This window comes from Callithrix jacchus, chromosome 3, assembly GCF_049354715.1.
Source record: "Callithrix jacchus isolate 240 chromosome 3, calJac240_pri, whole genome shotgun sequence".
Lineage (NCBI taxonomy): Eukaryota > Metazoa > Chordata > Mammalia > Primates > Cebidae > Callithrix > Callithrix jacchus.
Genome location: NC_133504.1, coordinates 98,429,471 through 98,492,398, shown reverse-complemented (window position 1 = coordinate 98,492,398; position 62,928 = coordinate 98,429,471). Strand labels below are relative to the sequence as shown.

At 38.6% G+C, this 62,928-nt stretch overlaps 1 protein-coding gene across 4 annotated transcripts; it reads left to right on the top strand.

Moving 5' to 3' along the window:
- The first annotated feature begins 8,792 nt into the window (after nt 1-8,792).
- METAP1 (methionyl aminopeptidase 1) lies at nt 8,793-59,776 on the top strand. Of its 4 annotated transcripts, XR_008480148.2 has the most exons (12): nt 8,793-8,939; nt 24,217-24,268; nt 30,093-30,205; nt 31,750-31,810; nt 36,569-36,660; nt 37,814-37,897; nt 40,308-40,446; nt 42,186-42,317; nt 47,390-47,533; nt 56,196-56,261; nt 56,394-56,630; nt 58,113-59,776. XR_008480148.2 is itself a non-coding variant. In XM_002745570.7 (11 exons), exons 1-11 carry the CDS (start codon nt 8,826-8,828, stop codon nt 58,274-58,276), a joined length of 1,161 nt encoding a protein of 386 aa, XP_002745616.1. In that variant the 5' UTR covers nt 8,793-8,825; the 3' UTR covers nt 58,277-59,776. The 4 variants fall into 4 exon arrangements, 3 of the variants coding, with proteins under 3 accessions (XP_002745616.1, XP_035149164.1, XP_035149163.1); XM_002745570.7 differs by lacking the exon at nt 56,394-56,630; XM_035293273.3 differs by lacking the exons at nt 8,793-8,939; nt 56,394-56,630 and adding an exon at nt 9,100-9,273.
- The last annotated feature ends 3,152 nt before the right edge of the window (nt 59,777-62,928 follow it).

Genomic DNA, 62,928 nt, shown 5'->3' with positions numbered 1-62,928 from the left:
CTGGGCGTGGTGGCACATGCCTGTAATCCCAGTTACCTAGGAGGCTGAGACAGGAGAATCACATAAACCTGGGAGGCAGAGGTTGTGGTGAGCCAAGATTGTGCCACTGCACTCCAGCTTGGATGACAGAGCAAGAGACTCCATCTCAAAAAAAAAAAAAATACAAAAACTGAGCCAGGGTGGTGGGTGCACCTGTAGGCCCAGCTACTCAGGAGGCTGAATCATAAGAATTGCTAGAACCCAGGAGGCAGAGGTTGCAGTGAGCTGAAATCATGCCATTGCACTCCAGCCTGGGCAATAGAGCAAAATCCTGTCTCCAGATTTAAAAAAAAATGCACTAACAGTCGTTCATCATCTAATATTTATTGAAAATTCATTTCTATATGGTCTTAAATGCAAATGTCATATTTTAAATATTTTAAGAACCTGTGTATTTATGTGTAAGGCAGGTGTGGGAGTTTCTTTTCCCTGATGATGATTCCACATACACATTGGTAATTTAAGACTATTAGAAATTTTGTTATTCATATAATTTAATCAAAATATCTATTAAAATGCATTCAGTTCTTAATAATTTAATAAGAACAAGATGCCTTTGCTTGGAATTATAAACAGCATGTCATGATCTGGTTTTTAAAGAAAATTTAAAAAGTGTATTCTGGAAAGGCACTCTATGGCAGTACAGTAAGGGAAATACTGACTTTTAGAGAGTCTGCAGCAAAACATGCTAATTCTATTGCAATTCATTGGTAAGACCATTATTGGAGATGCAATTTGCCATATCTATTGTCTAATGACCCTATGGATATTGAGTACAGGCACACAGAGATACGTTTTATGTAGCTCACGGTTGAAATGTGCATTTGTGCAACCCTATTCTTCTGTTATTTTGTTACTCTGTAAACACAGACATCCAAAAATGAATGTACAAGTATATGACATTTGTTTGTTAATCGTACTCTACTTTTTAGTAGAATTAAAATATGCATGTGCTAAAATTAGAGCATTTCAATCAAGGTCAAGTTATCTCCTCAGAATAGGTCAGGCAATTTTCACAACATCCGTGGGTCAGGCACTGGCTCTGCCCATCATTAAAAAAATAGTTTATTGTACTATACATTAGAAAAATGCATTAAGTTAGCATACATAAAGCATTATTTTATAAATATTTTGCATAGGGTAGGCAACATTTCTTGAAATGGTCTCAAACTTACAGAAAAGTTGTAAATATAGTACAAAAATTACTTTTTCTTAAACTATTTGAGAGTAAATTACCAGCCTGATGCCCCATCAGTTCCTCATACTTCAGAGTATATTTTCTATACCTGGGACATTCTCCTACATAGCTAAACACTACCATAAAAATCAGAAAATTACCATTGGTACATTACTACCATCTAATCCTCAGACCTCGTTCAAGTTTCACCAAATGTTGGAATAATGTCCTTTTGGGCAAAAGGATCCATTTCAGAACCATGTCTTAACTTTAGTCTCCTTCAGCCCTTAGTTCAGACTGAGTGGCTTAAACAATCAACACTTATTTCTCTCTCTTCTTTTTTTAAATTAAATTTCAAAACCTATGGGCAAACTTTTTTTTTTTAATTAAAAACACATTTCTCACAATTTTGGAGGCTGAGAAATCCAAAATCAAGGCACCCACAGATCAGATGTGTGATGAGGACAGCCTTCCTTGTTTACTGGCTACTTTCTTGCTACATCTTCATATCGGGGAGTCAGGGGAAGAGAGACAGAGGAAGCAAGACTTCCTGTCTCTTTTTTATGAAGGCACAAAGCTCATTCATGAAGCCTTCACCTTCATGACCTTACTTCCCAAAGGTCCCACCTCCTCATAGCATCTCATTGGGAGTTCGAATTTCAACATATGAATTTGGGGAGGGGGACACAAAACAGTCCGTAACCGATTCAAAACATTTCCTTATTCTTTCCATTATTTTCATGACCTTAGTGCCTTTGAAAATTATAACGCATATTTGTATAATGTTCCTCAATTTTAGTTTGTCTGGTGTTTCCTCATAATTAGATTCCGGTTATGCATTTTTGGGAGGGGCATCACAGAATGCAACATTCGTTTTATCGCAGCCTATTGAATTGTACAGAGCACAATTTCAATTTGTCCTATTGCTGATACTGTTTACTTGATTACTTGATTAAGGTGGTGTCTGCCTGGCTATCAACCCAAATTCCTTTTCCCTTTATAATTTTGTGAGGAAGTACTTTGGGATTATGTAAACATTCTATTTCTCATTAAACTGTCAATTTATTCATTTATCATTTTATGTCAGTATGACTCATCATTTCCTGTCAGGATGAAATTATAGCCTATTTCAACAGGCCGCAATCTATTACTATCATTATTTATTTTGGTGCTAATATTCTCTGTGATTTTGACTGTGGGAACTTCATCAAGCATATTTTTTTGGTTCTTTTGTATACTTCTTTGTTTTACATGTCTCCACAATTCTTTGAGCACTTCTTTGCTTTCTGGCATAGGATGTTCCAAATTTTGTGCTTTCCTGTTTTATCCTTTTTTTTGAGACCGGGCTGAGACAAAGTTAAGACGTGGTTAACTAAAGTTAAGACTAAAGTTAAGCCCCAGCTGAGAGATCAGTCATTTCTTCACGGTTCCCTGGTTCCTTGAAGCAGAGTCTAATATTTAGAAGCTGAGATCAGGGTACCAGTATAATCCTTGCTATTGTCCAAACTTGCTCAGTAGACAGAGCTGGGGAATGTGTACATTTATATACACACATACACACATATATACTCACATCTATATTTAGTTCTATAGCCATCTATATATGTTGAAAACTGTTGTTCACACTGATTCATCCAAATCCAGTTCAATACTACACAGTTTATTTTCATTTTCTGCCTTTCCATATTTGTAACTTCCTTCTCTGCGAGTGAGAAACTGACTAAATTATCCCTAATATATTTATTTACTTGATTGATACCCCTGTATAAAACCAATCTCCATTGCTGCTTCTGCACCTCCCTTCTTACCATCTTTGGGCTCTAACATCCCACATTGGTCTCCCCTTTCTTTTCTTTTTTCTTTTTTTTTTGAGACTGGGTCTTACTCGGTCACTCAGGCTGGAGTGCAGTGGCGCCATCTTGGCTCACTGCAACCTACCCAGGTTATAAAATCCCAGCCTGGACCCTTGCACCGCAGAGATGTCCTAATCATTGTTTTGAGGCTCTGACATCCTACTCCAAGCCATCCCCTTCAGGGAGACACCCTCTTGATACTGAGTATTAGAGCCTGACCAAGATGAAAAGGGAATTCCCAAAAAGAGGCAGTTCTCGTGTGGGAGTCTGAACTTGAGCAAGTTAAGGTGGGTGTCAGGCTCTGGCAGTCAGCCTCAGCGCTAAGCTGCTTCCTTGCATGGAGCCCTCCACATCTTGTTTAGGTTCAGACAGTCTATTCTGGGCTGCATGGATCCTACCCCTGCACCGACTCTTTCCTTTTGAGCTCTTATACTCTCAGCCTTCCTTGGTGTTACAGACTGCAACTACTTTGAAAAAAGAACTAAATGTGAGGGCTTGCTCTGTCAGATATCAAAACTTATTATAAAGCTACAGTAAATAAGGCTGTATTGTGTAGAGGCCAGGGATAGGCAAATAGAATAATATTGAATGTTGACATGAATCCATTCACAGTCGCTTGGTATAAGACAAAGATGGTCTGCAGAGCAGGGGGGAAAGGGTGGGCTTCAATGAATGAAGCTTTCCTGTCCTCTTTAAGGAATCATTGCCTTTCATAAGGTCGTGAGGATACTGACCAGTGTTATCATCTAGAAGCTATATTGTTTACCTTATTTATGTCTCCACTCCCCTAAAATCAAATTTTTAGGCAGCTAGCCATATAAGGAAAAGAAAAGAAACATAACCCCTACCCAAAAGTCTTATGTGGTTATTGGGTACCTACTGAGAAAGATTGTTCTAAGAGGGGTTGAGGCTGAAGCTCCAAATTTCTGAAGGCCCTGACTTCAGAAGTTGCAACATTCACCTGATCCAGGGCTGCCCATCTGTGAAGGTGATTGAGGTGGAAGCTCCAGATCTCTGAAGGCCCTGACTTCAGAAGTTGCATCATTCACCTGATCCAGAGCTGCCCACCTGCGAAGGTGATTGAGGCGGAGTAAAAGCAAATCCTCAAGTGAGGCAACTTTTGCTCAAGAATAGAATAGAAAAAGGTAGTTTCTTGACCAACAGAAACATATTAGGAATCATCCAAGTGAGATTTTGGAAGCAAAATTTCAAGAAAAAGAACTTTTGGCTCTGTCTCCTAAGGAAGAGGTAGATGTTGTCATAATGTTGTCGGAGAATGGGTTTAGTCTGTGAGGCCCATGCTAGAAAATGGGCCTTGTAACGGAGTAACAGCAACATTTAGTGACAAATTTCTCCAAACCCATCTCCTCTGGGAAATGGAACTTTTTTTTTTTTCTTTGAGCTGGGGGTTTCACTCTGTCACCCAGGCTGTAGTGCAGTGGCATGATCATAGCTCACTGCAGCCTCAACCTCCTGGGTTCAGGAGGGGATGAATCTTCCTAATTCATCCTCCTGAGTAGCTGGGGCTACAGGCATGTGCCACTATGCCTGGCTAACTTTTAAAATTATTTGTAAAAACGGGGGTCTCCTTATGTTGATCAGGCTGGTCTTGAACTCCTGAACTTAAGCCATCCTCCACTTGGCCTCTCAAGGTGCTGGGATTACAGGGATGCACCATGACTCCCGGCCAGAAGTGGGCCTTTTGGGAAACTACTATTCTCTCAGTGGGGCCTTAACAGCAAATAGTGAAAATGCTTTAGGCATTTTAGCTGATGCAAATTCAACTCGAAGTCATTATTGAGAAGCTAAAAAACAAAATCAAACCAAATGGATATTAGGCAACATTTATATATGTATATTTTATTTCTTTATTAATGTATTTATTCTGTAAATATTTATCAATTGTTGTAGCAAAGCCTGGCTAGATGTCGATCAAACCAATTTTGTTTTATTCCCAAGGCCACTGCTGAACTACATTTTCTAGCAATCCTCAGAATAAGATGTGGTCAATGACTGAATTCTGTACAGTAGAATGGAGTAGAGTGCAATACATCACTCCTAGGTTTGGCCTGTCAAATCTTTCTTTCTTTCTTTTTTTTTTTTTTTTTTTTGACACGGAGTCTCGCTCTGTCACCAGCCTGGAGTGCAGTGGCGTGATCTCAGCTCACCACAACCTCTGCCTCCCAGGATCAAGTGATTCTCCTGCCTCTGCCTCCTGAGTAGGTGGGATTACAGGCGCCTGCCGCCATGCCTGGTTAATTTTTGTATTGTTAGTGGAGACGGGGTTTCACCACATGGGACAGGTTGGTCTAAAACTTCTGAGCTCGTGATCAGCCCGCCTCCACCTCCCAAAGTGCTGGGATTACAGGCTTGAGCCACTGCGCCTGGCCCGATTTTTATAACAGTATTTTACAGATAAGGAAACAAAAGCTCAAAGGTTTTAAATGTCTTATATGAGACAAGGAATTAGGAACTAGACACATGAATCAGTTTTCTGACTCCCGACCCATTATTCACAATCATTCTCAGGTATGAGGACATGACAGAGCAAGAAAAGTGTTAATGCTTGTCAGAAAATTCCATTATTCAATTTTATGTCTTAAAATAATGTACTCTGCAGAAGTGTGAGAGTATTCATGGCAGCATTGATTGTAAGGGCAAAATATGGAAAACAAAGATTTAAATATCCATTGGCAAGAGAATGCACATATTGTGGTATATTCAGAGAACAGAAAATTATAAAATCCCTAATAAATAAATTAGGGATTCAAGTATCCCTAGTTTCAAGGATGAATCTCACAATCATGATGAATAACGAGGGCAAGATGAAGACTACATAGAGTATAAACCAGTACGAAGGTTTAAGGCAGAGTCATTTTATGCATTTGTTTTTTCAGGAACACCACAAAAGATAATGCTGTATTCTCCTCAATGGTTCATATAGAGAGGTATACAATGTCTGTTTGTCCAATTATTAGTGATTTTCACTTTGATCACAATAGAATATCTCCCATGTCTCTCCATTGTAAAGTTACTGTTTTTCCTTTTTATTTTTATTTTTGAGATGCAGTCTCACTCTGTCACCCAGGCTGGTGTGCAATGGCACGTTCTCGGCTCACTACAACCTCCACCTCCCAGGTTCAAGCGATTCTCCTGCTTCAGCCTCCCAAGTAGCTGGGAGTACAGACACCCACCACCATACCTGGCTAATTTTTGTATTTTTAGTAGAGATGGGGTTTTACTATATAGGCCACGCTTGTCTTGAACTGCTGCCCTCATGATCCACCCACCTCGACCTCCCAAAGTGCTGGGATTACAGGTGTGAGCCACCGTGCCCAGCCTATTTTTCCTTTTTAAATGATAAATGTTTTATAGGGAGTTACACTGAGATATGTAAAAATATGGCAAACTATATAAAGAAAAAAGACCGAAAACTCTTGATGCAGCAATTCCACTTTTAAGAATATATCTGAAGGCCAGCATGGTGGCTCATGCCTGCAATAGCAGCACTTTGGGAGGCCAAGGTGGAGGACTGCTTGAGACCAGGAGTTTGAGACAAGCCTAGGCAACAAAGGGAGACCCTGTCTCTATTTAAAAAAAAAAAAAAATATATATATATATATATATTAAAACTTTACATACATCCTGTAGATAAGGATGTATGTAAAGTTTTAGCTAAAAGGCTATTCACTGAAACCTTATTTGTAATAGATAACAATTTAAAATAACCTCGATGTCCGTTATTAGTGGATTTGGTTCAGTAAGTTATCCATACAATAGGATATTATGCAGACATTAAAATTATGTGGTAAAAGTATAATTGATGACAACGAAGAAAGTTCATATGTTGGGTGCTGTGGCTTGAGCCAGTAATCCCTGCATTTTGGGAGGTGGAGGTGACAGGATCACTTCAGCCCAAGAGTTTGAGACCAGCCTGGACAACATCGTGAGACCCTCGTCTCTATAAAAAAGCTAAAAAATTAGCTTGGCAAGGTGCCGTGTGCCTGTAGTCCTAGCTACTCCAGAGGCTGAGGCTGGAACATCACTTGAGCTCAGGATGTAAAGGCTGAGTGAGCTGTGGACACCACTGCACTCCAGCCTGGTTGACAGAATGAAATGATGTCTCAAAGAAAAACCAAATAGTAAACAAAAAGTTCACATCATAGTAATTGAAGAAATCAGGTAAGTAAATTACTGTACATGGTATGGTACAGTTTTTATTTAAAAATATTTTATATATACATACATACATATATTCATACATACTCATAATACTGTTTTTTCTTATATACAAAAATATATGTATGTATTCATGTAAACATTTCTATTACTTGATTTTATTACATAATTTGTACTGCTTATATGCAAAACTAAGTTGTTTTTTTTTTTTGAGACATGGTCTTGCTCTGTTGCCTGGGCAACAGAGGTGGGATCATAGCTCACTGTAACCTTGTCCACCCAGGCTCAACGGATCCTCCCCACTCAGCATCCTCAGTAGCTGGGACTACAGGCGCCCGCCACCACGCCCGGCTAATTTTGTTAGTTTTTGTAGAGACGGGTTTTGCCATATTGCCACGCTGGTCTCGAACTCCTGGCCTCAAAGAATCTGCTGTCCTCGGTGCCTTGGATGCCCTGGCCTCCGAAAGTGCTGGGATTGATTACAGGAGTGAGCCACCCCTCCTGGCCAAAACAAAGTTCTTAAAAATAAAAGTAATATGAGCTTTTGGGGTGTATTAAGTACGGAGAAGTTTAAAAAATACAATGTAACAAAGTTTACAGCCTTTTGTCATCAGTAAATACGAGTTTCTCGCTCCTCCCCTAGCGACAGAGAGGCACTCAAGCATGAGTTAGAACACGGGGAATATGGGATACAGCTGAAAAGATTGAGGCAACAGGTTCGCAGCAGAAGGCCTCTAAAGCTTCTTTTGACTTTGACATTTCAGTATCAGCACAATTCTCCCCCATTTACCGCTGAAGCAATCAACTGGGATTATTTTAAAAATTATTATTTGTATTGACTACCTGATAGCTGACTAGTACTATCGGTTTTGAATGGGGGGTGGTGTGTGAAAAAAAAATCGGGCAGGAGGGCAGATGTGAATCCCAGCCCGCCGTCTCGTTGACAGCTCTATGGCTCTCCTTTCTGTGAATGAGCCGTGTTCCTTAGGCCTCAGACCCGACACTGTCAGTGAGAAACAGGCGTAACCTAGGAGACTGCTCTCCAAGGAGCGGCCGGGGGGAACCAACGCAGAGGAGCGCAGCGCCCTCTTCGGCCGCCTGCGCGTGTCGGGGATGTTCAGGGCTCTTGGGCGTGCGTCAGTGAGGAAGACTGCCTTATCTGATTGTAGGTACAGAGCGTGCGCCGCGTGAGGGCGGCTTCTCACTGCCAGGCGCCGGCAGGTCGCGCTGGCTGCTGGCAGACGCCCAAGGGCGCCGAGCGTGGGGGCCCAGCCGAGCTCCCTCGCTGCCTCCCTGTGCGTGCCGTCGGGAGGCGGGTGCGGGCAGGGACCGCTGAAGGGGGGGCGGGGCGAAGGGGGCGGGGCGGGGCACCAGCTGCGCGCGTGGGGCGGTGGCGGGGGCGGGGCGCGCTGCGTGGTCCCGGGTGGCGCTGGGCTCCACCCCCTCTCGCGCCCAGGCCCGCGGCTGGCTGAGCTCCTCCCCTGGCTCGGTCATTCTGCCCTCCCCTTCGCCCGGCCGTTCCTCCCTCCCGCCGCCTCCTTTTCCTCGGTGAGGCGCTCCTACAGCGGGCAGGCAGCATGGCGGCCGTGGAGACGCGAGTGTGCGAGACAGACGGTTGCAGCAGCGAGGCCAAGCTCCAGTGTCCCACCTGCATCAAGCTGGGCATCCAAGGCTCGTACTTCTGCTCGCAGGTAGACGCCCGCTGCCCCGCGGATTTGCCGCCGCCGCGAGACCCCTCTCGCCTCTCCTCTGCTGGCTCCTCCCGCCCTTGCGGCGAGTCGGGACGCGCTCCTCCTCTTCCCCTCGGCCGCGCTTCCTCCTCCCCTCACCCGCGTCGCCAACGCCCCCTCTGGTCTCCGGGCCCCCGGGTTCCTCCCGAGTAGCGCGGGGCTCTCGCGGGGGCGGGGGCACGGCCCGCCGCTGCCATGTGGGCTGGGGCGGAAGCGGGCATACCCGGAGTCGCGCGGCCTCGCTAGGGCTTTGCGTTCCCGGGCCAGTTCCTTGCGCTGGGGCGGGGGCCGCCAGGTGTGCGGGCTGCCGGGGTACAGGTAGCGGCGCCGGGATAGCGGGCAGCTAGAGCGTCGGGAGCCTCCAGAGCCGCAGCTCCGACGGGGCTCCGGTCTGGACGCTCTAGGCTACGGGGCTGGGCAGTACCTGGGGTCCCTGCGGGATGAGGGGCGGAAGCCACCCCCCGGGCTCTGAGAGATAGGTGGCCCGAGGACGGTCGGAGTCGCAAAGAGGAGGAACGCTAGCTGGCTCTGGCCCCACTTTTTTGTGCTTTACTACTGTGGTTTGACACTTAAGCTTAACTTTGAGGGTGGGGTAGGGAGGGGTCTGTGTAATTCATTCTTTTCCTTCAACATCCAAAATTATTAATTTACAAAACTGTACGTTAATGGGATGAGTCACCTCTCAGTGACTGAATTTCACAGAGTGAAAAGGACAGTTCCATTGAGGATTAGGCTTGAAGGCTGTAGTGTATTTTATTAAGTTTTGTGCAGTGGAGAGCAAACCCAGCGTTGAATGGGATCCTGATTGACGCGTGTGCTTGTGTTTCTGTTTGCTAAAGAGTACTAGTGTTGCTGCTGCATTTAGAGACCCAGGATAAGGGCTGGGTGTTAATAGTATGACCCTTAGTTACAGTCCAGGTTTACTGAAGAGAGGCACATGAATATTCAAATATTAAATTAGTAGTGCCCTGTGGGGAGGAGAGCAGGAATACTTAGAAGGCCTGATTGGGGCCTTGTCTTAGCCAATTACTGTGAGATCTTGAATTTAGTCAAGTTACTTAATCTTTCTGAATGCCAGTGTTACCCTGTACAGAAGGGATGATTACAGCTTTCCTTGTAAATTTCACAAGCTTCTTCTGAGACCCAAATTATTCGAGGAACGTGAAATGCTGTTACAGTGTAAGGCCTTTTATAGTTTTAAAGGATTGTAGTAGGATTTAACACTGCCATAAATAAAAATATGAATAATGAAGGCAATATGAACACAATACAAATAATAAAAATGTTTTCCAATATGCAACATAAATAAATACAATCTTTACGTCATAGTACTTGTAGGTAAGCCATTGCAAGAGGTCTTAGCTGTGTTATATAGTCTTGGTTTTAGGTAGGATATGATCCTTGACCTTGTTAGTATCATTTGGAAAAACTTGCACGTGGAGTAGTGTTGCTGGATCTAAAAATAGCATTACTCAGCAATCTAAAGGACCTGTACTAGGTTTAAGATGTTAAGTATTACTCGTGTTAAACCTAGTAAAGGTCCATTAGATTCTTTAAAATTTCCAAATTCTATCTTGTTGTGGCCAGTGTGGGACCTGAACTTAAGAAACAGTAGTTTGCTTTTGACAGTTGTGTACCATATGAGTAGAATAACTTTTAAACACATTGCAAAATGCAATGATAAATGAATTAATATGTATAGACACTCTTCTATATAAAATTTTTTAAAGTTAGCATGAAACCACATTCGTGAAACACTGGGGTTTGTGAAAAAAATGTTAGACAGATTTGTGAAAACAAAACATCCAGGGTTTAGTCTGTATTTTGGGATTGGAGGTATTTAGATGTTGGATTCTGAGGTATATTTCTGGTATCACTGTTAGACATTCACATATTCCCAGAGTGGTTGTCGCTGCTGTCTCTCTTCATTTCTGTTACCACCTCCAATGGCCAGCTTTTAAAATTTCCCGCCAAATCAGTTGTTGAGTCTCTTATTTTTATTTATTTATTTCTAATTATTTTCTAATTTATTTCTCTATTGTAATTCCTCCCCTTGCAAACACCTACAAAAAAACCCAACCAAACAAAACCTTTTGTACAGAAGTTATTTTTCCCACAGTCTGATTATGCTTATAACCCCGTTGCTTTCAGAATTCCAGCCCCACAATCAGGGCCCCTCTTCTGAGTCTCTTGCTCTAACCAGAGGCTGTGTTTATATTCTTTCCTTTCCAGAATGTCAGCTGTCTTCTGAAATCACAGCTATTCCCTCAGTCCCAGCTTGAGACCTTGATCATGTCACTGTAACTTATCCTAAGCCACTTTGTACATCTGTGATAAAATATGGGCTTGGCTGGGCACCGTGGCTCATGCATGTAATCTCAGTACTTTGGGAGGCACAGGCTGGCGGATCACCTGAGGTCAGGAGTTCGAGATCAGCCTTGGCAACATGTTGAAACCCTGTCTTTACTAAAAATACAAAAATTAGCTGCGTGTGATGGCACACACCTGTAGCCCAAGCTCTACTTGGGAGGCTGAGGCATGAGAATCCCTTGAACCTGGGTGGTGGAGGTTGCAGTGAGCACAGATTGCACCACTGCTTTCCATGCTGGGCAGCAGAGCGAGACTGAAACTCAAAAAAGGAGAAATTAGGGATTTTCCTTGACACTCTGATCATTTTTGTTAGAAGTGGTCTTTCTTTTACTGTTCTGGTCCCTGGCCTGGCTGTCCAGCCAGCTTGTCTTTGGGAACAAACAGAACAAAACTGTAAGAGGCCTTTCTGTCACACCATTAGCAGAAGTAAGGCATTCCCAGTTATTTGGTCACACCACCTTGTTTATTCCTTTATAACGTTTTGTACAATCTATGATTACCTCACTTGTTAGAAAAATGAGAATATCTGTTTTTCAGTCAGAAGGTGAACTTTATGAATGATCTGTCTTGTTCACTGCCCTGTCCTCATTTCCTCATATAATGCTCTCTGTATGCAGTAGGTGGCCATTAAATGTTTGAATTAATGAATAAATACATCAAAAGGCAGAATAGAGAGATATCCCATCATTTACTGGTTATGTGACTTTAGACAAATAACCTGTCTCTTTTTCAGCTGTATCTTTTTAAAATGGGGCTATTTATAATACCTACCTCAGGGTTTTGATGAAGACTACATGCAAAATATGTAAAACTCTTAGCATATTAGTAAACTTAATGAATGTTAGCTCATTTTACTGTTATACTGTTTTATGTTTAGGAAGGTAAAAATATTTTATCTAGGATGCTTAATTTTTTTTTTTTGAGGTGGAGTTTGCTCTGTTGCCCAGGCTGGAGTACAGTGGCATGCTCTGTGCTCATTGCAAACTCCACCTCCTGGATTTAAGCGATTCTCCTGCCTCAGCCTCCTGAGTAGCTGGGACTATGGGTACATGCCACCACGCCTGGCTAATTTTTTGTATTTTTAGTAGAGATGGGCTTTCCCTGTGTTAGCCAGGATGGTCTCCATCTCCTGACCTTGTGATCCACCTGCCTCGGCTCCCAAAGTGCTGGGATTACAGGCGTGAGCCACCACTCAGCATATGATGTTTAACTTTAAGAAAAGCTTTTGTTCTTTAGAGGAGCACAACCAGTTTGACTTGAAAACTGAGTTTTTCCAAGAGTTCTTGATGTTCGATTGTATTTATTGATAGAAGTTCCTTCCTATTTGTGTACGTATTTTTTATTTATGTGTAAGAATTATTTGAGGACAGAGGGTGTGCGTTACTCATTTTTGTATTTTCCAATGTGTCTTGCCCATAGAGGGACTCAGTTCATTAAATGAAAGAAAGGAAATTAGTGGTCTTGCAATAGAAAACAAATTCTGTGTTTACATTATCCTTTGTAAATGCTGAACAGTATACTATATTGTGGATATACTGTCATTTATTTGCTTATGGTTGAATTTAGTTACTTTTCAGTTTTTTAGCTGCTGTTTAACTTTGTGAATCACATAGGACAGTTGCTATCTCCTCTGGTTAGAGGATCAGCTGGGAGGGACCTGAGTGATTGGTAGCTGTTTGTATTTATAAGGCATAAAAACATAAAAAGTAGTAAGCATAGTGTAAGGGTAAGGAGACCTGGATTTTGCTCCCATATCCCTGGGTAAGTCCTCTCCTATGCCTAATGAAGTATCCTGTTCATGGAGTTGAGTGGAAGGTAAGAGAGCATCCAGAGTGCTTTATACAGTGTATAGTAAATTTGGGCTTTATTAAGAATATAACCTCATATGTAATGTTATTAAAATTAGTACCAAGGAATGCTTAAAAATCTTTGAGGAGAAATGTTACTTGTTTATGAATATTTTTGACAAATTCCATAATAGATTCTTTTGAAGAAGTGGCAGGTACCATGATTAAGTGAATCCAGAAAGTCTTTTTATTTTTTTAACAATAAGACAATTTTTTTTTTCTTTTCTTTGAGATGGGGTCTTACTCTGACACCCAGGTTAGAGTGTTGGAGTGCAGTGGCACGATCTGGGCTCACTGTAACTTTCATCTCCCAGGTCAAGTGATCCTCCCACCTTAGCTTCCCAAGTAGCTAGGTCCACTGGTCCGAGCCACGACACACCTGGCTAATTGTTTGTGTTTTTGGTAGAGACAAAGTTTCGCTATGTTGCCCAGGCTGGTCTTAAATTCCTGAGTTCAGGAGATCCACTTGCCTCGGCCTCCTGAAGTGCTGGAATTACAGGCATGAGCCACTGCACCCAGCTGGAAGAAAGTCTTACTGAATGTCTTGTAGGTTGGAGTTAGAAGGTAGGGAAGGCCTGTGGTATCTTTGAAATGCAACTGTGTCCTCTGAAACTTTCTCCTTCAGTAACAACATTCCTGCCAGTGCAGGGTGTTTCTGGAATTCATCTTCATCATTGGAGATATTATCATGTTCTGCTTTTTTATTTATAGGGATTTTCTTTAAATTCTTCATATTACTTAAGACCACCCTTAGACACTGATTGTAAGTTAGCTGGATTTAGGTACAAATCTCATAGCTTCTTATAAGCAAAAAGATAGGATGAAGGTAAAGAGAAATTATGAGTCTTTTTTTTTTTTTTTTTTTTGAGACGGAGTTTCGCTCTTGTTACCCAGGCTGGAGTGCAATGGCGTGATCTTGGCTCACCACAACCTCCGCTTCCTGGGTTCAGGCAGTTCTCCTGCCTCAGCCTCCTGAGTAGCTGGGATTACAGGCACAAGAGAAATTATGAGTCTTTTTAAAACAAAAATAATTTCGTGAATTTTTATTGTAGAAAAATAGAGAATATAGGTAAAAATAATTAGTTACCCAGTGATCATTTCTGTGAAATTTTGGTATGTATTCTTAAGAACATATTTGTGTATTTATTCATATGCACATAGTTGTGTATATTTTTACAAAAATGACAACCGTAGCACATATAATCTTAGAGAATTTTCTCATCCTTATGTCTTAACCAGTGTTTTGGTAGTATCATGTCATGGCTACATTTACATTATCCTTTATAAAGACTGTTATGAATGCACTGTCATTTATTCACTTATAGTTGAATTTAATTTCTTTTCAATTTTTTTAGCTGTTGTTTACTCTTCAGTAAATGTTCCTGGAAAATTTAAATCATTTTGACTTACTCAGGAACGTAGAATAATGGTGCATGAATTGGTACTTGAACCCAGGATTGAACCATCCTAAGCTGATTCTATGTCCTTGTCCACAACAGTAGTTCTCACAGTGTACTTAGTGAATTATTGTTGGTTTGAGGGCCTTCTGGTAACCTGTGAAGTTTTGGCATGAAGTATACCTGTATTACGGTAGAATTTGTAAAAAAGAAAAAACAACAAAACAAAACCGGCGTCATTTGGTTGGTAGGCAGTCAAAAGTTATACAAGTCTGAGTTATGTTTTTGGAAATGGAAGTGCTATAGGAAATGTGATCTTATACTGTTCACTTAGTTTGTGGATTGAAATCATGTGTTAGTCATGGTTTTTTAAGGTAAATTTTTTTCATGTTTAGCATATTTGCAAAATTTTAGTTAGGTTTTAGTAAATTTGGTAGGGGTGACAGACATGAGTATACATAGCTAAGCTCATTCCAGCTCTAGATATTAGGAAGAAAAGCAGTGGCATGGTAACTGGTTCTGTAATTGTCTTTGGTATTACTGTAGTAGCAAACCCTTTTAGATAGATATTAAATAGGCAGGAATACTTTATAAAGCAACTATTGAGCTTCATTCTGTATTAAAGTTTTTTTATTTTTTATTTTATTTATTTTTTTTTCTGTATTAAAGTTTTAATGTAATGGAATATAAATGTAATTATAACCCTTTCTGCTTGATCCTGAACTCCTGACCTTGCAGTTTTAACATGAAGCATTCTTTTATTCATTCATGCTTGGGCAGGTAGTGCTCCCAGTTCAACAATGGTAAGTATTTTACTTTGATTTCTTTGATTGGTATCAGTCTTGTCTCTGGCTTTGAATAAAGAGCAATTCAAAACACTCTGTAAGCCAGACCTGCCTTCCTCATTTTGTGTGTGTGGGGCAGCTTTTAGATGAAACTAGGATAGGGAGGGACCCCATGGAACTTATCATGCTTTATGAGTTGTAAGTAAGTTCTCTCCGGTTTTTATCTCCAGTAACCTGACTTATTGCAAGTCTCAGTAAAGATTTCTTCCTGATATACCAGAGCTGTGCCATGTCTGTTAGAAAGTGTTTCGAAAAAGGCCAGGCTTGTGGTGGCTTATGCCTGTAATCCCAGCACTTTGGGAGACTGAGGCATGTGGGTCTTTTGCTATAAGATCAGCCTGGTCGAAATGGCGAAACCCTGTCTCTACTAAAAATAAAAAAATTAGCTGGGTGGTGATGGTGCATGCCTGTAATCCCAGCTACTATTTGGGAGACTGACTCACAAGAATCACTTGAACCCAAGAGGTGGAGGTTGCGTTGAGCTGAGATTGTGCCACTGCACTCTAGCCTGGGCAACAGAATGAGACTCTGTCTCAAAAAAAAAAAAAAAAACCCCAAAAAGAGTCCTTGTTAATTGGGGTCTGCTATCTGCTAATGTGGCATGTATCTGGGTCACAGGCTCAAGCCTTTAAAGAGTGGTTAGGATATAAATGATAAGTGAAATTATAACTTCAGCAATTTCCCTTATCATTATAAAGTGGGAGGTAACAGAGACTTCTCCGTGTTTTGAATGTGTGTTTAATGATTCTGCCTTGATTTAAGTTCAAAAGTGCAAACCCATCTTTGCATCACATTCTGAAGGTTTAACCCTGTCTTATCCAGCAAGTTACGTGCTTTAAATCATTCAATAAAATAGGTAAATGTAAGTGCCATTGGGTTTTAGACATGGCATAACTTTTTTTTGTCTTCTGAGTGGGGATTTATGTTATTACTAATTATTTCACTAACCGGTGATAGGGATGGGATTGATTGTTAGAATACTGATAACTTCTCACTGTTCTCTACTAAACAAGTGATAGAATAATTTAATATTCCTTTTGAATTAAAGTTTTAAGGACCATAAAGTCAGAATCTATAGATGTTTGTTTTCTAAATTGTTTTTTGATATTGAGTAAAATAAAATATTAGTAAATGTTTGGGGAAAAAGCCTCAAATTTAATTCCCTCTGTTCTCATAGCACAACAGTCATCAACACAGAAGACTTCTATAACCAAATGTATGGGGTGTTTTTCCTCACTATCAAGTGAGCAATTATTTCTGCAGTGGACACCAACTAGGTGTCCTTCAGTTCATTTCCTACACCATTTACCTGGAGATAATGTCAGATCCCACAGATTGAGGGCTTAGTCTTCAAAACTGCCCCTTTCCCACATCCTTCAGACACCAGTCACAAGTTTGGGCTTCCGGAACTTAAAACTTGACTAGCTTCAAGTTGGAGTTCCCATGCCCCGACTTTGGGTTTGATTAATTTGCTAGAGCAGCTCACAGAACTCAGGAACACTTACTTTGCAAGTTTATTGTAAAGGATATTGCAGAGGATATAGATGAAGAGATGCATAGGGCGAGGTGTCGGGGAAGGGACGCTGAGCTTCCATGACCTCCACTAGTTTCAGTGTTCAGCTAGCTGTTCGGAAGCTCTCTGAATATGGAAGCTTCATTCCTTTAGGGTACGGGGTGGGACCTTCTCTGGAATGAGAGTCTTACAGTCCACAATCTAAAAGGTAGAGGGTGGGAATTAGAGAACCTGCCTTTAGGTAGGGTGAAAGGAGAGAGCAGGAGAAGGCTGGAATGAGTCTGTTTTCCCAGCCCTAAAGCACCCAATATTATGACAAGATTGCAGCAAGGGCTAGAGGAGTTACTAGCCAGGAACTTTGGACAGACACACACACACACACACACACACACACACACACACCCCACACACACACAAAATAACACAATAAATCATCCACGGGATCTAAATATGCATGCTATAATAATGCTCATGTACCTACCATCTGATTTATTAAAAGGAACATTACCAGGAAAACAAATGAAAACAGAAAGCTCCTTTGTCCTTGTCCCTCATCCGAGAGGTACACCATATCCTGAATTTTGTGTTTATCGTTTTATGTTTGATTTCTTAAAAAATGTATTTTTAATGTTTTTGAAATTTTTTTGTGAAAAAAATTATTACATGTATTCTTCTACAACGTAACTTTTTTGTTGTTTGTTTGTTATTATGTTCTGAGATTTATTCTGTTTCAGTGTATCTCTGGTTAATTCCTTTTCATTGTTTTCACTGCTGTGTGATATTCCAGTGAATTAGTATGTCATAACTTTTTCATTCTTCTGTTAATGGAAATTTGGGTTGTTACAGGTTTTTCTATTATAAATAGCACTGCTCTGGACATTCTTATGCCTGACTCTTGGTGCCTGTTTGCAAGAATGTCTCTTGGGTATACTCCTAGGACAAAATTTTTTGGGTCATAGGTTATATGTTTAGCTTTATTTTGATGATACCAGATGTTTTCCAAAGTGATTGTACTTTAAAATAAACAAATGGGACATAATTAAAAAGCTTCTGCACAGCAAAAAAAAATCATCATCATCATCAGAGTAAACAGACAACCTACAGAATGGAGAAAATATTTGCAAACTATGCATCTGACAAAAGACTAATACCCAGAATACAAGGAACTCAAACAAATCAGCAAAACAAACAAACAAACAAAAATCAAATAATCTCATCAAAAAGTGGGCAAATTACCTGAATAGAATTTTCTCAAAAGAAGATATGGCCAAAAAACATATGAAATATGCTTAATATCACTAATCATCAGGGAAATGCAAATTAAAACCATAATGAGATACCACCTTGCTCCAGCCAGAATAGTCATTACTAAAAAGTAAAAAAAAAAAAAATAGATGTTGGCATGGAGTGATGAAAAGGGAATGCTTAACTGCTGTTGTGAATGTAAATTAGTACAATCACTGTAGAAACCACTGAATACCCAAAGGAAGAGAAGTCATTATATAACAAAGACATCTCTACACGTGTTTATCGCAGCACAGTTCACAATTGCAAAGATATGGAACCAATCTAAGTGTCAGCTGATGACTAGATAAAGAAAATGTGATATATATTCATCATGGAATACTACCCAGCCATTAAAAAAAAGAATGAAATAATGTCTTTTGCAGCAACTTGGAAGGAATCAGAGGCTATTATTATAAGTGAAGTAACTCAGGAATGGAAAAGCAAGTACCATGTGGTCTCACTTATAAGTAGGAGCTAAGCTGTGGGTACTCAAAGACATTCAGAGTAGACGGAGGGTAGGCTGGAAGTGAGGGATAAGAAACTACATATTTAGTACAATATACACTACTTGGATGACTGCATTGAAATCTCAAGACTGCAGCATTAAACAAAAAACAGAAGTGGTTGTACTTACAGAGAGTTTATGTTGTTTCATATGCTAGCTAGGATTTGGTATTAACAGACCTTTTATTTTTGTCAGTCCAGAGTTGTGTATTACTCATGAACAGCAGTGTTCATTGGGCTATTTACATCAGTAAACTTGCAAAAATTTTAAAGGGCTTAACTGTCTTTAAAGGGCTTACATCATTCTTGTATAGACAGGAAGTACTGGATAAAAGATAAATGACAAGGAAGTGCTAGTGAAAGTTACAGACAAGGAGCCATTTTTCCTTGAATGTTTTATAATTTTATTGAGTTTCCCTTTTTATTGTGAAACATTTCTTTTTTTTTTTTTTTTTGAGATGGAGTTTCGCCGTTGTTACCCAGGCTGGAGTGCAGTGGCATGATCTCGGCTCACCGCAACCTCCGCCTTCTGGGTTCAAGCAATTCTCCTGCCTCAGCCTCCCGAGTAGCTGGGACTACAGGCGGAAAAATTTCAAACAAATAGAAAGGTTTAAAGAGGAATACAGTATAATTGCAGTATACTCATCACCTAAGTTAACATTTTGCTGTATTTATTTTATTTATATGTGATTTTATGTGTATTGGGTGTGTATATAAGTGTATTTGTTGAAACATTTTAGAAATAAGACACAGGAAACACAACACTGCATCTATTAAATATTCAGCAGGCATTTTCTAATGATGAGGGCATTCTTAACTATAATTCCATTATCACACCTAAGAAAACTAACAGGAATTCTCTAATTTCATCTGATAGGCCAATCTTACTTAAATTTCTCAATTATCTCCCAAATGCCATTCCTAAAAGCTTTTTTGTGTGTTTTGCTTTTTGGTTTTAGAATCAGGAACCTATTAAAGCTCACATACAGCATTTGGCTGCCATGTCTCTTAACTGAGAACAGTCCTCATCTTATTTTCATGATACTAACTTTTGAAGAGACTAGTCAGTTGTCTTGTAGAATGTTACACATTTTTGATGATCTGATTATTTCCTCAAAGTATCTGTAAGTTGTTCTTTTGTCCCTTGTAATTTCTGTAAGCCAGAAATCAAGCCCAACTGCTTTATTAGACTTTTGTGAAACCCTTTTTTGAGAAAAGGTTTCATTCTTTTGTCCAGGCTGGAGTACAGTGGTGCAGTTGTGGCTCACTGCAGCCCCAACCTCCCAGGCTCAGATGTTCCTCCCATCTCAGCCTCCCGAGTAGCTGGGACCACAGGCATGCCACCATGCCTGGCTAATTTTTGTACTTTTTGTAGAGATGGAGATCTCCCTGTGTTGCTTGGGCTGCTGTCTTAACTCCTGGGCTCCAGTGATCTGCCTGCCTCAGCCTCCCAAAGTACTGGGATTACAGGTGTAAGCCACTGCACCTGGCTGTGAAACACTGTTGACAAGACTCACAGGTGATGTTGCCTACCTCATATTTCATCACATTAGGAGGCACAGAGGGGCTAGTGGTTCTATTCCTAGCAGATCACCATTGCACAGGTACTTTTTTTTTAAGCTCACAATTGGCATATAATCTGTGGGATGATACTCTGGCATTTAGAGAGTATGCATTTTCTCAGCAATCTTTCTCCAACTGGTTTTAGCATCGCAATGATCCTTACCTGATAATTTCAGTGGGGGTTGCAAATGGTGATTTTCTCCCAAATTCTGTCATTTAATAGCTGATTTTTTTCCCTGTAAGGAAGAGTTTTCCCTTATCAACTGGTGAATGAACTATGTTCTGCCATTCCTACCAAGAAGATAGATAATGGTTGTGTACTGGGCACTTCCAGTAGTTGCAAATGTTTGTTGTTTTCAGTTAGGACCTTTAGACTGTTTTCTTTTTCATATTCAAATTGTCTCAAATTTGATTAGTGTTGCCACCTTTAAAGTGGCTTCTATATCCCTTTCAGTCTCCTCCATTACTCTCTGCTTCCTAGCTCTCTGGCATATGATAAAACACATTCTCTTAAACTTTCCCTGCTCAGGATCTGCAGTCAGTCTTGTTTCTAAGCAGCCCTGGTTTCTGGTAGGAATGTTTTTTAGAAATCTAGATCTGAGTGCTAGGTATGCTTCCTCCGGTAGTGTCCTTGCCTTTGGAAGAAAGGTGTAGTGACATCTTCAAGGAACATGCTGATGTGGAGGACACAGATAAAACAGCTAAAGGACAGTTTTTAAAAGCAGCACAGTATGAACAATGGTATAGGTAAAGACAAGCTCCGAAAGGCCTCATGAAGGAGTTAAGAACTGAATTTTGATAAATGAAATAGGTGTGAAAATCAAATAGATGAGTAGGTAAATAAAAAGGTGTATTTTAAGGTGAAGGAGAGGACATTCTCTGCAGGGAAATAATGTATTTATGGAAGTAGGAGCAAGCTGAGGCATATATGTAGTAGCAAGTAGATTAGTTTTACTTTAAGGAAGAGTCTAAGTACAGAAATATAAGGAAATGAATGATCGTTAGAAGGGATAGAGGTCTTGCTGTTCAGTTGAATATTGTTTTCCAAAATATAAGTATTTCCTTTTAAATATTTTTTTATAGAAAGCAATACATGATCTTTATAGAAATTTAAAACAGAGTGTGTTAAGTGAAAACTATCATAATTCTAGCATCCTAAAGGGATTGTAACTGTTTGGTTTCTTACCTTACCAGTCTTTTATATATGAATATATAGAGGTTAAGAGCATGGATGCTGTCTTAAGAGGCCCTGCATTCAAAACCTGGACTTGTCATTAATTACCTCTGTGTTTTTTGGACATGTTAATCTGTGCCTTAGTTTTCTTATTTGTAAAATGAGATATCTATAATAATAGTACCTACCTCTTGGTGGTGTTGTGAGGATTAACTGTTAATTCTCTGTTTTCTGTAGTGGTTGGATTGTTTTACACTTCCAACACATCGTACAAGGGTTCTGATTTCTCCACATCCCCACCAACATTTGTTATTTTTTGTTTTGCGTTTTTCATAAGTCATACTAATGAATATGAGCTGATACTTCATAGAGGTTTTGATTTGTGTTTTTCTGGTGATTAGTGATGTTGAGCACCTTTCCTGTGCTCTTTGGCTAGTATATATCATCCTTGGAGAAATGTCTATTTAAGTCCTTTGCCCATTTTTAAAATTGTGTAAATTTGGTTTTTGATGTTATAGGAGTTTTAAAATATGATCTGGATATCAGCGCATTACCAGATATGTTATTTACAAATCTTTCCTCCCATTCCAAAGGTTGCCTTTCACTCTGTACCCAGAGTGTTGTTATCCCCAGGGGATATTTGGGGAGGGTCAGAACCTTGTAGCCTCCAGCTGCATGACTCCTGAAACATAATTTCTAATCTTTTGGCAATTTCTTAGTCCTGCAAAGGCAGCCTGGTCTCCAGGCAAGAAGGGTTTGGTTTGGGAAAGAGCTGTTATTTCTTTGTTTTAAGTGGTACCCAACCTATTTGGCACCAGGGACCAGTTTTGTGGAAAACAATTTTTCCATGGACTTTGGGGTGGTGGGACATGGTTTCAGGAGGAAACTCTTCCGCCTCAGGTCTTCAGGCATTAGTTAGATTCTCATAAGGAGTGTGCAACCTGGATCCTTGCATGTGCAGGTCACAATAGAGTTTGTGCACTACTGACAATCTAATGCCACTGCTGATCTGACAGGAGGTGGAGCTCAGGCTCCACCTGGTAATACAGTAATGCCAGCCTGTCTGCTGTTCACCTCCTGTTATGCAGCCTGGTTCCTAACAGGGCACCAACCAGTAGCAGTTCGTAGCCTGGGGTTTGGGGAACCCTTTTTTAAACTATAAGTTTCTCCTAAAGTTAGTTTGGCCTGTGCCCAAGAATGAACAAGGACACAGCTTGGAGGTTAGAAGCAAGATGGAGTTGGTTAGGTAAGATCTCTTTCACTGTTTCAGTTACAATTTTGCAGTGGTGGTTTCAGTAGGAAATGACTTGTTCTGGAAGTGAAATGAGAGCACCTTCTCTTAACTGACTTTTTCACTCTTCAGTGATTCACAGGACTGGAAATAAGAATTACCTACATAGCAAATTCCCAGAGATTCTGATTTAATTTGAAGTGAAATTAACAAGAGGTCAAACCCCCTTTGTCATATAACCTAACATAGTTACACATTTCTCAGGTTCTGAGGAATAGGACATGGGCATCTTTGAGGGGCCATTATTCTGCTTACCAAAATTCTCATCCTCCCCAAAAGACTGAGTTCAGTTTTAGCTTCAAAACTGAAAAATCTTTAATGTTGTAGATACCTTTTTATGTATTTGAAATCTGTTTAGGTTGTAGGTTGTAGAGATAGGCTTGACCTGGATTTTCTTTACTTAACTGTTGCAGGCTGTGGAGGCTACAGGAAGAGTAAAGAGAAAGTAGTGAAGATTCTAGCACAGGATGGAGAAACTCATCCTTCAGAGCCCCTTGGGCAAACCTTTACAGAAAGCAGCTTTAGTGTAATATGATTTGATCACTACATCATCCTAGGGATGTTTTTTCTGTGTTTTTTTCTTAGCTTTTTTTGTGTCCATGTCTTACTAGTTTTATGTTTACAAAGATAAAACATTTGTGGGACTTTGTGAATTTTCTTAGCATTTTAAGTAATTTATTTGAGTAATTTTAAGTCTCCTCTTTGAAGGAGAGGCCATCAGCCTCAAAACATAAATAAATTCTATGTCTGGTTGGATTATTCTTTTCATTTATTACTTGAGTTCCTTACTTGAATTCAGTTAATTACTTAGATTCATTTTCCCAGTTCGTCACTTCTTACTATTGTCTGAAATATATTACATGAACATTTTTTCCTAAATGAAAAATCTTTCTAGTTATTAATCAGTCTGATCATTCAGTGAAGCATTTACTGAAACTCTAGCATGTGCCAGGCCTTCTGCCTGGCTCTGGGCAGTAATGGTAAACTTTGATATAGTCCCTTCCCCGACACAGCTTATGGCCTCGGGGCTGTGTCACATAGCAACTACATAGTTGATGTGTGTATATGACTGATTGGGAATCTAGTTACTATAAATAAGAATCTGCAAACATTTTCTTCCAATTTTTTCCAATGTATGATTGGTTAATTGTCTAATGGTTCTTTTGAAATACTTCAGAATAATTTGTTGACATAGAAATTGAAATATAACTTTAACTACTATATAACATTTAGCCTAATATTTCTTGCTTATTTGAAGTAAAGTTTAGGTTGCTTTTTGAAGTAAATATTGAGCAGGTGTTAAGCTTTTCCCAAATATTTAATTTGCAAAGTTACAGGTCTTGGTTTTTGCAAATAGTTTACAATAACTATTGCTTATTTACAATATTTCTTAAAATGTTTCTCATTAAGGAAGACCTGACACTAATTTCCTTTTTTGTTCTTCTAGGAATGTTTTAAAGGAAGTTGGGCTACTCACAAGTTACTACATAAGAAAGCAAGTAAGTACAATCACATATTTTTATACCGTTTGTCTTAGAAGTGAAATTTGTGCCAGAAAACAAGAATTCTTTCAGTTCTGAAAGCATAATCCTGAAAACTAGAATTATGACATATTTTAAATTCTTTGTGCTATGTAATCATGTAAATAAAATTTGTCTGAATACTATCTTAATCTTGCATTACATATTTAACATGAAAACATGAGATAATTGTTAGTATAGATGAATCTTGCTTGAGCCATACCTGATAATGCTCTAATCTTTTGACACTCTCTTGTCTTTGCTAAAAGTGTTTGTATATTGTAGTCAGGGGTCATGTGAGTGATTTGGCTTCATTTAATCAGATCCCTTTTGCTGTGTTCTTTTTTTTTTTTTTTTTTGAGATGGAGTCTCACTTAGCCACCCAGACTGGAGTACAGTGGCACATTCTCAGCTCATGGCTACCTCTGCCTCTTAGGTTCAAGAGATTCTCCAGCCTCAGCCTCCTGAGTAGCTGGGATTACAGGCGCACACCACTATGTCCGGCTAACTTCTTTGTATTTTTTAGTAGAGATGGGGTTTCATCATGTTGGCCAGGCTGGTCTCAAACTCCTGATCTCAGGTGATCCACTCGCCTCAGCCTCCCAAAGTGCTGGGATTACAGGCATGAGCCACCGTGTCCGGCCCCTTTGCCTTCTTTTAGTTTCAATTTGTATTGATTTTTCTACTCAGAACTCTTATTACTTTGCTTTTGGTGTTTTAATGTTACTACCTGTAGTCTAATGTTTAATTTTCTATTTTGAAGTTTTTTGTGTGACACCACAAAGTAAAACTGTTAGCTTCTTCTTAGCTATTGCTGTCAGCCACACTGATGTAGCTGAGATTCACATAGCCTTTTTTGCTCCTGCGAATTTATCCTGTAAATTTGTGTCATTAGAGTGCCTGGTCTAAGACCATCTGTCATGGTTGCCAGGATGGATCAAACCTTGGTGGACAGCATACAGTTCTTGGTGTAAGGGCTCTGTTTCTACATACCTGATCTTGGTGTCTTATATTCATCTACTTGTGTATTTTTCTTAGGAGTTAGCTTATTTAATGAAGTTTGAGTGTAGTTTGTTTTTACCAAAACAAATCTAATTGAAGTCAGCCTAACCACCATTTGAAGGAACAGGGAAATACAAATTTTAAAAATATATATTTTCTGTGGTTGTATAAGGTGACATCTGTAGTTAATGGACATGCTAGGCTGTTGTGGGAGAAATGTGGTTAGAGATGAGGAAAAACGATGTGACTTAGTGTAAGTTTATCGAAGCATGAAAGGCAGGACTTGTTGATTTGTTGATTTTTATTTGTTACCTCTGTCAAAGTGTAGACATGGGTTTAAATAATCTCATTTAACTTTATTCATTCATGCATTACATCCTGTATTTCTAATGTGTAAGGTATTTTGCAGAGCTCTTTGAGCCAGTCATTAGCATTTTATACCCAGAAAGTTAAAGCATTGGTAAGGGTTGAGGTTTAAACAGTATGTTATTAAAAAGCTTAAAATGGGCCTCTACCTCACATTTACTAATTCATTGATATTGTGCCTGTTTCTTCAGTACTGGATATCTAAGGGCGGGGCTATTTCCCTTTGACTTAAATTACAAAGGAATAAACAGCAGGTGTTCCCTATGTAAAAAGAAGGTAATTATTACAACATTGAATTTAGGCTGTTTGCATTTTACTTATACCTCCAGTGTTTAGTGTGGTGCCATCTTGTAGCTGGTGTTTTCTTGGTTCTTTTGGGATAACTTTTTTTAGTGATGAGCCTGCTGTTCTTAATCTCTTTGGCTGTGGTGGATAGAAATCATTCTCAGTTGGCCACCTCCATATCTTTCATACCCTAATAAACTGATTACAAGGACACTGTTGTGAGTGACAGTTCTAGAGGAGGAAATGGTGTAGGGAACGGTGATCTTCAGAGCCAAGAAGAATCTCAGGAAAAGCAATGGGGAAAAAGAATGTTGTGCCAGGAAGGAACCAGTGCATCTTTAAGTTAACACTTCATTTCAAGAAATGATAGTGAGATAACACATAGCAAGCAGTTCTTGTCATGAAGATGATATATTAGGATATTAGGTTTTTTTTTTTTAATTGTAGTGTCTGCTGATCTCTGATTAATATTCATGTGGGATATTGATCTATAATTTGCTTTTAATATAGTTGACTGCTTTTGGTATTTGAGATATTCTGGCGTCATGAAATAAAATGGGATATGTTTCCCACTTTTGTATTTTCTGGAAGAGACTATGGAGAATTGGTATTATTTGTTCTTTAAATGTTTGATAGAATTTACCAGTGAATCACCTAGATCTGGAGTTTGCTTAATCATAGAAGCTTAATTTTTTTTTCTTCTCTCTCTTTTTTTTTTTTTTTCTATTTCCAGTAATGGGTATAAGCAAAGAAGCTTAATTTTTTATGCAGGCCTTAGGAAATGTTCAGAATTTGTTTTTTTACTTGTCATAGTAAAGAAGACCATTCAAGATGGTAAAGTCCTTACTTAAAATGACATAGTGCTGATTCTTGGGTCTTCTGTCACAGTGTACCTTAAGCAGCATTTACTTTTTTAGTATGATCTGTAGAAGTTGTAGCATTTCACATCTCGAGTGTATTATTGTACATCTTTTAATATATCACTGACATATTCAGTTTGTTTCTCATTTTCTGAAGTAAAAGGTTGAAGAATTTGACAAGTATCTTGAATAGCCAAAATTAAGGTATAAAAACCACATTTAATAAAAGAACTCTCAGTAATACTTTTTCTTCTACTCCCCTACCCATTTGCATTATTGTGCCTGATTTTTGGATTACGGAGAGGAAGTTTTATGTAATGTATTAAACTGGCTCCCCCAAACTTTGTGACTGTGAGTTACTCTAAGTCTTAATTCCAAAATGCTGGAATCATAGGTTTATGTGAGGATTAAATAAGCAAATCCATGTGAATTACTTAGCGTGTGTTCCATGCATACTAAGTACTCAAAAACTATTATCTATGGAAGACTTGAGTCAGAATTTTCATCAGAAAATCCTGTCCCATGCAAAGCTTAGACATGTGTAGTTATTTTGGGTCAGCTGACTGGAGGAAGCAGCCTGCATAAAACTTTAATTTAAAGAATAAAGCCTGACTGTGCTGAACTTTGGGCCAGACCTTGTATTTATCAGGTACTTATTGACACTACCTGCATTTTACCTGGGACTGTTGCATTGTGATGTTTGGAAGACAGCTTACAAGTATTTATTTATGCTTTCCTATTCTTGGGCAGTCTTTTCAAAAAGACTAGTTATTATGTACTTTTGCTACCATCATCAGCTCAATTCAGATTTATTAGGTGTCTGTTTTGTGGTTAACACTTAAGGCTCAGATCAAACTGATCCTAAAATGTAAACACATTTTCTTTTCAAGCGTGAATTTTCATTAAGTAAATTACACCTAGAGATTAGAGAAGAACTTGCCATATTCAACTTTAGTTGTCTTGGTAGCTTTTGGGTCATATTATTTGTTTGCTTCAAATTGTTTCTTTTTTTTGGTGACAGGTTGTTGCTCTGTTGCCCAGGCCAGAGTGCAGTGGTGCAGTCATGACTGACTGCAGCCTTGACCTCCTAGACTTGAGCAGTCCTCCTACCTCACCACAGCTTTCCAAGTAGCTTGGACTACAAGCGTGAGCCACCATGCCCAGATAATTTGTGTATTTTTTGTGGAGACAGGATTTTTTCATGTTGTCCAACCTGGTCTTGAACACATGAGCTCAAGCAGTCCACCTGCTTTGGCCTCCCAAAACGGCTGGGATTACAGGTGTGAGCTGCTGCACCTGGACCTAAATTCTCTTTTGAATATAGACTGTGGGAGGGTAAAGTCCAGATCAACAGAAAGCTTCAAAAGATTTTTACGCCCTCATCTTCTCCCTTTTCCTTCCCCAGGAATATGTTAGTGCAAAAAGCCTGCGTCTTGATTGCTGTTCTCTTCTAGGTTTTGGGAGAAAGTTATTCTTGAGGTTCATGTGTCAGACAGAATCACTTGAGGCAATTTATAACTGAAGCAGGCTCAGTTGGCCCCCATTTTGAACTGTTTTCTGTCATGTTTGACCCAAGTGGCAATGAATGAAGTTTGTTTTTGTCTTGTGATGAGAATATTTTCCTATTGATGTTAACTTTCACAGTGGCTTTCTTGAATTCCAGAAGTGAGAAAGCTATTTTAAAATTCAGTTAGCATGGTAGAATCTTTCTCTTCCTTTAAATATTATCTTCCAAAGTGAAGTGAATGGATTTTCTATATTTTTGCATTCTTGTCATTTGTACCTTAAGGGCCTTTACAAAGTTGGTCACATGCTTTTTATCTAAGAGTGCTGGACAGGGGCTAACATCCTTATGTCACTCTGCTCATGGGAACCACATAGTCTCTGTTTCCTCATGTGTACAATAAAGAAATGACACCAGATTGTCTTTAAGATCTTCCAGCTTTAACATTTTATGATTCCGTCTACTTTCCTTCATTTTATATTTTAAATAGATTGTTTAAGAGGGGTGTTGTTTTTTTTTCCAGACACTTCTAAAATCAGTTTGAAGTTTGACTTTTAAAACCTATGGTGGGATGACAATAATCGGGAAAAGGTCTGAGTGCACTGGGAGATGTTTAGGCCAATACTTGGTCTACGAGGGACATGTATTCCTGCTATTTAAAGTCTTAATGATAGTTTCATTTTACTATGTAGATAAGAGGCAGCCAGTGTGTTGACATTCCGGGCACCAGAGAGGATCTTCTGTGTGAGTGGGATTCTTGTGTACATTTCAGTCAGTACACGTAGATTAATAACTACACGATTGTGTATATGGACATGATTCTTAATTTTTCTGCTGAATTTTTAGTAACTTTGAACCGATTGTTCCTTCCCTTCGTGTTTGCCATTTTCCTGCCTCTTTCCTTTACCACTTTCTGAAAAGAGGCAAATGATGGTCATAAAGTTTTCAAAGCAATTTGAAATATTGACTTGAAAGCCATTGATCAGCTTCGTGAGAAATAATTTTTTTTAAGACAGTGTCTCACTCTGTTGCTCAGGCTGAAGTTTAGTAGCACGATATTCGCTCACTGCAACCTCTGCCTCCCTGTTTCAAGCAATACCCCTGCGCCAGCCTCCCGAGTAGCTGGAATTACAGGTGTGTGCCGCCATGCCTGGCTAATTTTTTTTTTTTTTTGTATTTTTAGTAGAGATGGGGTTTGACCATGTTGGTCAGACTGGTCTCAAACTCCTGACCTCAGGCAATCCGCCTGCCTCAGCCTACCAAAGTGCTGGAATTAACAGGCGTGAGCCACTGCACCTGGCTGAGAAAGAATTATTTTTGATTTAAAATTTGCTTTGGGATTACTTAGGATCTGTTCTTTTAGTAAGAACATAATTCATTTGTAACATCTGATCCCACTCAGTTGGGTATGTTTTATGAGGGCTTATGTTGCATATTTTAAAATGGGCTTCTGTAAATTGGTGTGGCAAGAATGCGTTTGAAAAGCTGTCTATGCTATTTCTGTTCGATGTTGCGTAAAAACTTAGAATTATGTTTACGTGGAGTTTTTTTTCTTCCAAACCCTTAGCTCTTCGAAAAGGTATTAATGAGGGTTTTGAATATAGCAGTAAAGCAGTAGCTTTGGTGATTTAGGTTTGGGCAGAGGTTTGGTGGATTTTTGTGCCTGGGCTTGTTGGCTTGGTTTTAAACAGGTGATATTCAAAGTATGCTGCTGTTCACTAGCTTGACCACTGAAACATTCCTTTCCCTCCTTCTCCTGCCTCACATCTATTCCTCCGTCTCCCAGAAGATGAAAAGGCAAAGCGAGAAGTGTCTTCGTGGACTGTAGAAGGGGATATTAATACTGACCCATGGGCAGGTTATCGATATACTGGTAAACTCAGACCACATTATCCACTGGTGAGTAAATAAGGTAATAAAAACTTAACATTCCAATTTTCTATTTTCCAAAAATGATACTTGTAATTTATTTTCCAATAGTGAATCATATAATCAGGATTGATTTTACAAAGGAACTTGGATTTTAGCTCTTCAGCTCTTATGGTGCATCATTTGGGAGCTGGTAGTTTGGCAGTCATGGAAGAAGTAGAAAAAAAATTTAGATGAAAGAACGAAAATCCCATCTGTAATAAAAATACACAAAAAAATTAGCCAGGAGTGGTGGGGCGCACCTGTAATCCCAACTAGAGATGGGGTTCTCCATGTTGGTCAGGCTGGTCTCAAACTCCTAACCTCAGGTGATCCATTTGCCTCAGCCTCCCAAAGTTCTGGGATTACACACATGAGCCACTGCTCCTGGCCCACACTTCTTTTTTCTTTTTTTTTTTTTTTTAATTTTTATTGTTTTTACGTACTTCTTTTTAAATTAAAAAGTTTTAGTTCTTTCATCTAATTTTTTTTTCCACTTTTACCATTATTGCCAAACTACCAGCTCCCAAATGATGCACCATAAGAGCTCAAGAGCTAAATACAAATTTTGTAAAAATACAAAATTAGCTGGGCATGGTGGCACATGCCTGTAATTCGAGCTACTCAGGAGTCTGAGGCCGGAGAATCACTTGAACCTGGGAGGCGGAGGTTGCAGTGAGCCGAGATCATGCCATTGTACTCCAGCCCAGGCAACAAGAGCAAAACTCCACCTCTAAATAAATAAATAAAATAAAAAGAAGTGTGGGGTAAGGTAGAATAGATATTTTGTTGCTGTTGGTGCGTATAGTCCTTCCTTGGACAATTGGTTCTAGGACATCCTCCTCACTCCCCACACAGTTACCAAAATCCACTGATGCTCACGTCCCTTAAAGTCAACCTTCCATATCATGGATTGTGCATCAACAGATGCGGAGCCCAGAGACATGGAGGGCTGACTGTATTACACTTCTCTAAAATTACTTTATTATGATATATTTCTCTCTTTCTGTTCTTGGCAGATAGGACTCAGTGTTTTAATATAAGAATTAATTCAAGTTGAAGTCTATTTGTCACCCTTAAATATTTAAATTCTCTTTACTGATGATTTTCTTTTTAGAAAAGGAATACATCTTTAATATTTAAAAATTGGAAACATAGGAAAAACATAACAAAATCTCCTTAATTCTGCCTTCCAGAGATAATGACTAGGAACATGTTGGCATATTTACTTTGAGACATTATTTTATTGTTTATTGTTGTTAGCTTGCCTGTTTGTTTGGAATAATGTGGGTGTCTTATTATTAGTCTCTATCTAATCTTAAATCTTTGATGACCTTGGGCACTTTCCCTCTTTCTAAAATACTGAGAAAGAGGTGGCATTAACACTAGAAAAAGTAAAGTGTAATCTTAATGAAATAGATATCTGTTATAATATTTAAGGTATCATTTAAAACTTTTAAATGGACTTTTTCTTCCCAGTTTTATTTATTTTTTGTTGGTAAATCAGTTTTAACTAACTTCTTTGATGCTTTTAGATGCCAACAAGGCCAGTGCCAAGTTATATTCAAAGACCAGATTATGCTGATCATCCCTTAGGTAAGCTCTGCTATGTTGATTCTTAATTTTTCAATTTGTGGGCTTGATGACTACTGCAAAGGGAAGGAATGCTTTTCTTGTAGAAATTTTTCAGTGCTATTTTTCTAAGAAATGTAAACAATGTGTTTTCAAGCAGCTTTAAAATGTTGAAGAGAATTAAAGGTTCTTGCCCCCATTAGAAATCTACCCCCTTCTGAAAACACTGTTTATGTAGCTGTTTAAGACTATATTTAAAATAATACTGTATTTTATGTTATAATAACAACTTCTAGACTTACTAAAAAACAGTTTTAATTTTAATATTTCCTCCTAACTAAATTAAATAATATCTATTTAGGTAAAAACATGGTAGAGGCCTGAGCGAATGCATAACTAAAGACTTTGGACTAACATTAACAGAAGTAGTAATGTTGGTGATAGTGTTAGTAATGATGAGAATGATGATGATGGTTCTCTTATAATAACTGGTATTTATTTTTGCTTAACTACGTGTCAGGCACTGTGCTAAGTTCTTTGCACGTGTTACTCCATTTAACACTTTCAACACTGCTGAGGTAGGTTCTGTTGTCTTCTCCATTTTTATAGATAATGATACTGAGACACCCAGTGAAGATAGGTAATTTGCAACACAGATCAGTGGAACAATCTCTGACCTTAGGGCCTGTACATATAATTAATTTAGGCTTTGTGAAATTACTGATTTTGCATGTCAAAAAGGGTCAACTATCAGCAGTTTTGTGTGGTTTAATTTAGCAAGCTAAGCTGTCTTTGCTTTGTTCTCTAAGAAGTGGGGAACTGTATTACATAAATTCTTATGAATATCATTTAAAAATTTTAGTTAAACTCTACTATTTCAGAAAAATTGAATGGAAAGATAGTCTGAATTATAGAACACTGTTGAGTATGTATAATTTTTCTATTTAATATTCTTAAATGTAGTATTAGCTTGTATTTAAGAAAAGCAAACATATGTAAGGTAAATTCTAACAATAAAACGTTATGTAGTGAAAGTAAATTCTGTTCCTTAGATGTAACAACTATTAACCTTTATGGGCAGAACTTTTCAGAACTATTCTATATGTTTAAACACATTAGGACCCCGTCCCTGCCGTCTGTATACAAATGCCAAAAACTATCTATACCTTTTCACCTTGCTGTATTTGCTTAATATGGTCTTAGAAATATTTCATATAAAGCTACCTCCTTTTTAGTGAATGAAGTATTCTGTTATGTGGATGTGTATCATATTTCTTAAGACAGGCTCCTATTAATGAATGTTTAGATCATTTACAGGTTTTTGCTTATTGCAATTTGACTGCAGTAACTACTCATATCTTTGTCCATGTGTCAGAGTATTTCTGTAGGTTGATGGTCTAAAATAGGTGGATCAAAGGATAGAGATACACATTTTTTATTTTGAAAGATAATACAAGTTGCAGATACTTTTTGCCAGTTGTTACTTCCATTAAAAATACACGGGAGTCTCTTTTCTGCTATATTTTTCCCAGTATAGTATGTTACCAAGTTTTATGATCTCTTCTAATCTGAAAGACGAAAAATGTTATTTTGCTATTATTTTAATCTGCATTTAAAAATTATGAGTAAGGTTGAGCATCTTTTCATATATTAATTCATTTATATTTTCTTCTCTTTTGAAATGTTATTTATATCCTTAGCCTTTTTCCTGTTAGGTTACTAGTTTTTTCCATATTGATTTATAAATGTTTGTATATAAGGGAAAAGAATCTTTTGATATATGTTTTTAAAACTGTTTTTTCCCAATTGACCATTTATATTTTGTCATTACATTTATTACAGACTGAGTATCCTAACACAGTAAAATTTATTAGTGTTTTACAGTGTGTATGGCTTTATGACCTAAAAAGACCCTTTTGGTTCAGAAGTTATAAAAATATATTCCTGTGTTTTCTTCTTGCATTTTTATGGTTTTTCTCTTTTTTATGTATGATAAAAATCATTCTATATCTGAAACTTACTTAGTTTTAGGAGTTAAATAGGGATGCAACTTAATTTTATTTTCCCAGAAGAATACCTGGTTATTACATCACCAGTTATTTTTAAAAAATCAACTTTTCCTTAGTGATTTGAAATGTAACCTATATTATTGTATTACGTTCTCACATGTCTTTGGGTCTATTTCTGGATTCTGTTCTCTTTCATTAATCCATTTGTCTAATCATGTACCACTGCCAAATTCTCAATTATCATAGCTATGTAATGTTTAATATTTGGTAGGCCTTGTTGCCCCTGCCTTTCCTCTTTTTCAGAATTTTCCTGCCTATTATTGCATGTTTGTTTTTCATGTGAAATTTAGCATCAGCTTGTCTGGTTTCCAAAATTATCCTGTTGACATTTTTTATTGGGATAGTATTAAATTTATAGATTAATTTTGGAAGAATTGACATCTTTACAATATAGAGTCTTCCTGTCCAGGAACAGGGTATGTTTTTAAAATTTTATTTGACTCCTTTTATGTCTTTCAGTGGCTTTTTTAGATTTTCTTCATGTAGGGCTTTCATTGTTAAATTTATTCCTGGGTACTTTATTTTTTTAGTTCTTTTTGTACACAATATCTTCTGTATTTTTTAGTTCATTATTTGTATGTGGGAAAGTTACTGATTTAGATGTATTTACCTTACAATATGCCAACTTGCTGAATTCATATTTCTGGTCATTTATCAGATAATTCACCAGGTAATTCTTCTATAGATATGTAATCATATCTGAAATTGATAAGAATTTTGTTCTTTCCTTTCTAATTTTACATGTCTTATTTCTTTCTCTTGTTTAATTGCATCTGCTAGTATTGCCAGGACAGCGTTAAGTAATATTGCTGATAGTGGGCATTCTGTGATGTTGGTTTTCAGTTTGAGATTTATATTTATCATGTCAATGTGGTAGTTGGCCATATTATCAGAATTACTTTCCTTCTAGATGATTATTTACCTTTTTCTTAATTTATGAATGGTGAATTGGATTAATAGATTTGCCAGTATTGAACTATCCCTGCCTTCTGGTATGAATCTCACTTGCATCCTGATGTATTATGTTTCTTTTCCCATTAGTACTTGTAAATAAGATTAGTTGATGACAATATTTGTGTTAGATTTTGAGATAATTACCTTCCTGGCTTCATTGCTTTTCATGTATTTAAAACTTTAAGCTAACACATTTTTTTTTTCTTTGAGACGGAATTTTACTCTTGTTACCCAGGCTGGAGTGCAATGGCACGATCTCAGCTTACCACAACCTCCGCCTCCTGGATTCAGGCAATTTTCCTGCCTCAGCCTCCTGAGTAGCTGGGATTACAGGCACGCACCACCATGCCCAGCTAACTTTTTTTGTATTTTTAGTAGAGACAGGGTTTCACCATGTTGACCAGGATGGTCTCGATCTCTTGACTTCGTGATCCACCCGCCTCGGCCTCCTAACATATTTTATTAGTGAAGATTTTTGGGGCAATATTTTAAAAACTTTGTCATTAGAAATGGCTTTTATAACATGATCTTTGTATGGGTATGTGTATATAAATTAACAGATTTCATGGCAGTACTTATTCTCACTCCATATAATACGAGTATTATACTTTGTTATGCTGGTCTAATATTTTCTATCCCATTTATTTACTTTAAAAAATATTAATTGTGGCCCAATAAAAGGTCACAAACTGTGGTTTATAAAACACTTACTTTGGTTCCTGTTTCAGAAAATAGTGTAATTTATTAGCTATTGATATATAGTTGCTTCATGAGATGATTATGAAAGTAATCTGTAAATTGTATGGTACTTTTCAAATGTGTATCATGGACTGAACTTGATTATCACACTGCCTGGCATATAAGTACTGCATAAATACTGGCTGATTTCTAACAGGTCTGAAAATTTGTCCTGTAGAATTTTTCTTCAATTGGTTTAGCAAGTTTCCTTTTTCAAAAAAAAATTAAATTACTTTTAATTAAATTTTTTTTTTTTTTTTGAGACGGGTCTCCCTCTGTTGCCCAGGCTGTAGTGGAGTGGCACCAGCTAGGCTCACTGCAACTCCACCTCCCAGGTTCAAGCGATTCTGCTGCCGCAGCCTCCCAAGTAATTGGGGCTACAGGTGCGTGCCACCACACCCGGCTAATTTTTTGTATTTTTCACAGAGACAGGGTTTCACCATGTTGATCAGGCTGGTCTCAAACTCCTGACCTTGTGATCCGCTCTCCTTGGCCTTCCAAAGTGCTAGGATTACAGGTGTGAGCCACTACACTCGGCCTATTTTTTTTTTATTTTTTGCGATGGTTATTCTGTTGCCCAGGCTGGAGTGCGGTGGCATGATCTCAGCTCACTGTAGCCTCTGCCTCCCAGGTTCAAGCGATTCTCCTGCCTCAGCCTCCCAAGTAGCTGGGACTATGGGCATGTGCCACAATCCCTGGGTAATTTTTTGTATTTTTAGTAGAGATGGGGTTTCACCATGTTAGCCGGGGTGATCTTGATCCCATGACCTCAGGTGATCCACCCGTTTCGGCCTCCCAAAGTGCTGGGATTATAGGTGTGAGCCACCTCACCTGGCCTGCAAGTTTCCTTTTGATGTTGAAAATGTTTTTTTTTAAATCTTATCTAGACCATCCGAAATTATGAGTTACTGTTGTGTGAAACAGTGAGACTACTATTTTTATGCGAGAGGTATATAATTATGCTAATAAATACTACATCTTTGCATTCATTCTGGTTTTACTTACCCATTTTTCTTTCCAGGAATGTCTGAATCTGAACAGGCTCTCAAAGGTACTTCTCAGATTAAATTACTCTCATCTGAAGATATAGAAGGGATGCGACTTGTATGTAGGGTAAGAGTTATTTTTTCCCCATGGAGTAAGAAATGTTAAGCAGTACATGATATGGAGTCAGGGATTTGCTGATTTATAAACATAGCAAATGTTATATTAGACTGACTAACCACACTCTTCATTAAACTATTGTTAGTATATAGTTTTAGTCAACAGTTGTTTTCTTCTTCAAAGCTTATTTCAAAATTAATATGGTGGATAATCTATATTTAGATGACAGTTCTTTACTTTCTATATTCTTTTTTAAAAGAACCAGGCTTTTAATGATATTTAAAAACATTTTGTCATTTTATTTTCACAAGTCATAACATAGGAGTAAGTTTAAGGCTCAGAGAGTTACACTGAAGACCTTTTTGTGAAATACCTATTATCAGTGGTAATAGTGGTTGGTACTTACCCGGTGAAAAAACATATTCTGAAGAAAAATATAATATATTCATGCTATTCATTTACATATGATTCTTAAGGTTTTTATTCAGTGCTTTAAAAGTGATTTGATTGTAATTTTGTTTGATATTCTGGAGAACTTTCTATTCCTATGATTTACTTGCTGTGATTCTTTGAGGAATTAATTCATCTTTTTTTTTTTTTTTTTTGAGACAGGATCTTGTTCTCACTCAGGCTAGAGTACAGTGGCACAAGTATAAATCATAAAGATCATAGCTCACTGTAATCCCAAACTCCTGGGCTCAAGCTACCCTTCCACCTCAGCCTCCTGAGTAGCTGGGATCACAGGCATGTGCCGCTACACCTGATTACCTTCTTTTTATTTTTTATTTTTTTGGAGAAACAGGATCTACAAAATCTATTCTATTCAGGATCTGTTCTTTTCTTTTCCTCCACTTATCCCCATTATAGAAATGAGAAAAGACTAGTAGCTCCATCAATTGATGATTGTTTAGATTACCTAGGATGTATATTTTTACAAAGAAATCAGCCAAGTTTACTGCTACTTGCTCATTAGCCCAATTTTTTTATAAAATTTATGTCTGTTTTTATACATTTACATATTATATATTTATATATTTTCTATGAAATTGTAATATTCAAGGGGAGATTCATTTTTACCAATCTTCCACAGTCAAACAGTAGAAAGGGTATAGCTCTCTATTTCTATGTCTTTTTTAATGTATTAAGTGTTCCTTTTTTACAGCTTGCTAGAGAAGTTTTGGATATTGCTGCTGGCATGATTAAACCAGGTGTAACTACTGAAGAAATAGATCACGCTGTACACTTAGTAAGAATTTTACTTTTTTACTTTGAGAAATTTTGTTATGTTACTAGATGCTTTGAACTTAAACATTAAGTAGACTTCAGTTCTGACTGTCTAAAGTAACTTGGGTAAGCTCATTTGAAAGCAAATTTTTGCTTTCAAATATGGAAAACATTCATGAACAGTTTTCCCATCTTTAAGAATCTATGATATTAAGGTCGGAGGCAAGGTTGAAAAATCTTGTTTTTGAGACAAGATATTTGTAATAAGCATTTCAGTTGGGCTTTTTATAAAATGATTGATTTTTATCTGCTTTAAATAAATCCTGCTACTACAGACAGCAAATATTCTGAAATAAAAAAAGAATAAAACTTCTGATGCTAGATTAGTTAAATGTTTCCTTTTAAATCTATAGTTTCAAGGCAACGAACAGTCCGGATAAATATCTGTAGTAAGTATGGGGATTTTTAAAAAAAAATAAAGATTGTTCATCAAAGAGAGACCTTAATAGTAGATGAGTGCACACATTATACGAATAAATAAAAAAAGATGAGTGATAAGTAATTAATATAACATATGGAAAACAGATCAAATGTGTTCTTGTAAATGAATGCAAATTATAAAGACCTAGTAAATTCCTAAGTATTTTAAAGATATTTATATCCATTGATTTGTGGAATGATGAAACTGGTTCTCTCCTCTGCTTGGTGATGATATTGTAAATTGGAACAACCCTTTTGAAAGTATTTGACAATGTGTATTGAGCTATGAAAATGTTTATAAATTTTTTATTCAGAATCTTATTAATCCTGACTTTTGGGTATTGTTTCATATGTTAGTATAAGATGTATAGTATGCAGTAATAGCATTTTGAGTATGTTCTGTGAGCCAGGTGTGCAAGTGCTTCTTTTACATTAACTCTAATCTCACCAACAACCTCTTGAGGCTAGATAATATTGTAATCTCCATTTTATGGGTAAGGAAACTGAGGAGTAGAGAGGTTAATTAAATTGTCCGTGGTTACACAACTTGTAAGTGATGGAATTGGCATTTTCAATCTAGAAAGTCTAATTCTATATACTCTAAACTATATAATGCTATAAGAAATAGAAAAGTATATTCCTAAATGGGGGAAAAGCTACAAAGGTAGTTATTGGTTGTAAGGTTTTTTTTTTCTAGTTGAGAAAACTTCATAATAATTTAGATTTCCAGTAAGAGTGGAATTGCTAGTAAAATCATGGTATATTCTACATATTCTACAAATGATATATTGTGTAACCATTAAAAATATTAGCCTGAAGACTCTGGAGTGGGATGGACACAGAAATTACATATGGTGTGATTACCCCTGTGTAAAAGCATACAATAAATTATGACTTGTTATGAAAAAGCAGACCATGTTTTTCTCTAAAAGGTCTTTTGTTGTTCCACTGAATGTGGTTATTAAAATGTCTGGAAGTACTTGACCATTTCTTTTTTCTTTTTTTTTTTTCTTTGAGAAGGAGTCTCTGTCACCTAGTCTCGAGTGCAGTGGTGCTGTCTCGGCTCACCCCAACTTCCTCAGCCTCTGGAGTAGCTGGGATTACAGGCGCACACCACCATACCCGGCTAATTTTTGTGTTTTTAGTAGAGACGGGGGTTTCTCCATGTTGGTCAGGTTGGTCTCGAACTCCTGACCTTGTGATCCTCCCACCTCTGCCTCCGAAAGTTCTGGGATTACAGGTGTGAGCCAATGCGCCTGACCACCATTTCTTAATTATACTAGTAGTTATTTTTGGGGCATAGGGATATAGGTTTGTTTCAACATAAGAATTATAATTACATCAAAAATGCTTGTTAATATTGACTTTAAATATTATATTTTTACTTTAACATATTTTTCATAAGGACTAGTTAATTCTAGAGTAATTCTAAAGTAAAATCTTCGTATGTGGTAATATTTATATATATTTGTAATACAGGTTGAGTATCCCTTATCTGAAATGCTTTGGACAAGAAGTGTTTTGGATTTTGGATTTTTTTTTTTTATTTTGGTGTATTTGTATTATACATAACTGATTAAGCATCCCTAATTCCAGAATTTGAAATTCTGAATGCTCCAATGGGCTTTCCTTTGAGTGTCCTGTTGGTGTTCAAAGTTTCAGATTGTGGAGGATTTCAGATATTTGGATCAGGAATACTTACATGTAATTTTGCTTTTCCTTTGTGCAGTTACCAGTAAACTGGTTTGTTTATGTGTATCTGACTGGCACAAACCCTGTTGTTTATTGTTTTAAGATAATATCCACTATTGTTACTAAATTAAAATATTAAGGTCTTTATAGTGGCATGTGTACAACTTTTTTCACATTTTTCAAATTTTAAAATCTGATTCATTTCATACAGATTTCTTTCTTTCATATATTCCAAATTATTCTTTATGTGTTTATTATAGGCATGTATTGGAAGAAATTGCTACCCTTCTCCCTTGAATTATTATAATTTCCCAAAGTCTTGTTGTACCTCAGTGAATGAAGTCATTTGCCATGGAATACCAGACAGACGGCCCTTACAAGAAGGTGACATTGTTAATGGTAAGAAAAATACATTACTTTCATTACTGTGGGCAAAGAAACATTAAAGCTTGGGGAATCTGATGGTGACTTACGTTTTCTTGACTTGCTACCTGAACTTAGACTTTTTCCTTTTTAAAATTCAGTATCACTCTAACTCTTAAATCTACGGAAAGCTTTCTTATGGTTTTGTGCATGTTGCTTTTAAGATACTTCTGGTGTGATGTGATTGATGCAGTGTATATTTCTTTAATGCTTATCTCATATGTGATTGGTAGGTAGGTCAAAGATGTCAGTGAAATGTGGACGTGTTGTGGAGTCTAGTCATTTTCCACTAGAAGTTCAATAATGGTTTTGAAGAGACCAGGGCAGGCTTTGTTACAGATAAAGGAAAACTGTTAGTAATATATGAAGACCTAAGAGCTGAAAATCTTGGAGAAGTGCCTTACTTGAGTGAAAGTAGCTTTAAAGACCCCCTATGTTAATCTACCTTGGGAAGCTACAAGTGTAGAGAGTAGAGGAAGTAGCTTAAAAGACATTAACGAAGACTTTCCTATATGATATTTGTTTTTATTTTGTATTTTATTTTTTTGGAGACAGGGTCTCACTGTCACCCAGACTGGAGTACAGTGGCACCATCATGTCTCACTGCTGCCTCGACTTCCCTTGCTTAGGTGATCCTCCCACCACAGAGGTAGCTGAGACTTTTGCTACCATGCCCAGCTCATTTTTTGTATTTTTTGTAGAGATGGGGTTTTTCCATGTTTCCCAGGCTGGTCTCAAACTCCTGAACTCAAGAAATCTGCCCACTTTGGTCTCCCAAAGTCAGGGGATTCTAGGCATGAGCCACCACATCAAGCGTAGATGGTATTTTAATATTGACGAAATTAGACTCTTTGTTAATAAGATAACTTAAAGGACCTACGTATCAAATGAGGAAGCATGAGCCCAAGTGTTAGAGGCTGCAGATAATTGATTGTGATGCTAGCTGTGAATGATAGCTAAAATTTAACTGTGACACTATTTTTATTAGAATTGCTACTGCTTCAGTTAGGCTGTCTGTTCATGAAGTTCCATAGGTTTTGAGACCAACCCTATTTTTTATATAAACCCTGTTATTTTTATTATACGCAGAATGTATAAGGTTTTTCAGGAATGTATGTGCTGTGCTAGAACCAAAATATCTGTATTGTGATGTTACAGGTTGATTGAAATATACGGTTTAAAAATACTCATTGTGCTCCCTAGATAGATTATAATGGTATAATAGTAATCTGTATTCTTAAACATGGGGACAAAGAGAAGGATGAATACTCACAAATAAGTGAAAAGCAAATGAGTTTTTAAAAAACAGGTGTAGAACAGTATAAATTTCTATTTTTCTTTAGCAGGAGTAAGGAATTTGTAGAAGATAAATGAAAATGGTATTTTGTATTTAACGTTATAATGTAGCAAAATCTTCAATTTAATGTTACTCTGGTAATTTATCTTGCATGATTGTATCCCACATACATTTTTCTATAAGAGTATAAAAACTCCCTGTTTCATGTTCCATGGGCCGTATTCCTGCTCTGCACAGTGAATTCAGTTACATCACACTCAGGGAGCTTCTGTTGGGTGACAACTATCCATTGGTGTTTAACTTGAGAATATGGAAGTTATCTTTTTCATTAAACTGCTAGATGCTGTCATGTTGGACAAACACTTGAATTTTGAAATGAAAATAAGTATGGTCTTTATATTTGCACATTCTCTTGCAGTGGACATCACTCTTTATCGCAATGGTTATCATGGGGACCTGAATGAGACATTTTTTGTTGGAGATGTGGATGATGGAGCACGGAAACTTGTTCAGACCACGTATGAGTGCCTGATGCAAGCCATCGACGCAGGTCAGCCTCAGTGTTGGGCACCTATTGGCAGTCCTGTGTGTCGATGGGCCAGGAAAGACTAGGTGCTGCAGCTCTGTGCATTCCTTGTACCTTCCAGGTTTGCCCCCGTTCAACTTGAGTTAGTTTTGGGCATTAGCAGTAATGGATGAAAGGGTGATTTGGGAATCCTTTGGTGGTGATAGACCAGATGAATAGTTAGTGCTTTTTGTTTCTTCTGTGATTTATCTTCCTTTTCTTTGCCTGATAAATGAGGAAGACTGTAAAAATGTTTTTTTAGTGCAACTTTTACTCTATTTTTAAAATTCGACTACATAAATGTTATGTTTTCCTTATAAACAATTAAAACTGAAGATTGTGAGTGAAAAATGTGATTCTCCTTTTCACTTGCCTCCCCTCTTTTAATATTTCTCTGTTTTCTCTAGAGATATCCACTGTTATCATTTAGGTTTTTTTCTCTCTCCCATGAATTAATGCACATATGTATGTGTATGTGTTAAATTAGGTTAAATGGAATAATAATATTTGTAATGTGTAACTGGGCTGTTTTTTCAACTGTCATGGAGATCTTTTCAAGTTAGCATATTACCTACAGACATAGATTTACCTCATTCTTTTAATGGCTATGTATTATTTTCTGTAGTATTAAAATGTCTATATTCTATTGGATTTTGGTGATTTCCATATTTCTTGCTATTGTACTAACGGGTTGGGGTGTATTTCTGGAGGATTTTTCTCAGGCTGTCTTTGTACATATAAACAACTTATCCAGGCTTTTTTGTTCAATCAGTATCTTATGGGGATAAGAGAAGGAAAGGGGCTGGGCGAGGTGGCTCACACCTGTAATCCCAGCACTTTGGGAGGCTGAAGCAGGTGGATCACTTGTGGTCAGGAGTTCGAGACCAGCCTGGACCGCATGGTTAAACTGTCTCTATGAAAAATACAAAAATTAGCTGGGTGTGGTGGTGTGTGCCTGTAATCCTAGCTACTTAAGAGGCTGAGGCAGGAGTGTTGCTTGAACCCAGGAAGTGGATCATACCATTGCACTCCAGTTTGGACAACAGAGTGGACTCCATCTCAGAAAAAAAAAAAAAAAGAAGGAAAGGAAAGCTTTTAATATAATCTTTTTGGAGTTAACAAACTGTTAATAAATGGGCAAACAGTTTTCTAGTTAATCCTTATTATTTGAACTTTATTATCCAGTGTACTGTCTACAACCCTCCCCAGTACCCCCAAATCTTGATGTCATCAGCAGAATAGTGAATAGGACAGAGTTCTTAGACAAATACACAGTTATCTCTAATAACATTGATCCAGTTTTAAAAAATTGTTTTTAGTGCATTCTTTAATGTGTATGGGGATGAAATTTTTACTCAAGTTGGAGGAATGGAAATGAAGGAATATGATATTTTTGTGGATCAGTAGGTAAAAATTTTAAAACTTATTCATTGTTGATTATTTTAATTAATTAATCAATTTACTTTTTTAAGTCGGAGTCTCACTCTGTCAGGCTCTCGCCAGGCTGGAGTGCAGTAGTGCAATCTCGGCTCATTGCAACCTCCACCTCCCAGGTTCAAGCGATTCTCCTGCCTCCGCCTCCCAAGTAGCTGGGACTCCAGGCACGCGCCACCATGCCCAACTAATTTTTGTATTTTTATTAAAGGCGGGGTTTCACCATGTTCACCAGGATGGTCTTGATCTGTTGACCTTGTGATCTTCCCGCCTTGGCCTCCCAAAGTGCTGGGATTACAGGCGTGAGCCACCATGCCTGGCCAGATTGTTGATTATCGTTAATGCAGGAGGTAGTATTGTGAGATAAGAATTTTTTTTTTTGAGACAGAGTTTTGCTATGTCGCCCAGGCTGGAGTGCAGTGGCATGATCTCAGCTCACTGCAGCCTCCACCACCCGGGTTCAAGTGATTTCTCTGCCTCAGCCTCCTGAGTAGCTGGGACTACAGGTGCCCGCCACCACGCCCGGCTAATTTTTTCTATTTTAGTAGAGACGGGGTTTCACCATGTTGGCCAGAATTGTCTCGATATCCTGGCCTCATGATCCACCCACCTGGACCTGCCAAAGTGCTGGGATTTACAGGTGTGAGCCACTGTGCTCAGCTGTAGATAAGATTTTAATGTTTAGTTTATATGTGTAAAAGCTTATGTTTGAAATAATTTTTAGCGTTTCTGCTAGATAATATAGTCAGTGTTTCTATTATTTTTGTTTCTCTGTGAATCAACTGAAGAAACAAAAAGAAAAAAAAAGAAAAAACCAGACAGTTAGAATGCTGTTTTATATGAGGTATGACTGGAACTTGCCAACAGTCTTTGTAATAGTAGCCAGGAAAGAAGCTGAATGTTGCTTACTCTTTGCAAAGTGCTATGAATACCTTTGTATATGTCATTTTTGCCTTTCTTTGCCTCTTTTTTTTGCAACCCCCCAATTCCCCAGGCAGAGGGTTTGAAAAGCTGTTGAAATTAGGATTCTTTTTTTTCTTTCTTTCTTTCTTTCTTATTTATTTATTTATTTATTTGAGATGGAGTTTCGCTCGTTACCCAGGCAGGAGTGCAATGGCGCAATCTCGGCACACCGCAACTTCCGCCTCCTGAGTTCAAGCAATTCTCCTGCCTCAGCCTCCCGAGTAGCTGGGACCACAGGCGTGCGCCACCATGCCCACCTAATTTTTTTGTTTGTTTAGTAGAGTCGGGGGCTTCACCATGTTGACCAGGATGGTCTCGATCTCTTGACCTCGCCCTAGCCTCCCAAAGCACTGGGATTATAGGCATGAGCCACCATGCCTGGCCAATTTTATTTTATTTTTTAAGAGATGGGGTTATGTTGAACAGGCTGGTTTTGAACTTCTGACCTCAAGTGATCTACCCGCTGGATTACAGGTGTGAGCCACTGTGCTCGGCCAGAAATTAGGATTCTTAAGTAGGGTTTTTCAGTCTATGCATTTAGTGGCTTTTGGGCCTGATAATTTTTTGTTGGAGAGGCCTGTTCTGTGCCTATAAGATGCTTCACAAGCGTTCCTGGTCTCTACCCACTACATGCCAGTTATACCACCACCCTGTGTTTAAAAACCAGAAATACTAATATATCTAGATACTACCCTTGGGGCCACAGTTGGCCCAGTATGAAAATAAGGAAGACTTCCCCTGTCACTCCTTCTATGCAACTTGTATTGCAATTTTGTTCCCCCTCCTACCTCCTGGATAGGAACGAAAGAAAATCGTGAAAATCAGCATGATTTTGCTTTTTTGTTTGTTTTGAGATGGAGTCTTGCTCTGTCACCCAGGCTGGAGTGCAGTGGCGCAGTCTCAGCTTACTGAAACCTTCACTTCCCAGGTTCAAGCCATTCTCCTGCCTCAGCCTCCTAAGTATCTGGGAGCACAGGCCCCCAACCACCACACCCGGCAAACTTTTGTATTTTTTAGTAGAGATGAGGTTTCACCACGTTAGCCAGGCTGGTCTCAAACGTCTGACCTCAGGTGATTTGCCCGCCTTGGCCTCCCAAAGTACTGGGATTACAGGCATGAGCCACCATGCCGGGCCACAGCATGATTTTTCAAAACTAGAAGCCTCCTTCCTTCTCCCTCCAAAATCAAGCTGGAAGATGCAGTTAAGGGCAAGTAAAAATGTTAATTAAAACGATTCCTTGAGCTATTTACCCTGAAATGGATGAGAAATATACATTGTATCTGAACCTCAGGTTGGGAATCAGATAGGCTGAGTAGGAGACTATAGAGTTAAGGATCCCCAGTCATCTTGAGGTTCTCTAGACTTACAGTGCCCAGTTCCTGGGTTTTAGTGCGAGGGAGAACCTTAATAATGATGAGAACCACTTCTTTTGTTTCATGTTTAATTGAAACACCAGTCAAATTCATAGAAATTAAACAGGTCAGGAAGTGTATATAGTGAGAAGTTCCTTTCCTACCCTGTGTCTCTAGGCTTGTCTGTAACGGGAGCTGTGGAAAGTTTGAGAACTTTTTTTATGGGGAATAAAGAAGCCCAGGGGAAGTAAGTCTCTCAGAAGTGTCCAAGCTGAAACTTAGGACAACTTGTTACTTTTTGGACATTCCTTTCACTCCTAGTGCACTTTCTTACCTCATCTGCTCACATTAATAGAACACTTGGCTGTAGGGAAGGATGGGAAGAGAAGTGTATTTTCTTCTCTATTGTTTGTTCTCTATTATTAGAGAAAGCAAAAGGTGCCTACTCCCAACCCCTTAATACTGTTGTGAGTCTAACATTTTTTGCATGAAAGGAAGAACTACAGATGCCCTTGGTTTGAATTTAGAACTTTACCAATTACTGGCTGTTTGGCTTCTCTGTGCCTCATCTTTAAGTTGAGGCATGGATGCATAAGTGTTTTGAAAGCTTCCTAGAACAAAGATAGTACTTGTTTTAGTTTTGTTTTTTTTTTTTTTTGAGACAGTCTTGCTCTGTCACCAGGCTGGAGTACAGTGGCACAATCTCAGCTCACTGCAACCTCTGCCTCCTGGGTTCAAGCGATTCTTCTGCCTCAACCTCCCAAGTAGCTGGGACCACAGGCAAGTGCCACCACGCCCAGCTAATTTTTGTATTTTTTTCAGTAGAGACGGGGTTTCACCATGTTGGCCAGGATGTAGGATGGTCTCGCTCTCTTGACCTGTGATCCACCCGCCTCAGCCTCCCAAAATGCTGGGATTACGGGCGTGAGCCACCATGCCTGGTCTAGTTGCTTTTTTTAATATTGAGACAAGGTCTCTCTCTGTTGCCCAGGCCAGAATACAGTGGCAGGAACACTACCGTCTCGGCCTTTTGGGCTCTAGTGATCCTCCTATCTCAGCCTCCCAAGTGTAGCTGGGATTATAGACATGCACCACTATGCAGGGCTAATTTTTATATTTTTTGTAGAGACAGGGCTTTGTCATGTTGCTCAGGCTGGTCTTGAACTCCTGAGCTCAAGTGATCTTCCTGCCTTGGCCTCTCAAGGTGCTGGGATTACAGGCATGAGCCACTGTACCTGGTTGATAGTAATTGCTTAGTACATGTTAGTTATTATTTGTTTGTCATGAATTTTCTCTTTTCCTTACAGTGAAGCCTGGTGTTCGGTACAGAGAATTGGGAAACATTATCCAGAAGCACGCCCAAGCAAACGGGTTTTCAGTTGTTCGAAGCTATTGTGGGCATGGAATCCACAAGCTTTTTCATACCGCCCCCAATGTACCCCACTATGCCAGTAAGTACTAGCCAGAGATTTGGTACATGCTCACCATTTATTCAACAAATACTTACTCATGCATTTAACAGTACCTACTATTGTGTATTCCCTGGAGTTATCTCTTAGTTGTAATAGATAGATTCCCAAAATGTGTATTTGCTGAAATACAGTGTAAGTTCATACCTTACTCACATAATAGTCCAAGGCAGGTATGTTTGGTCACTGTGGGAGCAGGACAGTTACTGTGTGACACAGGCTGTGTCATCTTCGACCTATGGCTTTCAACGCCACTTCGGGAGTTGTCCTCCTGGTCAGTAGATGGTTGGGAGTTTGGAGGTTGAAGCTTGGAGGGGTATGCTTGGGAAGTTTTAATAGCCTGGAATTGGCATAAATCACATTTATTTTCCACTGGCAGGAATTCAGTCACATGGCTACATCTGAATACAAGGGAGGTGGGAAAACGTAATCTAGTTGAGTGTTACGGAAGAAAAGTAAACTTATTTAGGCAAACAATCAGCAGTCTGCTACAGGCCTAGCCATTACTATTCTGATTACTTAGGTGAAGTCAGTTCATCTTGCTTGGTTTGAATGCTTAATGTGTCTCAGATTCTGTAGTATTTGTTCTTATAAATAGAGGGGAATAAACAAAATACCTTTCCTCAGGTTGAGTACCATATGATATAATTACAAAGAAAGTGTAAGACAGCTAATGTCTTACAGAAACCTTTGCTGTAGAGAGAGAAGACATGTGCAGGAATAAATCTGTTATTTAGTGCTGGAAATGAAAGCTGTTCACAGTAAGTGACCTAGGAAGGAACTTAGCACATATTTATTGAGCCACTGCTAGATAAACACTTTCATTTCCTTGTGCTTAAATTTTTTCATCTGTACAATAACAGGGAATGGTACCAACTGTAGAATTGTTATGAGGATTAAGTGAGATGATACATGGAAAGCACTTAGAAATCTGCATGAAAACAGTACATGAAAAGCATTTTATGTTAATGCTTACACTGATAGTAATACGCATCATCTCGTCTGATCATTTCAAGTCTATGGATAATTTCTTAGCCCTGTTTTTTTTAAAGCAACTCTGTGCTTACAGAGGAGGTAATTTACTTGCTCAAGGTCACACGAACTAGTCATTAAATGCCAGACTAGCATTGATACCTTGGTTCTGTCTTGCTTTCTGGAGTCAGTTTTTTCTTCCATACTTCATGCTGACGAGTAAGGACTGAAGAAATTTGGTGCTGGATGCTGGGGGAGAACTAAAGAGTGGTTGAAGTTTTGGTTGGGTGGAAATGAGAAAAAGCTTTCCAGTTGGAGGGGGAACATGAATAGGTGCTTCAAATAGAGATGAACAGAGACAAGATAAGGTTGTCCAAGTTATATGTTAAGTACTAGCAGCAGGGAGTCCAGGTGTGCTGAATGCCAGACTGAAGAAATTTGACTTCTGTGTCAGAATCTTCAGAAATACTTTTGAGCAGAAGAATGGCATAATGAAGCTGATGTTTGGAGAAGGCTAATTTGGCAGTGGTGACTAAGATGGATTGCCGGTAGGAGTTATGAAGATGGTTGGCCTGATGGGCAGTTGTTGCTGTAGTTCAGGTGTGAGGTGGTAAAGTCCTAGACATGGATAGTTGTGAAAAGAAAGTGAAATGAGTGAGCAACTTTTCTAAAGGAGAAGCTGGAGCAGTCATTCAGAGCAGGGGTCCCCAACCCCTGGGCTGCAGACAGGAACTGATCCATGGCCTATTAGGAACTGAGCTGCACAGCAAGAGAGGAGTGAGTGGCAAGCAAGCGAAGGTTACCACCAGAGCTCTGCCTCCTGTCAGATTGGCGGTGGCATTAGATTCTCAGAGGAGTTTGAAACCTGCTGTTAACTGTGTGTGTGAGGGATCTGGGTTGCTCACTCCTTATGAGAATCTAATGCCTGATGATCTGAAGTGGAACAGTTTCATCCCAAAAACCATCCCCCAAGGCTTGTATCCCCACAATCACCCTGGTCTGTGGAAAAATTCTATTCTATAAAACTGTTCCCTAGTACAAAATAGATTGGGGACTGCTGGTTTAGAGCACACGACCTAATGTGTGTGAATAAGTAGTTATTAGCAGAGCACCTAATTCTTTTTATTTAAGTGGTGAATTATGCTTGAAGTAAAAGCTAGCAACAGAAAGTAGGTAACTGACTTCATTCCTTCCTGTTAAACCCTGTAATCATCTGAGTAAGGCATTCTTTTTCACAGAATGGAAGGAGCTATTCTGGTTACAGTGAGGGGTGTGTATTGTATGTAAGAGTCTGTGAAGGGGAGGGAATAAAAACACAGTCCCCTTACTTGCAGAGGCAATAAAATTTAAGTTTAGATATGAATTTGAGTGAGAGAGAGACTGAAGACAGTAATATTTATGGGAGAAGGGAATTTTGGTCAGTGGTTATAGTGTCAGCAAAATATGTTGCCACTGTTATACAAAATATGTCATGTGAGTTTCCTATTAAAGCATTTAATTAGACATAAGAAACAATTATGAAAAAAGGAACAAGGACCAGGTATACTTGATACAGTTTTTTTGAGACGGGATCTCGCTCTGTTACCCAGGCTAAAGTGTAGTGGTTTAGTCATGGCTCACTGGAGCCTTGACCTCCCAGGGCTCAAGCAGTCCTCCTACTTCAGCCTTCTGAGTAGGCTACCATCCCTGGCAATTTTTATATTTTTGTAGAGGCAGGGTTTCTCCATGTTGCCCCGGCTGGTATCAAACTCCTGGGCTTAAAGCAGTGTGCTCACCTCAGCTTCCCAAGGAGCTGGGGTTACAGGCATGAGCCACCACACCCAGCCTTATATATTATGTTTATGAAGAGTCAGATTTATATAAAACAAAATATGTTGTGATCACCGTAGGGAAGTGTTAAACTATTGAGGGATATTTTAAATATAGGAGAGATATCTTTTGAAATGTAAATATTCTCTGCTTTAGTTTGTAACTCTACACTCCTAACCCAAAAGAGAGAAGAACCAGGAAATTATTGTGTAACATTTCTCCACTCCTTCTATGTAGGAGAAATCCTTGTTAGGTGAGAGTTTATTTGCTTCTATATTTGAGTCATTGGGTGGAAAGTAATGATGATAATACCCTACTCTAGACCTTTGCAATACAGTGAATATTGCAATAAAGCAAGTCAAACAAAGTTTTTGGTTTCCCGGTACATAAAAAAGTTATGTTTACACTATACTGTGGTCTGTTGTATGTATAGTAACAATGCACAAACCTTGATTTTAAAATACTCTTGCTAAAAAATGCCAACAGTCATCTGAACTTTTAGTGAGCTGTAATCCTCTTGCTGGTGAAAGGTCTTCCCTTGATGTCCACTGACTGATCAAGGTGGTGGTTGCTGATGGCTGGGATGTGTATTACATTCTCACATTGTTAGAAAGAAATTCCTGAATCTGGGTAATTTACAAAGAAAAGAGGCTTGGCCGGGTGCGGTGGCTCATACCTGTAATCTCAGCACTTTGGGAGGCTGAGGTGGGTGGGTCACAAGGTTAAGGTATTGAGACCATCCTGGCCAACATGGTGAAACCCCCTCTCTACTAAAAATACAAAAATTATCTGGGCATGGTGAGGCACACCTGTATTTCCAGCTACTTGGGAGGCTGAGTTAGGAGAATCGCTTGAAGCCAGGAGGTCGTGTGGTTGCAGTGAGCCGAGATTGCAGCACTGCACTCCAGCCTGACGACAAAGCGAGAATCCCTCTCAAAAGAAAAAGAAAAGAGGCTTAATTGGCTCATGGTCCTGCAGGCTATACAGGAAGTGCGGCAGCATCAGCTTCTGGAGAGGCTTCAGGGAACTTAATCATGGTGGAAGGCAAAGAGGGAGTGAGGTGTCTCACATGGTGGGAGCAGGAGCAAGAGATAGCGCATGGGAGGAGGTGCCACACACTTTTAAACAACCAGATGTCATGATAGCTCATTCACTATACAGTACCAAGGGAGGTGGTGCCAAACCAGTTCATGAGAACTCTGTCCCCATGATGTAGTCACTTTCCACCAGGCCTTACCTCCAATGCTGGGAATTACATTTTCACATGAGATTTGGGTGGGAACACAGATCCAAACCATATCAGGGTGGTCGCAATTTCTTGAAAAAAGACAAGAAAGTTTGTTACATTGATTAACTCCTCCTTTCATGAGGGATTTCTCTGTAGCTTTTGATACTGTTTGATAGCATTTTATCCACAGAACTTCTGTCAAAATTGGAGTCAGTTCTCTCAAACCCTGCTCCTGTTTTATCAACTAAGTTTATGTAATATTCTAAGTCTTTTGTTGTCATCTCAACAGTGTTCACAGCATCTTCGCTAGAGTTATATTCCATCTCAAGAAACTACTTTTTTGTTTATCCATAAGATGCAGCTAACTCATCTGTTCAAGTTTCATCATGAGATTGCAGCAATCCATTCACATCCTCAGCCTCCATTTCTAATTGTTTCTCTTGCTCTTTCCACCACATCTGCAGTTACATCCTCCACTATGTTTCGAACCCCTCTTGGTCATCCAAAAGGGTTGAAATCACCTTCTACCCAGCTCATGTTAATACTGATATTTGACGTCCTCTCATATATCATGAATTTTCCTCCCATGAATCACAATTTTTTTTGCTTGTTTTGAGATAGGGTCTCACTCTGGTTGCCCAGGCTGGAGTGCAGTGGCATGATCTCGGCTCTCTGCAGCCTCCAACTCTTGGACTCAGATGATTCGCCCACCTCAGCCTCCTGAGTAGCTGGCATTACAAGTGTGCACCACCATGTCCAGCTATTTTTTTTGTATTTTTAGTAGAAACAGGGTTTCACTAGTTGCCCAGGCTGATCTTGAATTCCTGGACTCACACAATCTACCCACCTTGGCCTCCCAGAGTGCTGGGATTATAGCTGTGTACCACCATGCCCAGCCTACAAATGTTTTTGCTGGCATCCAGAATGGTGAATCCTTTCAAGAAGGTTTTTCAGTTTACTTTTGTGCAGATTCATCAGAGGAATCACTGTCTACAGCAGCCTTAGAAAATGTATTTCTTAAATAATAAGACTTGAAAGTCAAAATTCCTTCTTGATCCATGAGCTACAGAATAGATTCCATGTTAGCAAGCATGAAAACAACATTTATCTCCTTGTACATCTCTGTTAGAACTCTTGGGCAATCAGGTGCATTGTCAGTGAATAGTAGTATTTTGAGAGGAATCTTTTTCTTTGAGCAGTAGGTTTCAACAGCAGGCTTAAAATATTCAGTAAACCATGCTATACATTGAGGTGCTGTTATCCAGGCTTTGTTATTCCATTTCTAGAGCACATGCAGAGCAGATTTTGCTGCCTTATTCAGGAATCTTAAGATCTGGGGTCACAAGCTATGTGATCCCCTAACAAGAAAGTCCGCCTTTCCTATGAAGCCACGTATTGACTTCTCTTTAGAAAGTCCTAGGTGGCATTTTCTTCCATTAGAAGGCTGTTTTGATGCATTGAAAATCTTAGTATAGCCACCTTCATCAATTATTTTAGCTATATCTTCTGGCTAATTTGCTACTTTCTACATCAGCACTTGCTGCTTCACCTTGCACTTTTATGTAATGGAGACGGATTCTTTAAACCTCATGAGCCAGCCTCTGATAACTTTAAACTTTTCTTCTGAAGCTTTGTCACCTCTTTTAGCCTTCATAGAATTGAGAGTTAGTCCCGTGCTCTAGATTGGGCTTTGGCTTAAGGGAATGTGTGGGTTGTGTGATCTATCCAGACCATTTCAAGCTTCGTCCATAACAGCAATAAGACTGTTATACTTTCTTTGCATTTGTGGCTTCTGTGGAGTAGTGCTTTCAATTTCCTTCAAGAACTTTCCTTCTGCATTCACAACTTGGCTTAACTTTTTGGCACCAGAGACATAGCTTTTGGCCTGTCTAGGTTGTTGACCTGCTGTCCTCATTATGTTTAATTATTTCTAGCTTTTGATTCAAAATGAGATACATGTGACTCTTCCTTTCAGTGGAATACTTAGAGGCCATTGTAGGGCTATTAAGTGGCCTAATTTCAGTATTGTGTTTCAGGGACTAGGGAGGCCTGAGGAGAGGGAGAGAGAGGGGGCAGGTTGGTGGAGTAGTCAGAATATACATAAACATTTATTAGGTTTGTTGTCTTACATGGGCACAGTTTGTGGTGCCCCAAAACAATTAAAATTGTAACAACAAAGATCATCTATCACCGATCACTGTAACTGATAAAATAATAATGAGAATGTTTGAAATATTGTGAAAAATGCCAAATTGTGACACAGAGACATGAAGTGAACATGCACTGCTGGAAAAATGACATTGCTACACTTGCTTAATGCAGGATTGCCACAAACCTTCAATTTATTAAAAAAAAACAAAAACAAAAACCAGTATCTAGCTGGATGTGGTCGCTCATGCCTCTAATTCCAGCACCTTGGAAGGCTGAAGCAGCCTGATCACTTGAGGACAGGTGTTCAAGATCAAACTGGCCAATATGGTGAAACCACGCTTCTACTAGAAATACAAAAATTAGCTGGGCGTGGTGCACATGCCTGAAGTCCCAGCTTACTCAGGAGGCTGAGGCAGGAGGATCACTTGAACTTTAGAGTTTGGAGGTTGCAGTGAGCTGAGATCATGCCACTATGCTCCAGCCTGGGCAACAGAGCAAGATTCTGTCTCAAAAAAAAAAAAAGAGAGAAAGAAAAAGAAAAGCAGTGTCTGTGAAGCACAATACAGTGAAGTGCAATAAAACAAGATGTGCCTGCATATTACAGTCATTCTGTGAGAGACTATAGATTAGGCACAGATTTTTCCAAAAGTACTTAACATAGTGTCTGCAATAGTATAGTCACTCATATAATGTATATTTGTTGAGTGAGATATGTTGGGAAACTGAAACTTTGATCAGTATAAAAATTATTGAGAGATGTATTTGTACATGTTGGTTTAGTCTTTGAAATCCAAAGCGTTTTTGAACTGATAGCCTGTCTCAATTCTGATTAGCCACTTTTCAAGTACTTTATAGCTATGCGTGGCTAATGCTGCCATATTGGACAGCAGAGTTCTAGATTCTTTCATCCTTTTTACTTTCTGTGACACCACACTGACATTCCTGACATTTTCTTTTTGGTTTCTTCAAGGGAATACAGACCAGTTCTGAATAATTAAGCATGTCTTGAGAGAAAGTTTGTGAGTTTAGAAATTAAAAGTCAAATGTTTCTTTTTCTTTTCTTTTTTTTTTTTAATGACCTTAGGATTTTATAGCAGTTTAGAAACTCCAGATTTGAAACCTGCAGTAAGTGTAGTTTGGCAATACCTAAGATAGTCGAAAGGAGGACAATAGCTATTCATCTGGAAAGTTATGCAGGAATATACATGTGTAGGGGAGATTAGACCATACCTGGAAAGAGGACAGTTTCGTTGAGAATCAGCCTCAACTGGAGGGGAAATTTGCCATTCATTACCAAAGTTGTGGATCAGAACAACTGCACAGAGGAACCCCGAAAAGCCGATGTATTAGCCATCTGGTGGTCAGGTTGGGCATTGCAGTCATTCACTTAGCTGATAGCCTTATTAGGTTTTGTTTAATGCTGAATTTAAATTAGTTCTCCGATTTTGTCTAAAAAGCCTATTCTTAGTTTTAATATTTTTGGTCTTTTTGAGGAGTATGGCAGGTCTGGTCACTGTAATTTATTGTTGTATTTCTCATGATGATCCCGAAAAAAAACTTGTATTAATGAACTTGGACAAAGAAACTAAAAAGTATTTGGAGAGAGAAATGGAGTTTGCTTTTTTGCTTTCAGGTTGGAGTACAGTGGCGCGATCTCAGCTCACTGCAACCTCTGTCTCCTGGTTTCAAGTGATGCCCTGCCTCAGCCTCTTGAGTAGCTGGGATTTCAGCTGCATGCCACCATGCCAGGCTAATTTTTGTATTTTTAGTAGAGACAGGGTTTCGCCATGTTGGCCAGGCTGGTCTCAAACTCTTGACCTGCCTCAGGTGATCCACTCGCCTTGGCCTCCCAAAGTGCTGGGATTATAGGCTTGAGCCACCATGCCAGGCCCATTTTTTAAAAAGTAGGTTAGTGTGCACAGACTTTGTTCTTCTTTGAAGATGAGAAAAAGACAATAGCTTGTAAAACATTATGAAAATCATGTCGTTTCCATGCGCTGTGCCCCTATGTACAAACACATACATCCCCCCAAGTGGTGGGAGATTTTTGGCATAATCTGAAACGTCTGTCATTCTCCTTGAAATCTCTACCTGGTTGAGTAGTGGAACTCTTGGTTCTGTGATTGCAATTTTAGTCATGAGGTAATAGAAATCAAGGCACTTTTCTTATTCTTTGTTTTTATTTGCCACTTTTCTTTTTATAGAAGTGATACTCGTACCTGAAATTCAGCCTACAAATATCTATTTTCCTAGAGAATACATAAGCATAACGAAATGTTCCTAGGACATTATGTACACCGTATTAGATGGCTACCAGTATAATGCCTGTTTGTTGAACTTTAAGAAAGGGAATCAGGAGAGGACAAAGTAATTAATTTAAGAATCACTGATGGGAATTTGAATTGTTTACTCTTTCTAGTTAGCTGTTCAACAGTACACTGTTGGTTTTGCTATCTTCTGAGATTTTTTTTTCTTTAATTTCAGAAAATAAAGCAGTTGGAGTGATGAAATCGGGCCATGTATTTACAATTGAGCCAATGATTTGTGAAGGTGAGAAAAAAGGATGCTGTGACATTCTTTAATTGAATTTATATGTGTTTTAGGTTATTCATCATGTCATGATCTCTTCTGCCTGCTTGCTTTTTGCTTTCTACTCCCTATCCCCTCTCAAACTTGATTCAGTATCATGTGGAGAACTGAAAATTGTGGGGGTTGGCAAGAACGACATGGTTTCTGTGTGGTAATCTGTCAGGAGATGCTGAAGTGCTGAATCCTGGTCCCTTTTCATGAAGATCATATCAGAAGGTGCATTGTAATAATGAGGCGCCCAGGTCAAGTCTTTGTGGATGTTCTTGCTTAACGTAGGAGAGGGAAGAGGAAGGAACAAAGTAGAGCATTTGATGAGCCACCCAGTTTGAGGTAGGCATGATTATATGATTTAATTCTTCATAATTTATAAGGCAGGTGTTATCCCCATTATACAAAGTAGGAAACTGGTCCTTGAAGAGGGTAGGTAGCTTGCCTATAACTTAGCTCATTACCTGGCAGATTTTGTCAGACTCAGCTCATGAGCTGTTCTGACCCTTCATGGTCTGCACTCATGTTATCATGTAGTATGATGTAGCTATTGTGGGGAAACACACCAAGGACACACTTGGTTCTGGCAGCTTCCCCACTGTTGTCCTTCCCTCCAGACAGGCTTGTAGCAGTGATAGGAGATGTGGAGTCATGATTAGGACTCCTCACTGAGATTTTCAGAGTGATTCTAATAATAGAGCATTCTGCCCCCTCTACCCACTTTCCTGCCTTTCCCTGAGTTTTCTTTCATGGCCTCCCAGATTCTTTCACTGTCCCTTAGCTTCCCTTCTCTGGTTTCAGCTCCTATCCAGACCATTCTGCTTAATATTTTTGTTATCCTCTCATACCAGTCTTTCTCTTTGTCCCTCTTCTGGTTCCAGAGATAGTTCACAAAAATTTCACTGTAAAATCTGTTCTCACCATCTGTTTGTGTGCCTACCATTTTGAAATTATATCAGGAATTGAATGCCATAATGAAACTGTAAACACATGATTTCCTTCACAGTGTATGCTGACTATGGTTTTGTCAGATGCCAAAGTTATACTCGGAAAGAGCTAACTTCATTAAGTTGTTTTTCTTTCCAATATTTACTTGTAAAATATACATCTCAGTCATTTTTTAATGTACAGTTCAGTATTATTAAATTCATTCATAATGCTGTGCACCCATCACCACCATCCATCTCCAAAAGCCTTTTATCTTGTAAAACTGAAACTCAACCCATTAAACACTCCCTTCCCATTCCTCTTTACTCCCAGCCTTTGGCATCCACCATTCTGCTTTCTATCTCCATGATTTTGGCTACGGTACTCTACCTCATATAAGTGGAATCATTAAGCATATGCCTTTTAGTGACTGGCTTATTTCACTTAGCATTATGACCTCAAGGTTCATTTGTGTTGTAGCATATTGCAGAATGTCCTTTTTAAAAAATTTTATATTTTAAAATTGACAATTATTGTACATATTCATAGGGTACGTAGTGATGCTTGGATACATATGAAACATATAATTAATTAAAGTTTATACTCAGAGTCATGATTGGTATCAGTGTGTTGTCTAAAATGAAATCCAGCATCTTTATTTTGGAAATTCCATCTTGATTTGATATTTGGGATATATAAAAAATGTGATTGTAATACATCTGAAGAAATTTAAACATCAGACATACTGAAGACCAAAATGAAGTTGGAAAGGCATTTAGCTAAAACAATTGGCGTGTAAATAAGGATCTTAGTAGTGAATTTTCTACTTGGTTTTCTTCTTGATAGAGTTCATTTAGAAAACTGAGTGATTGAATTAAGAAATTGTTTTTGTTTAAGGCGGATGGCAGGATGAAACCTGGCCAGATGGTTGGACTGCGGTGACAAGAGATGGAAAGCGGTCTGCTCAGTTTGAGCACACCCTCCTGGTCACGGACACTGGCTGCGAAATCCTAACCCGGCGACTTGACAGTGCACGGCCTCACTTCATGTCTCAATTTTAATTCTCCCAAGATGGCACATCTCAATGATACCTTCTTACTGTACTATGCATTTTATTGAAAGTACATAAGGAAGAGGAACCTTTTTTTTAAATCACTCGTTTTGTTTTGACTATAGATACGAAAGGACTACAGCATTTGATGTGTGTCCTCAAGAACTTGTCTTGGGTCTGAAAAAACTGAGAAGAATAAAGGAAACCTTGCTGAACTCTTCAGTCCCCTCCCCTGGCACACCTGTTTTCTCATTTGCCCTTTGAGCACTTTTACTTAAATTTGCTTCTAGTTGCTTTTACCACTGCCACAAAATGGCCATCAAGAACCAGCTGCTTTCCAGATGAACATTGGAAATGAAAATCCTTGAACCTTTAGCAATATATGTTGCACCCGATTTTTTTAAGTATATATATGGAAATATATATATATACATTTTAAATTCCATATACATAATTACCATACACTATGAGACCCAGGGTTTGTGTTGGTTCTGCTCTGACAGGTTTATATGCTCTCACAAATGGATCCACAGTTTGCAGTGATTTAATTCCTGGTTGGGATTTGGCCTCCCCTCTCCCCCATGCTAACGATTTACCCTTGTAATTGTGCATAGGGAAGCACTCACCCAATGAGACTTTCTCCAATATGGTCTCTGTGTGTGTCAGTGACTGAGTGTAGTAAAATTCACTTTGGAAGGTTATCAAGTTTTTTAAAATGTAGTTTATGGCAAAAATAGCCACTTTCCAAGTGGTAGCTGACTGTTGTAGGACATGAGAATTTTCATAATAGACTGCTATTTCAGACCTCTGTTTGGTCAGAAATGGAAAAGAAAAAGCCCCCTTTCTTCCCTTTTCTGTTTTACTTCAAGGGCATATCCTGGAGGTGATCAGAGAAGGTTGGATGCACTGTGGCAGAGGATGGGGAAAGAGTTCTAAACTGTCTCCAGCTGTGAGCCCAGGAGGTCAAGTGGGCTATTTAAGTCTAACAATTAGCAAGTAAGCATGGTAGTGATGAGAAAGGAACTTCGTGTACTGTAACCTTGCAGTAGAGACGCAGCTGTCCTTGGTGTCCTGAAATATACCTCACCTTTACATAGGTGGGAACTTCAGTAGAAATGACCTCAGCTGCCCAATATCTGTGTTCCTTTCATGAGTTGTTTAAATAGGAGTGTATCATTGAAGACATATCAGATCATGAAGTCATTGTCATTACAGTGTACTTGATTACTGGGCATCCTTGTAATATAATTTCATACCACTGACACATTATACTTGTAAGAGAACATCTTTCCCAGAGTGCCTCAGACCTTATTGCTTTAAAATATAATAATGTTTTCATTACTTTTATTATTTTAATGATTTAGTAAAGTTGACTGAATCTGGTATAGACTTTTGGGGGTATGTGTGTGAAGTTTTTATCAAACTGTAATATTTGTGAATGGAATGCCTTGCAATATGAATGTTAATATAATGTGTAAAGGGAGATTAAAAAGTTTGAATGAGTATCCCACCATGTAGTCATTAACTTTGCTGCATTTCTTTGGGATTTCAGAGGGAAATGGTTGGAATGGGAAGGCTGTTTGATAATCTAAAATAAATTCATGATCATTTGAGTAGAAATGCTTTTTCAGGTGTAATGGCTATACGTAAACTCAGCAGAGTGCCAATAGCATTTGAGATGCAACCATACTTGTGAGAGCTTTTAAGACAGAATGCTGAATATTAGGGAAGCATTTTATGTGCTGATCATGGAATTAACAATGTGGGCTTATTCAGTGTCTGTCATTAGCAGATAAGCTCAAGGAAAAAAGATCTTGATGGTGTGAGAGTTTTTTGGTTAAAAGATAGAACGCCACACTGGTGACAATGCTTTTCTTGGTTTGGGAGATTTTAAAACAATATGGCTCTAGTCTAATTGCATATATCTAATTACAAATGTTCATTGGATTTAGGTGACAAGACATCTAGTTTCATCATTCTGCCACCTTTTTACAAAATAAGTCAGCTTGATGTGCCAGCCTATAGCACTAGCTACTCAGGAGACTGAGGTGGGGGAATTGCTTGAGCCCAGGAGTTCAAGGTTACACTGAGCTATGATTGTGCCACAGCTGGGTGAGAGAGTGAGACCTCCTCTCCAAAAAAAAGGATTAACTTCTTTTTTTTACATTAACCTTTAGAATCTTTGTTTTTTCCTATCAGAAACATGATCTTCATTTTATGTCTTTTGTTGATAAAAACGGATTAACCAACACCTTTATACCACTTGCACCCATATATCTAAGTTAATAGGCAAGAGGAGGTGAGGCGGTTTAGGGATTTGCCTGATTCCTCAGTTTGTTCTTTAATGACTAGGGTTTTCATTGGATTTGGTTAAAATTGAGAGCAGGATGCTCTCCTTTGCTTAACTTCTGCTCAGTGGTATCTGTAAGTGATTTCCTTCTTGTTTTTCCCTGCTTTAAAAAACCTTTTTTATCTCCAACTTTTTATATTGAAAATTTTCAAAGTATAGAAAAGTTGAAAGTATAGTGAAATAATCATATCCTTTACCTTTATCTAACAATTGTCATTTTGTCACCTTTGCTTTATCTCTGTGTAAGCACTTTTCTTTTGAAAGAAGGAACATTGTACTTCACCCTTCTGTCAGCTTGTATCTCTTAACCTAAGGACATTCTCTTACATGATCATAATATAATTAGAAATTTAATACTGATACAGAATTATCTAATGTATAGTACATAAACTAATTTTCCCCAAAATGTTTTTTAATGCTTCTAAACCCGTGGCATTTCATTGTCATGTATCTCTAGTCTCTTTTTTTGGAGATCGGACTTTCACTTTTATCACACAGGCTGGAGTGCAGTGGCACAATCTGGGCTCACTGCAACCACTGCCTCCTGGGTTCAGGTGATTCTCCTGCTTCAGCCTCCTGAGTAGCTGGGATTACAGGCGTCCACCACAATGTCAGTTAATTTTTGTATTTTTAGTAGAGATGGGGTTTCACCATGTTGGCCAGGCTGGTCTCAAACTCCTGACCACTGTTGATCCACCTGCCTCGGCCTCCCAAAATGCTGGGATTACAGGAGTGAGCCACCGCACCCGGCCTTAGGCTTCTTAACTCTAGCAGCCGTGTCTGGTCCATTGAAGCGAGGATCTTTTTGCTTATCCATGGTGGCAGATGTCATGAAAATTATGCACAGGCCTCTATTTGAACTCATCAGCTGTTGTTAGTGTATTCTGTGTGTGGCCTGAGACAGTTATTCTTCCAGTGTGGCCCAGGGAAGCCAAGAGGTTGGACACCTGTGCTAGAGTAACCAATACCCATGCTAGAGTAACTCTCACACCTTTTTTGATTTCTTATGAAATGGATACTTGAAAAATCAGGTTAGTTTACAGAAGTCCTTTTGTCTGATTGTTCCTCCTGAGGATAGATTGAGGATAAACGTCGTGGTGGAAGACTACAGAGATGCCAGTTGTATGTCCCATTTATTGTACAACACGAGGTACATAATGTTCTTGGCACCTTATTGCTGATGCGAAGTTTGATCACTTGGTGTTTGTCAGACCTTTTCACTGTAAAAATACTTTTTTTTCTTAAACAGATAGCTGGGAGATTAATATTTGCTCATTTGCTTGATGCTACAAAATAGATATAAAATTGTTTCAAAATTACTACACCAAAATCACTGCTAATGATAAAGTATGTAATTTCTTTGTGATTCTTTTTTTCTTAGAACATATCATTGGAAGTAATTTAGATCTTACTGTATTCTGAATTTCATAAACCATGGGCTGCTTTTTAACAAATGCAGTGAATCTTGGGGCAAAAAATACAGTAGGGGAGGATATTTTAGTGGTCTGGAAGTTAGAAATACTGGAACTGTTTGAGACAGTGTAGTAAGATTCTGCCTACATTTGATGGCATTTTACTTTTATCAAGCTCTCTAGCTACAAGAGGAGCAAATTATACCACTTGTAAATTATGCCACGCTTGTGGCAGTGTGGCTCATTTTCAAACTCCTTTATGTTAGAACATAACATCTTAGGAACAAATTGCAGCCTTCATAACATAGGCTGCATTGGGCTAAAACCTATGAAAATTGTGTTTTGTTCTGTTTTAAAAATTGACACTTAAGGAAAGGTTAGCTTAGCACACAGTCTATGTATGGAAACTCTCTGGCCCTCTTGTTGCAGCCTTCTCTTGTCTTCCTTTCGGTGCTGAGTAGGAAAAAGAGAAAAATAGTTTGCATTTATTTGGATCTTTGCAAGATGATGCAGGAATAAGGTGGCCCTGGCTATGTGTTATCTGCTGCTTTTCGTTTTGGGGACTATGGGTGAGCAACAGCAGAACTGTCTATATATGGCTAGTCTGATTATTTTTGAAAAAATGTCGACACTGGTATTTTATTAGAATAGTCCAAAAAGGTAATATGTGAAGCACTCAAGGACGTCCTATAAAAATTTTCACATTACTATTGTGCTTGTTAGTCGTTCACAGCATTTTAATAGTTTTTTGTTGTTGTTGTTGTTGCTGTTCCCCAGGCTGGAGGCAGTGGTATGATTATGGCTAACTGCAGCCTTGGCCTCCTAGGCTCAAGCAGTCCTCCCACCTCAGCTTGCCAAGTAGCTAGGACTACAAGCGTGTTCAACACATCTGATTATTAC

Coding starts and splice junctions, on each gene's coding strand:
- METAP1 (XM_002745570.7), top strand. CDS start 8,826: ATGGCGGCCGTGGAGACGCGAGTGTGCGAGACAGACGGTTGCAGCAGC. Junction 24,269..30,092: donor GTTACTACATAAGAAAGCAA/GTAAGTACAATC, acceptor TCCGTCTCCCAG/AAGATGAAAAGGCAAAGCGA. Junction 47,534..56,195: donor CAATGTACCCCACTATGCCA/GTAAGTACTAGC, acceptor CTTTAATTTCAG/AAAATAAAGCAGTTGGAGTG.